We start from the raw sequence: 71,871 nt of genomic DNA, 5'->3' as shown, positions 1-71,871 counted from the left end.
TAAATAAATTCATGTCTGCTGCAACTGCTATCACAACACTCCCTTGCAACCCCTGGTCAATAAAACTCAAACATGCTAGTATTTGTAAACCATCCCAAATAGGGGGGCAACTTGGTCAGGCTCAAGTTGAGCATTTGTTAAATTTTAGGGTAAATTGCTTAAACCTCACCTAAAGTTTTGTAATTGCAATCACCTTCTCTGAATTTTCTGATACAGTTGCAAGTATATCCTTTTTTGTTAGAATTCTCTACCAAGAGCTATGAAGATGTGTGGTTCTATTGAAGCTGGTTTCTACGGAAAAAAAGCAATACAAACTTTATGAACAACAAAAAAAAAGAAGAGAATTTGAAGTTACAGCTCTACCTTTGAGTGATTAATAAGAAGGGGAAAATTGGAAAATAAATCAATTTCAGAAAAAGACTCGAAGGGTTTGGGGTAGTTATTCATTCATATGAATAGAAGAAGTGAAAAACAAAATTTTTCCAAAAGTAACTGCATAGGCATTTTGGACATTTTCATGCCTCTTTTTAGAATTTTCTAAAAGAGGGGGTCTGCTTGCAATTATGTGTTTATGTGAAAAAGTTCAAAGGAGGTTTCAGCAACAACCAGAAACTTTGGAGGAGGTTTCAGCAATTTACCCTAAAATTTAAAGGAGCCCAGCATGAACAATCAAGCCCAAAGCATTGTAAATTCTTCAAATTGTTACCCCATTTGCACCCTTAATTCAACGGGTTCAACCAAACCCAACTAATATTCACCTTGTACAAAATTTGCACATCTCCCAAGGGTGAAATACAACTCAAATTTGAAAAAAGAAAAAAAGTTGAAAACCAAGTCAAATAACCAAAAAAAAAATTATAAAACCAAATCGCCCTTTTCTTTGCCTTTTGTTTATATTATCAATTTATAGTATATCTTTTAATTTTCACTTTGTTTTATCAATATCAAGAGGCATGACTCATTCACATCTGTTTAGCTTTTTATTAAAATTACAAAGGGCTAAGACGGACTGTTGGGCTTTATGGCCCAACACTTTTCAAGCCGGTATAAATTATAAAATTTTAGCTACATCATTAATATATCCTTAGGAGGAATTAACTCTATCTGAACTAACCTACGAACTCTAAAATCCTATTAATTCATCTCCACTATCACCACAGTGCCACACCTTTAAATGTGATTAGAAGTGCAGATGCTACCTTTTTAGACACTTTTACCCTTTATTAAACGTAAAAATCTCTATTCCAAAGTCCCTCATAATTAAAATTAATTTAAAATAATAAAATTATTAATAAATATATAATATATTAAATAATAACTGAATAATTAATAACAAAAAATTATAAATATGTAAAGTAGTATTCTACATATTAAATAATTGTAAAAAAATAAAAAAGGAATGTAACAATTATTAAAATTATTTAAAATAATAAAAATTAAAATTATTAATAAATGTATTATATTACACAATAATTGAAGAATAATAAATTAATTAAACAATTAATAATAAAATAATTATAAAAATATGTAAAATACATTACTTTAAAAACTAATGCATATTAAATTATATAATAAGAATAATAGAGGCAATTAACATTTAATTAAAATAATGAAAATGTTAAAATCATTAATAAAATTATACTTTATTAACTAATAACTAATAATTAAAAATTAGTTAAATACTCAATAATAAATAAATTTTTTATATTCATTTCTCAAATGTTGACAAGTTTTAGAATAATCAAACAAATGTATTCATAAGGATAAAATTGTAAATTAGTCATTTCTCAATGGTGATAAAATTCAAATTATCAAAACAACTTCACCACCCGTAGAGAATCAAATTTTCATTACTCAAAGCTCAAAATTAGCTTTTCAGTTTTCAAAGATCAAAGCTTAGATTTACCAAACACCACCTTAGGTTACGTGGACTAATCAAAACAGGTAACCATATCCTTGTTTGCTCAATTGCCCATGTTAGGCTGTTAGCATTCTGCCTTGCAAATCACCTCTTCTAAAGCCATGTTTGGGAGTGCTTATGTTAAAAATAAATGTTTATCGAATAAGTGCTTAGTCAAATAAGCACTTATTTGCATTTGGCACCCAACTTTTTCAAGTACTTATTTTAAAAAATAAGCACTTATTTCATATTGGGTGTTTGGTAGTTTTTTTCTTAAATAAGCATTTGTGACTATTTTGTCCTTCATTTTCTTTCAAATTTTCAAAATATATCCTTATGAAAGTACTTTTATTAAATTACTTATAATAACACTTATGAAAGTACTTTTACAAAAGCAGTTTTATGAAAAGTACTTTTACACTATAAAAGTGCTTTTACAAAAGCAATTTAATAAAGCACTTTTACGAATGTACTTTTATAAAATTCAACTAGGGACAATTTTACAAGTGGTATTTTAAAATTCAACTAGGGATAGTTCTAGAAGAAAAAAATTGAAGAAGCACTTATTGTATAAGAACTTAAAAAATGCTGAAAATTTGGGCTTAAAAAATAAGTCCTTATTTTTAAAATAAGCACTTATTTTGGGCTTATTTCCCAAACACCAGTAAGTGTTTAATGGTGTGGTCCTGTCCCAAATAAGCACTTATTTTTAAGCACTCCTATACATGGTTTAAGATAAAATCTTTATCCTTTTCTTACAATGATAATAGAGCTAGAAAGGTTTGGGGTATCTTTTCATTGAAGTTCTTAAAATGCTATTCATCTATGTACCAACCGATCTTCATTTAGATAATCAAAAAATTAAAGTTCTTTTTCACTTATATGTCTATCGATCTATCTATCTATCTATCTATCTATATATATATATAATAAAATAAAAATTTAACATTAAAAAAATCAAACATCATTTATATATTTCAATAACTAAATATCTTAAACAAATAAATATTAAAAATAGATAAATAATTATATAAAGAAATATTTAATATTATGAAATAAAATTAAAAAATAAAATTCAAATAATGAAAATTTTTAAATATTTTAATATTTAAATAACGAATTATTTAACATGACTAAATTTTAAATAGTTAAAATAATGAAAGTATGTAATAAATTTAAAAAAAAAATTAAAAGTATAAAAAATAATTGTAGTGTATATTTATTGTATCCATTATATATTTATATATACTAAAACTAATATTTATTGTATTTTTAGTAATTATTTATTATAATTTTTGATAAATATGTTTTCAATAATTATTTATAAATATATTTTTGTTTTGTTCTTTAACAAAAAATTGTCAATAATTATTGGACATTAAACAACTATTATTTAAATTTTGAAATTTAATTTATTGTATTTTTGTTATAAATTTATGTATAGTGGTTATGTATTTTTTATAATTTATTGATTAAACTATTATTTGAGATTACACTATTTATTGACTAATTTAATATATTTTCAGTATTAATTGTATTTTTATTAGATATCTATTGTATTTTCATTATAAATTTATTTTCAATAATTGTGTAATTTTGTTATATATTTTCAATAATTATTGGAGATTAAACTATTGTTATTTATTTAAGATTATACTATTAATTTAGCCGAAATTAAGAGTGTTCAAGGATTGGTTTAGTTCAGTTAAAGGTTGTTTTGCCAACTAAATTGACCTAGTTAGGTCGGGATTTCGTCACTCGAAACCGACTGACCATTAGTGAAAAGTGACAACCCGCCAACTCAGGTTGTATCATTTTGGGTCTATTTTCAGTTTGGTTTGTTTGTTCAAAAGATTTAAGCTTAAAAAATAAATTTAAATTTAATAAATTACAATGGTATTATTAAAAAATAAATTTATGATATAAAATGTTTTAGACTAAGAAATATGGAGATTTTTCCACTTTCTCGTATTAAAAAATTATATTTAAAATATAATATTTTAATATATATCTATGGTCAGATCGGTTTACAAATGGCCAAACCAAAACTAACCTAACTTGTTCGGGTTGGAAAATTGTTGAACCAAAGCCGATCAAAAATATTAGAAAACTAACCAACTTGGGTTGAGTTCGACCAAATTAGTTATTAAAAAGTTAAAATATAAAACAATTATATACTTTTATGTATTTCTATTGTTTAGTTTTCGCTTAATAAAGCCCGTGCACCGCACATGTTCCTGCTAGTACTTTATAATGTAAACATTTTCCTTGATTTCTCCAAATGTGCTCAAACTAGTGTTGTAAAGCAATCTTTAAATCCCACATTGAGTGTGCCAATAACTGTGAAATGTATGTTTTTATTTAGTGACTAACCTAGTGGTCTACTAATGTTGCCTCATCTTGGGTGTGAGATTTAATCCTAAATGGGCCTTGACCTGCCATGCATACTTGGGCCATGTTTGGGAGTGATTAGAAATAAGTGCTTATTTGTGCCATTAAGCACATATTGGCATTTGGGAAATAAGCTTGAAAGAAGTTCTTATTTTAAAAACAAGGGCTTATTTTTTAAGCCCAAATGTCCAACTTTTTTTAAGTGCTAATACAATAAGCACTTATTCAACTTTTTCTTCCAAAATTATCCCTAGTTGAATTTTAAAATACCACTTATAAATTGATCCCTAAAGTAATTTTATAAAAGTACTTTTTTGAAAGCACGCTTACAAAAGCACTTTTATAAAAGTACTTTTACAAAAACACTTTTATAAATGTACTTTTACGAAAGCACTTTTATAAAAGTACTTTTATGAGCGTACTTTTATAAAAGTAATTTAATAAAAGTACTTTCAAAGGGTATGTTTTGAAATTTTGAAAGAAAATGAAGGACAAAATAATCATAAATGCTTATTTATGAAAGCACTTTCGAAGGGTATATTTACGAAAGCACTTTTTATAAAAATACTTTCATAGAAGTGCTTTCATAAGGGTACTTTCTTAAAAGTGCTTTCATACAAGTACTTTCATATAAGTACTTTCATAAAAGTGCTTTCATAAAAGTACTTTCATAAAAGTATTTTTGTAAAAGTACTTTCACAAAATTGTTTTTATAAAAGTAATTTAATAAAAGTACTTTCAAAGGGTATATTTTGAAAATTTGAAAGAAAATGAAGGACAAAATAACCACAAATGTTTATTTAAATGCTTATTAGAGAAAAGACTACCAAACGCTTAATTGCATGTAAAATGACCGTGGAAGATAACAAATTTTCCAAAAAAAAAAAAGAGTGGCACTTTTATTTCAATGGCATTCCTTCGATTCTTCATTTTGCTATTGAGTTTCATTTTCTGAGAAAATCATTTTCAATCATAAGAAGCTTCCAACTAGGGTGTTCATAACAAGACCCAAACCGACCAACGCAGTCCGATCCAACATAAACCGAACTGACTTAGATATATATTATATGTATAATATATTTGAGATATTATATATATATATATATAATATACATATTATATATATAATTTCAGCTTTAATCCATCAAATCATTTTTAATTTTCAGGCATCTAGCCTTTGCTTTCTTAGGCTTGAATCCTTTACCTTTCACACCGAGAGAATCATTCACAAAACTGACCCAAACCGACTCAAACTGACCAGGTCGGTTTTACTTAGTACTGGATCAGTTTCATTTTCATTTCTAGGTAAACCGACCAGGTCGGGTCGGTTGGAAAAACGCCAGTAAACTGACCCAACCCAACCCATGAACAGCCTTACTTCCAACTAAAATAAAGAAAGTGGCTTTTCAGGGGGGAAAAACTAAAATAAAGAAAGTAAATGAGATCCTTGTTGGGCCAGTTCAGCCCATTATGACCTGTTATTAGTAAGTCAACCAAAATAGATCTGACTTGGCAAAAAGCTTGCGGATTGCGTTTGTAACCTTTGGCTTGGGCCAAGATGATTAGATCTGGGTAATGGGCCAAAGTGAGCGTTGGTCTGATCCAACCTGATCTAATTTAGTTTTAAATACCATGCTCTCGTATCATGCCTTTCTAGCATCATAGTTTTTTCCATTATAAGTGATAAAACCCGGCCCATAAACAGGTTTTGTGTCAACCATATTTGGTTGTAGCGGAAACTTGAGATCGAATCCCACCTCAATCAGGGTTGGGGTAGGGGTGTTAATGGACCAGTTTTGCATTGGACCCCATCCAAACTAAAATCAATTTGGATGAATTGGACAGACCAACAAGACATATTGAATTGGACCAATTCAGACTTAATGGTCCAAAGTATTTCTTAGATTGGATTGGACCTGGTCCATCCATACTGAATTTATATTGGATTATGTTGAATTCAGCCAATATCTAATCAACTGATAGAAGATAAAAAATATAAGTGTCAATGGACCAGGTTTGGGTTTGAATTACCATAAATTTAAATTAATTTAAACAAATTGAGCAGTCCAGACATTAAATTGGACCGGTCCAAAATGATCCAAAATATTCATTAAATTGGATCAGACCAGTCCAAAATGATCTAAAATATTCATTAGATTGGATCAGACCTGACCCATTTGTAATGTACTCGCATTAGACTGAATCGATGGAACCAAATCCAATCCAGTTGACACCCCTGATTGGGGCGGGGGGGGGCTTATGGGTATGAAAGGAGGAAGGAAAGGCTATCTCCGTTAATCCATTAATTATGTAGTCCCATCCCATGAAATCAGAAATAAAATAAAACAAATCGGCCAAAATTTATCCACTACAACAGGATCTGTATCAATAACCCTACAGGAGTGATTTAACCATTGATTGGTGGTTGTTGGAACTTATCAATTACAAGGTGGACCAATAGGTAATCGAGTAGATTCCACTCTCACAATAAAAAAAAGTGGACCCCCCACGTGAGGTGCCCTACTAAATAGAATAAAATATTAGCATGACCAGATCAATCATGAATATTTTGATCTGTACACAATATTTGGATATTTATTAAAAGGAGACTGATTGGGGCACATCTGACATCCCATTACCAAAACTTTTTATTCATTTGGCCAGTTTAATCTCTGGTGTACGGGGATATTAGTGATGGGTTTTCCATGGATTCATGTTGTATGTGTGTGATTTATGTTTATTGAATAAATGTTTGTATTTTATTTATTGGTAAAATCGAGAAATACAATAATTATAATCGTTTATGACAACTGGTCGTACTTTAACGTAATAGTAAATAAATGCCTAGTTGTTTGTAGAAGTTTCAAAAAACAACTTCTACAAATGGTTGATATGTACATAAATCAACGTTCATTTTTTATATTTTCGATATATGCAAAAGAACAAGAGAAAGAAAATGCTGAGATGGTGCCTATGTGGCACCACCAATAAAAGTTTACTGAATAAATATAAACAGTACCAAACATCACCATTAAGGCTGCCTTTAGTTTGGTTGAAATTATAAAATAAGAGAGACATGAAAAGTTTAGGGAAAATCCTTAAAGAATTTGTTGGCTCAACTTTTTGTTTCTCTTTTCTTATCAGACCAAACATTGCCCATGGTTATTGACCAGATTCATAAATGCAAGAGAGATAATTTTAATTTTATATATGATTGTTGGACTTTACATGTGCTAGAACCAAAAGGGTCATCTGTATTCACATGACATTCTCTTCATGTGTTCATGTGAAACAGTGAAAGTATCAAACCCACATGACAAAAGGAACTGGTCCCCAAGTTTTACTACTTTGGATTGGCATTTAGCATAGAAATCCTCATGCAACCCTAATTGGGTTGAATCCTTGAGTTGAGGTTCTCAACAAGCCTAATTCAATTAGAGCTCAATAATAGAAAACATTTCTTAATAAGCTGTTTACTTCTAAACTAATGATGATAAAAAAAAAATATTGAAACACTACGCCTAGCTTAAACAACGAAATTTGACAGAACCAACTGCTCAGTGACTGTGACTGACTTAAGAGCAATGCAAGAAGAGATAAATTTGCTTAATTGGTGATGCCATCTATGACAAACCAATGTTTGGTGCAGATTCAGGTAAGCTAGCTTAAGAGTTTAAACTACATCCCATGCTCGATCCAGGCCAGCCCAAGTTGCACTAACAGCCTTTACATACATACATTAACCTTCAAATGTCAATACCCTTGCTTACAAAGAAAATATTAAGGCTGCGTTTGGAAATGATGCAAATATGTAGAATGTAAAATGATTCATATAAATTGCAAAGTTAGGTTAGTTTTGCACTGACAAATTTATCTTCTTACGAAATAGACTTTTAGTTGTAATGGATGCAAACATGAATTTCAATAAAGCATATGCATTTTTTTATCAAAAGCTCACTTGAATGCAAATTTACTTATTTTTTATTGATTTACTTTTACATCTTATTATCAATGTAAATATGCATTGATTTGTCATTTTGTCAATGCATAAATGTAATGTTGCCAAACACAAGCAAAAGTGAACTAGAATGCAAATTTACCTTGAACCAGAATTTACACTCCATTTGCATTGTTTCCAAACGCAGCCTAAATAAAAAATTCATCTCTCTCTCTCTTTAAAGAAAACGAATGTACTAAATTTTTTGCTTGGGCTTTTGAACAAGAAACCAAGGCAAGTATCGGCCATATATAGTGATGATTTATTGAAGGCCCAACTCATTTTAAGAAGACAAGATACCTTTGTTTATGCATCATTTTCAATATAGTGGGTTGTCGGTGCCATTACATAATTAGCTATTGTTAATTTTCTTTCAAAGAATTTCTTAACTTCTTGTAGCAAAAATAGAAAAAGGATTCGTTTTCTTGGAAATAAATTCCTACAAATCCATTTGTTAAAATATTGATATTGATGTTGTTCGATTCGAGGTGTTCCGAACAGATGACACAATTAGATGATCTTTCCAACTGGACGAAGTTGATAGGGGTATAAATGGATCGCATTTAAATCAGATCAAACAAAATTTGAATTTGAATCCAATTAGAAAATCTGATATCCGAATTCGATTCGATATCCGATGGATATTGAAAATTAACATCCGAATTCGAATCTGATTAAATATTTGAATATTCAATTCGATTCGAATTTGATTAATTAATTATTTTAGATAATTAATAAATATATAAAATAAAATGTATAAGAATTAAATAACCGGTCAAATTCGGATTTTTATCGAATCGAATTAGGTCATATCCAAATCTGAATCCGATTAACTATTTGGCAAGAATAGGATATTCGAATTTGGCCGATTAAATATTCAAATTATCTAAGTTCGATTCGATTATGCCGAATATTGAATTTGAAATCAGATTTTCAAATACCGTTGACACCCCTAGAGGATGAAATCGCGCACTAGGATCTGCAACCAGGAGATAGGTCAGAGGCCCAAGGAGTTATCCTCGAGTAGGTACTCCGATGCTCAAGTCAGTCCAGTAGAGAAAGAGGTGATCAGGCCAAGCAAGTTGGAATAATGCTGGTCCGAGCCGAAGAGATGATGTAGAGATATTCACTGAGTGTTCTTCCTAAAAAAGTCAAAAGTCGAAAGTTCCTTACTTCAAGTGAGGAATACCTATTTATAGTTGGGTATCCATGTCTTAGATGGATAGGGCTTTTGAGGTTGTTAGGATGAGGTCGTTCACTGAGGTTTTCAGAAAGTTTCCTTTTCCCCAGCAGAATATGCTTCATTGTCCATGTGGGACACTCCTTCTGAGTCATGCTCTTTCGTTATATATACATGATGCCAATGTGACTAGAGAGAGAGAGGATGGGGGCGGAGGTTACCACATAGCATCATTAGCCAACTCAACCATCATCCGAACATATATCTTGTTGAGTTGAATAAAAGGAAAATTATTTACATTTCCACCATTTGCAATGATTTTCAATGGAAAATGTCACAAACGAAGCTCACTTTTTCAAATTGAAAACTCAATCTAGACAATCATGTTACAGTTTGAAGAGAAAAAGGATTCATTTTCCAAGAGAGGAAAAGGGGCATGTTAGAATTTTGATTTTTCAAAGGAATTCAGTTTCTTGGTTGCCAAACGCAATGAAAAATGACATTTTTATATAAACAAATTTCTGAAATGTGCTTTTTCAATCCATCCAAACAGATAGTTCTTAAGACAAAAGTATAGTAATCATAGCTTATGGCATTCTTCTTTGGTTGATTGGCTTGTAGCTTAGAGGGGGTATCTGTTGTGTATGTCCTTCAATTGATGTGTGCAGTGGTACCAACAATTTTAGACCTCTAGTTGCATACATGACTCCACCTAAACCATTAAACTACTGCAAAGTCATAAATTCTCCCCTTAGCGGTCCCCTCCTCTTTTATGTAAAGAAATTTGAGACATTAAAAGGGTACATGTGGATGAATCTAAACCTTATTTGACCCATTTGTACATTCTTCATTGCATTGGAGGTAAGCAATGGTCCTTTAACTTTTAAGTGGCATTTCAAGCCTTTTTAGTCCCTGTTTAGGAGAGATGAAGCATGGTGGCTTCTGGGCTTATTTTGAGGTGGGCTCCATAGAGCTCAAAGCTATTGTGGGCTCCGCACTAACTTTAAGTGGCTTGGGCGCCTGTCCGGTTCAGCCTCATTGAATAACTTTTACACAGCGCGCTTCAAAGCAACTAAACTAGCTTAGCTGAATCTTCTGCTCAGTTCTCCTAAACAAGCCCTTATATGTTAGCAATAAGAAGAAGAACAATCATGAAAAAAAATACAACTTGATTAAATCTTTTTAAATTAATCCTTATATAATCTGATAGTTATCATAAAGTTCATTATTATTAACATTTTCTAGTTAAACATAAAAGACATTATAGTTAAAAGTCTCTTCTCCATAGAATTACTGCGGGCTAAGTGAATATTAGCATCACCATCTATCTCTTAGCTATTACTTAATATCCACCCTAGTATTTTTAGGTATTTGTCTCCATCATCAATATAATTATACTAAAATTCTACATGCAATTTTTTTAATTGTTTCTCTAAGCTAATTTTGGATTGCTGAGTTTAGAACAAAGATTAGAAGCCAAGCAACTTACATTTTAAGAGAAGGGCTTACTGGGCATAAATAAATAACAAAGAAATGGCATAACACATTTCTTTTTGAAGAAAAATCTTTTGGCACATCACTTTGTGTTGGATTAAGTGCATCAAGTGGAGATGGGTGTAAAGAAAGGAAAAAAAAAAAAAGTGGAGATGGGTCATTGATCCTAAGAAAAACGAGCATAAACAATCGAAATGCCAAAGACTTTAGAAACAGTGCCAAATCAGGTCATTCACACTCTTTGGTTTAGCTGCTTTGGAAAAGCCACAAGAAGAAGCTTCGGTGCAAAGCCAGAAGCCGCTGCATGAATTGCCCCCTCCCAAACGGGCACATGGAGATGACCCACTTGATGGAGAATCCCCTGTATTCGGAATTCCTTTTCATTCCCTGGCCCCATGCAGCCTTATATCCTATCACTTATTCTGGCTTTCACCAATTGATGTTAACCATTCAAAGCTTCAACTTTTTAACTTTAAAAGTTTCCCAGAAAAAGGACTTTGATTTGGGCATGTGGCAAGGGCTTCTGGAGTGCAACTTGACTCATCTCACGGATAGGCAGGGTCAAGAGGGGAACACATGGGCCCTCTTTGGCCCCCATCCATGTTGCCTCGTGAATCATTTTGGGTCTCTTGCATTTCTTCTTAAAATCACTTGACTATCTAAATGCGTGTCCACACCTTTATTGAACTCTACAAGTTGTGGTATCACAATCTTGGGGTTGGGCTTCACACCTATTTTTTTCTTTCTGACCCTTGACTCCTTTTCCCACTGCAAGTATTCGGGAATTTGTTCTTCATAAAAGGTTTAATAATAGCTAGTTAATGGGTTGAGCTATTTTCATTGTAGAATATCAGTGGGCCGAACTTGGGCTGTTATAGGCCCAACATATGGGTCTCTCAGCCAAAATCTAAGCTGAAGTTGATCAGACGGTTGTCATTGTTAGTTACACTACATACTAAGGCTAAGTTTGGGAGCACTTATTTGAAAAATAAGTGTTTATGAGCGTTTGGTGAAAGCACACTTATTTTAAACAGGGATAGTATAGGTAATTTAAGAATGATGTGGCGAGCCATTATAGACCAAAAAGGAAATAAGCAGTTAAAAATTTAACTTGAACTTCTCAATTAGTGTTTATTCTTTGGGCTTGTTTCCCAAACAAAAATAACTACTATTGTGATCCCGGCCCAAAATAAGTAAGCAACAGTTCCACCATCAATTGGAGCTCGTAAATCCACCCCACTGCCCATTGGAACTAGTTGGGCCTTCAGCAAGTAAACAAGGGTAGCACCTGCCGCTGGGCTTTGACCAGCCTGGGCCCATCTCGTTGAGGGCCCGAAGCATGGCCCACCCGCAAAAGGCGCAAAGTGATGTAAAGTTCCACGAGATATAAAAATAAAAGTGCAACTGGGGAGAATTATCCATCCGATCGAGTTGGTTTGGGGCCCACACTCACCACCAAAGAAAAGGTAGGGAATCCAGCTCCTCGTCCTCCGTCCTCCCCATTACCGTGCTCCCGTTCTGACAGGAACGAGTGCGTGAAGACTGAAGAACAGCATGCGAAAAACGAAAAACGGATATACAAAAACGTCAGTCCGTCTTCTCTGCAACTCGGCTTCTTGTCTCTGTCCTGCTCTAACATCACTGCAATGGGCAATGCCACTCGGACGAAAATGGCGTTATTCACCATAGATTCCTAATTTTCCATGGTAAATGAACAAGGTTAAATAATAAAAATCATTTATTTTTGGCAGAAGATAAATTCAAAAAACACCAACCGTCCATCATCAATCTATTCTCTCTCTTGCTTTAGTTTGAATCTCTTTTTTTTATCGATAAGTGTTCCCAATTAAATCTGGATCAAGTTCCGTTAATAAGAGCGCGTTTTGTTCTATCTTGTTTAGAGCCTGATCGGTTTTCCTCCATGCAAGCAATGGTTTGATTTTAGTTGTTGATTGATTTTTAATTTGTTTTGCAATAAGTTTCTTGATGGGTTTCCAAGAAACCTAGTCCTTGAACTGGGTTTTGTTTTGATTTCTTTTTCCTTTTTTTGGAAAATTTAAAGTTAGGGTTCTGGCAGTGGGAAATTGGTGGAGCTTTGGTGGGTCAGAGCTACATTTTAATTTTTAAGTGGAATTTGAATCCTTAGAAGGTGGAATGGGATCGAGTAGTAGTAAAGATGCCGCGGCAGCGTCGTTGCCGTCGTCGTCTAAGGCTGTTCGTCGGACGAGATCGAAGGGAGCTAGGGTTTTCCAGCCTTCCTGTCTGGGCCGATCGTTTGGATCTTATGACAACGACAGTGGCGAAGAGGTGAGTGGTTTCTTCCTTTTTTTTATTAAATTTGTTTTCGTTTTGGGATCTTTCTGTTCGAATTATGGATCTTGTTTCTATAGCATACGCTTTACTGAAAATCCTGTTCTTTTATGGGATTTCCTTTGAAAATTCCTACTGCTTTGGAGGTGTTTGATGAAACATGCAGCAGTGTTTGGTTGTCATTTCATTTCATACTTTAAATCTTAGATACGTGATGCTTCAGTTCAGAGCTGGAGTACGAACTTGAAATAACCTTGCATGTATTTTCCAAGAGTTATACTCAGTAAGGATTATATATTTATATCGGTGCAATTAGTCGATGCTAGTGGTAATTGGTAATTTAAAATCTTTTTTCCCCTTTTTCTTATGCTGGTTTAGTAATTGGTTTGGATTGTGCATTTAAATGGGTCTTCGAGAAACTGAAATAATATTAGTTCACACTTTCAGAGCTCTGATCATCGGAACAAGGAAAATAGGAGTTTGAACAATGATACCTATACAGACCAAACTGGAATAGACTCTGATCAAGTGGAACGTGAATGCTATGGGAAGGTGAAGGTCCAACAACAAGCATCTAATGAGGTGCCTTCAATCTCTTCTGACAATGAGCTCGATGAATGGGGTCAAGAGAGTGTTGCTGATACCATCTCCAGATCTGGTAGCAGCTCTAACCGAGCTGCCTCTGGTCGATCCTTGAACCTTTCAAATCGCATTCGATCCCGCTTTAGTTTCATTCCTGGTAATATAAGCTTTAGGTTAAGCAGAGCATCTAGCTTGGGGTCATCAAGTGCTTATCCTCTTTTCTCTACAAGCCTCACAATTTCCAACAGTGAAGAAAGGTTTCATGTACATACTGGTCCTGCCAATATTTCAGTTAGCAGCAATGAAACTCATGAAGGGAGTGACTTGCTTCCTGAATGCACCATTAATAGACTACCTGCAACACAACATGAATTTACTTCTTCTGGTGTGCAATTAGACTCTTCAGCCTCTGGTTCTGTTCATTTGCAGGATGATGAAATCATTTCCACAGTGGATGTTGTTCAGAACAATGAGAACACAAGAAATGGAATTGATGTAAATGGGCATTCTCAGAGGAATCATACAGAGGTAGAGAGCATTGAAACAAGGCATCCAGATAGACGAATTGGAGGTCGAGAACCAGTTGAAAGAAGTGTCCGGTTTAGCCGAACAATGAGTGTTGGCAGGCTCCGTGACAGGGTTCTTCGCAGGTCCTCAATCTCTGATGGATTGTTTGGTCGTCTACACGAAGACAGTGAGGTTCGAGATTCTAGCCAGGGGAGTGGGAGACATGCCTGGGATGGTGTAACAGGGACATCAGCCTCTGACAGGAATGCTGAAACACCAACAACTTCATCTAATTATCCTTTATCCAGTATGCCAAGCTCCGTTGAAAGCATTCAAAATGACGAGGTAGAGCCCTCAAGAACAAGAGACACCAGATATCATGACATTTTGGAGCGTAGAACTGATTTTCTTGAGAGGAGAAGAAGAATAAGATCACAGGTTTGTTAACTTTTTTGCACCTAGCAGACATATAGCAACAGTTCTTATTAAGGCATTGTTAGTGCATTCAGTTCCCACCATTTGACTGGCCTGCCTAGGGCCTTCTTTAGCAAAATCTTGATTCTTATCGGATTATCCTGTCTGTTAATTCCTTTTAATAGGCAGAAAAAAACTGAATTTATAGATTTGCTATGGAATTCATCTGGTTAGATGAGTTTTTTGGTTGAGAAGATCCCCCCCTAAAACCTGTCAACTGGTCCATTTTATGCTCTGAGAAAGGCCTGCATTAAAACACTGTTGTTGCACTGTTCTTATGATTTTAACTGAAATCCTTTTCAGTTTCCTCTTATGCATTTTTTGGTCTAGCATACCTAAGAGAATTCTCCTTTTCCTGAAGTACAGGTCCGTGCACTGCAGCGGCTTGGTAGCCGCTTTGAAAATTTATCTGGACATGAGAGGTCATGTATTTTGGCAGGTCAGCATCGAACAGGGCGTTGTTCCTGCCGAACAAATGGCCGTTCCACCAATCCAGATGATGATAACAGTGCCAGAGCTAGCATATCAAGGATTGTTATGTTAGCAGAAGCATTGTTTGAGGTAGTACTGTTGTTCTTTGTTTTCAAGGTCTTTCTTCTCTCATTTTTGTTAATGGATGTAAGTTCAGGCTTCTATAACTATTTTAATTAGGTTCTGGATGAAATTCACCAGCAATCTGTGGTTTTATCTTCCCGGCCTTCTGTTTCTTCGATTGGCTCTGTTCCTGCACCAAAGGAAGTTGTAGAATCAATACCTGTTAAAATATACATGAAGTCACAAAAACATATGAATGAAGAGGCTGCACAGTAAGTATTTGCATGTATTGTTATTTGTTATGCATTTAATTTACTGTAGCATGTTTACAGACTAAAGAGTATATATTATTTGATGCATTATTTACAGTTTTACACAAGGGAGGGGGTATCATGACTTATTGGAAAGATCATTCATTTCCTTTCTTCAAATTTGCTAAAATACCATACTGTGCTACTAGGGAGTAATATGATAAGTTCTTCTGTATATGTGTCATCTTCAATTAAAAACTTAAAGTTAACAATAGATAAGTTATTCTGTTAGGAGCAATTGACTTAGCATATTGTAATTGTTAAATGCATAAACAACTCAACTGTTTTAAATGTAACAGTTGTGCAAAAGTTATTTGGAGGAACTTTTAAATGCATAAACAACTCAACTGTTTTAATCAACTCAGTTATTTCAATCATCATTGTCAAGTCATGAAGATGAAAGTAGGTGACAAGGGAGTTCTTAGGTGATGGATTTTTTTTTAATAACTGAATATTAGGCTAATTTCCTAGTTTTCATGGTAAATAGAAATCATTATTTACTAATAATTAATAGTAAACTTACTTATCAAAAAAATAATTAACAGTAATCTTCATCAAATAAGTACAAACTTCATATCAAAGCATAGAAAATCAATATATTCATGAGAAAAGTACAGTCTTCATCAAGAAGATTGCCCTAGGAAAAGAAAGTAAAAAACTCTGAAAATAAGAAGGGGCAGGGCACTTAAGGGGTTGAAGCTCAGCTTTTCTATATAATAATGGGTTGAAGTAGTAAAGAAAAATAATTTAAAGGCTCATAACATAACAATGAATATAGCACTGAACAGAAAAGAATTGTGGAATAGGATTCATGTAGATGATCTCATATTGGTTTGGACAAGGCTTAGTTGGGTCGAGAGAAGCTTATCTTTTAAGTAGTCTTTTGTTTATTTAATTTGTTATATCTCATGGGACCTATCTTTGCTTAATTTTCACTTATGTTGTTACAAGATTGCTTTCATCTGTAAACATGTTGTGGACATATTCTTGTGTCAGCAGGTACTTCATTACATTTTTTCCCTCTTTGCAATAACATGATACTTATTTTTTCACTTCTCTTTTTTTCTTGCTCTTCTTTTTGTGTATTGTTTGATTTACAGATGTTATATATGCCTTGTGGAGTATGAGGAAGGGGATAGCATGCGGATATTGCCTTGCCATCATGAATTTCACCAGACATGTGTAGACAAGTGGCTTAAGGAGATTCACAGGTACAACATGGACCAGAAGTTATCTTTGATATTTTTTGTTTGAGGAAATTTGATTTAATATCTAGATTATCAATAAATATTTGCATTACTGTTTATTATTATTATTCAGAAAGGATTGCAAGCTGGTTCTTTTGTCAATTTTAGAGGTTTATGGCAAGGAGAACTATCTCTCTCTCCTTTTTCACTAGTAACTGGGGTTCTTAATAAGTTTTTCAAAGGCAAAAAGAGTTGGAAATGATTGGCTATTTCAAAATGAATTAGCAAGGTGGAAAACTGGCAACCATTTTTCACCTACAATGCACAGAAGATGTCATGATTTCTTTTGGGGGTACCTTAAAAAAATCCTTTATTGCTTTGAAGTAACAATTTAGGTTGAACAGGAAAAATGGTCTAATCTTAATTAGGAAAGAGTAGGGGTGGAGTCAGAGGAATCTGATTTCGTTATCAGAGTTTAAAATTCTAAGCAAGAGGTTGGAGTGGAACCTGAGTTTGACAAGATTATTCCAAATGAAAACAGAAATTTTTCTGCAGTGTTGAAAAGGAATTTGCGAGAATTTCACTATGTTGGAGAGAAGGGAGGTATTTTTAATAAAAACAAGTGTACTGATGATGATTTCATACATAGTGGGAAATATGTTTTTGTCTCTTCTGAAAAGCATCCTTACAATTCAGAAAGTGTCATTGATATGTTGGTGGGAAAACTGGGTCCAATTTTGGGTAGAAAGAACAGTAGAGCGAGCAGATCTGTTGACCTTGAAGAGCCCAGGAGATAAAAAAATAAATACTACCTGCTCTGGAAAACCAAAGAGATCAAAAAATTATCATTTAGGTCACAAAGTCTTCTTTTGCCTGAAAGATGGTCTTTGTGGGGTAGCCGGGTAGGCCCTTGTAAATAGGTTGAACAAGGTTTATAAGAGGAAGGGTGCAAAGGGCAACAAGTGATATGGCATGGCTGCTGATAGATGCTTGTAATCTGATTGGAAGTTGCAACAAGTAGACAAGAGTCAATGGGACTATGGGTGTAAGGTTAGAATGTTCCTGTTGTTGAATTCAAGGATGATGGTGTTGGTGAATCAGGGAAAGCTACTAAAGATAATGATGAAGAATTAAAGAAGCAAGAGGTAGTGGTTGAGGTGATTCCTAACAAAGTTAGGTTGAAAAGAAGATTGAGTTAGAATTATTACCAAAAAAAGTTAGAAAATGTTGAGCAGGAAGTTCAAGTTAGTAAAACACCGGGACTCTTTGATGGGATGGGAGGGGTTTGCAAAGAAGAGCTGTTTTGGAGTTGGTGGCATGGTTTGCTATTCAGTCATAGGTCTGTTGAGAGTTTGGTTGGTTGAACAGTGTTTGATGGTTGTTTTTTGGTTTCAGTTGGTGAGATGTTAAGAATTATTAAGAATGGGGAGTTTGGAGGTTTTTTATTTGTTTGTTTTTTCCAGGTGATTTCTTGTCACCTTTCTTGTACCTTCTTTTTTATTGTTTATTAAATTTTATTTTATTATCAAAAAAAGTAATTTTGGACAAAGCGTAGAATATGCTATTAAAGATATGGGGAGAAGGGGTTCCTTGTAAAATTGGTTGGGTTGTGCTAAAGGCTCCCTTTATTTTTCTTAGCTGGTGCGCCTAGGCATGCTCTGAGAACCCCCTATTTGCTAATGTTGTTCATTCATTCATCCTAATAAAATATCTCCTTGAAAAGCAATTAACATTATAAATCATTATTTTTTGTGTGACAACTAAGAATTTAAGACCCTAACATGGACTTGTTTGGGCTTGCCTCAAGGGGCGTGGCACATAGGTGGCTCGTAGAATCAGGAATGTAATATGTTTTACATCACATTAGCTACTTGAAGTAATGCAATTGAGGAAAAAAAGAGATTGTGGATTTTACATGCTTAAAATGTTTATATGTTTAATTTTTTTATTTTCATTTGAATACGCTTTACATGTTATGCTTTAATTTAAGATAATAGGTTTTTTAAAACATTTATTTTAAATTTTAAGTTTATATTTTTTATTAATATTATGTTTAACATTTTTTTATTTTTCCCATTTTTGGCATTTTTTTAATTTCTAACATTTTTTAACTTTTCTTCTTTTTTTTTGTATTTTTTTCGCCTTGCTTCAAAAAGGCGCGCGCCTCACCTTGCGCCTTGCACTTCAGGCGCAAATTGGCCCCTATGCCTTTTTTTCTCCTTGCACTTTTAAAACATTGTTTTTATCACATTCTCTTGAGGAGGTAATCTAAGAGATGAAACTAAAGGCTTGTCTAGTGAACATGCTGCTACTAAACTCCAAATTTTTATTGGTAAAAAATCTCCAATTTCTTATAATGTCATCTGTTAGAGCTAACCAAATAAGGGTGGATTAGTCATTTTATTTCTGTTAAGTTATGTGCTTATGTGGCAGTTTTAATAGAGACTTCTTGTCCCATACTTAAGTGGGGGCAGTTTAGTCTTTGTACAACTAATTAGAGGCTAATTCATATTAGGGTCGACTGATGGGGTTTAGGCTATCAGATTCGACTCCTCTTCTTCTTCTTCTTCTTCTTCAAGCCACTGAGATAACATGGTATCAGAGCAGGACGTTGCTCTTTAAATCTCTGCTCGTGACTGCTGCTTCTTTCTATTCGTGACTTCTTTTTCTTCTCTCCGGACTACAAATGGAGAACACAGACTCGACCTAGGTCTGAGAACACTTCGGCCTCTCTTTCTCTGCTTAGAACTTGATTGCCTTTCAAGAGAATAACTCCAGAAATAAGTGGATGGTCAACTGAAGCTCTCCATCAAGGTTGGTTATCCTATTTTTTTTGTGGTGTTGGTGTTTTTGGTTGGAAAACCCTCAAAATCTGCTCGGACTGATCAGAACTTAAAGAACTAGGTTATTTGTAGCCTTGGTTCTTGGCAAAAGGCCCAAGAACAGGCTGTGTTTACAGTGACCGAATGGTGTAAAGGTTACTGTAGTGGTTGTAGTTGATGTCTTTGGGTTGGTTATCCTTTCTAGTTGGTGTTTCTGGTTGTTGGTTATCCTTTTTTTTTGTGTTGTTGGGTTGATGTCTTTGGGTTTCTGGTTGTTGGTTATCCTTTTTTTTTTGTGTTGTTGGGTTGATGTCTTTGGGTTTCTGGTTGTTGGTTATCCTTTTTTTTTGTGTTGTTGGTTATCCTTTTTTTTGTGTTGTTGGTTATCCTTTTTTTTTGTGTTTCTGGTTGTAGTTGATGTCTTTGGGTTCTTCTTCTTCAAGCCACTGAGATAACATGGTATCAGAGCAAGATGTTGCTCTTTAAATCTCTGCTCGTGACTGCTGCTCCTTTGTATTCGTGACTTCTTTTTCTTCTCTCCGGACTACAAATGGAGAACACAGACTCGACCTAGGTCTGAGAACACTTCGGCCTCTCTTTCTCTGCTCAGAACTTGATTGCCTTTCAAGAGAATAACTCTAGAAATAAGTGGATGGTCGACTGAAGCTCTCCATCAAGGTTGGTTATCCTTTTTTTTTGTGTTGTTGATGTTTCTGGTTGGAAAACCCTCAATATCTGCTCGGACTGATCAGAACTTAAAGAACTAGGTTATTTGTAGCCTTGGTTCTTGGCAAAAGGCCCAAGAACAGGCTGTGTTTACAGTGACCGAATGGTGTAAGGGTTACTGTAGTGTTGTAGTTGATGTCTTTGGACTGGTAGTGACCTCTAAAAAAAAAGGGTCAGACAGACCTGTACCATGTGGGACAGAGATGGTTGTGTGATGATGCTTTTGATGCTCACCCTTTATTGAGCAGCCTCAAGAGGGCTTGTGTGTGGTTAGTAAGTTGCTGAATTACTATAGTGGTGATTTATGGCTCTGTGTAATCAGTAGTGGTGTGAGCAAGAACAAAAGTTGTTTTTTTTTGTGGGGGGGGGGCCGGAAGGAATGGCCGAATTGCCTACATCAATTTTCTGCCTTGTTGGTGTTGTCTGAATGTTGGTTTACCTTTTGTTTTTAATCTAAATGATAGTTTGTGCACAGTGATGACTGATTGTGACTTGTTGTGAACCTATCACCTGAGTTTAGAGATTGCTGTAATGTTGCCTTGGCTGTTGTAGTATTTGGTTGGTGACTAAGAGTTCAGCATTAGAGATAACAGTGGGGGAGACATAATGGCAGCAACGGGAGATGATTTTAGTGATCAGAAACCGAGTGTGGTGATCCCCTCCGATTATTTGGGTGTGCAGAAGACCTCCATTAAACTTAATGGTGAGAATTATGTGCCATGGGCCAAGTCAGTGGAAGTTTTCCTCAAGGCAAAGAGGAAAGTGAAACATGTGAAGGAAGATAAACCATCAACTGACTCTCCAGGGTTTGATGACTGGGAACAGGAAGATGCTCAAATCATGACATGGTTATGGAATAGTATGGAACCCAAAATAAGTACCAACTTTATGTTCTTAGATACAACTAAGGACACAAGGGAACATGCCAAGAAGCTTTATTCTGGGTAGGATAATACTACAAGGGTATATCAGCTCTATTAGGAGTATTTCAATCTGCAGCAAGGGAATAAAACCCTAGAAGAGTATTATGCCAGTATGAAGAACCTCAAAAATGAACTCAATGTCTATCATCCCCTCACTCTAGATGTTAAGGTTCAACAACAACAGAGGGAACAACTAGATGTCACTAGGTTCTTAGTGGGGTTTCAATCAGAATATGAATCAGTTAGGGCCCAAATATTGGGAGGCTCTACTCTTCCTACACTTGAGGAAGTTTTTGCATGGCTTCGTAGGATTTCTTTGGGATCTACAAAGAATCCCCATAGTTCGACAGGTTAGCATTTGTGATAGCCAGAGGAGGTGGATGTGGTACTAGAGAGGGAGGACATGCTTCCTGAGGAGGTCGTGGTGGTTCCGTATTTGGTCGTGGTGGTGGTCGTGAGTCGGGGGGAGGTCATGGTAAAGGAAAAAGTAACTCTACAAGGAAATGTACCCATTGTGGCATGGACAGACATTCGGTGAATGTTTGTTATGATCTCCATGGCCCTCCTTCTACATGGGCTAATCATGCAGTAGCTGGTGGGGTTGATGTCAGTGATAACCAACAGGCAGATCTAACACCTTCCACATCTACATCTGTTTTCGGGAAGGAGATGGTGGGTGTACCGCGCAAGGAGTATGAGAGGTTCCTCCAAGCTACTTCACAGCATACTACAACCACCCTTACCCACTCAAGTATAGCTTGTCTGGCATCCAAACCCTCTCCCTGGATTATTGACTTTGGAGCCTTAGATCACATGATCGGGACTCCAGGTGTGTTCTCTTCCCTCTCTAAAACTTCCACATCTCAAACTGTTACCCTTGCCAACGATTCCTCTTCTCCCATCTGTGGTGTTGGTAATGTTGAGACGGCTTCTCTTTCTTTATCATATGTTCTATATGTCCCTAAGTTTCCATTCAATCTTATGTTTGTTAGTAAATTAACCAAGACTCTTAATTGCTCTATTACATTTTTCCCTTCATTTTGTGTTTTTTAGGATCTCAAGACGAGGAAGAAGATTGGTGGGGGGCATGAGGCTGGTGGATTGTATTACCTTGATGGTGGTGGATCGTCAGTTGCACTTCAGACTTCACTCACTCCTCTATAGTGGCATTGTCGACTGGACATCCATCTCTCAAGGCACTCAAGATATTGGTTCCGTCTTTGAGTCATTTATTGTCTTTACAGTGTGAGTCGTGTCACTATGGGAAACATCGTCGGGTTCCCTTCAGTCCTAGAGTTGATAATCGTATGTTGAGTCCTTTTGCTTTGGTTCATTCAGATGTTTGGGGTCCGATTAAAATAGTCTTATAATGATTACAAGTATTTGTCACTTTTATTGATGATTGTTCAAGGATGACATGGATTTATTTAATGAAAGAAATGAGTGAATTATTTTCCATTTTTCAAAAATTCCATGTTGAAATACGTACACAATTTGGTATTCCAATCAAAGTTCTTCGTTCAGATAACGGTCGTGAATACTTACTTCCTTTCAAAAGTATTTAGAACAACATGGCATCATTCATCAAACTTCGTGTGTATCCACTCCTCAACGAAGTGGGGTGGCTGAACGAAAGAACCGTCATCTCCTTGAAACTACTCGGTCTATTCTTCATCATATGAGTGTTCCTAAACGATTATAGAGTGATGTTGTATTTACTGCGTGTTTCCTTATTAATCAGGTGCCCTCCTTCATTCTTCATAGTCGGTCTCCCTTTTCTATTTTGTTCCCCACCTTGTCTCCCTTTCCATTAACAGCCTGCATCTTTGGTTGTGTGTGTTTTGTTCACAATCTGAGTCATGGGATAGACAAGCTGGATGCATGCTCTATTAAGTGTCTTTCTTGGCTACTCTCGGACTCAAAAAGGGTATAAGTGTTACAATCCCATTACTCGGAAGTGCTATGTCTGTCCTTATGTCACCTTTTTTGAGTTTGTCCCCTTCTTCTCGGGACCTAAAGCATCGGTGTCTCTACCTTTGCTTTCTCTTCCTCTTCCAGTCTGTGATCCCATTCCGGTTGTTCTAGTTGGCGTTGACCCTTCACCTCCTCCAGTGCATATCCCTACTGAACGACCACCAATCCGGCACGTGTATACTCGTCGACAGACACCGGCTCCTCCTCCAGCTTCTACCTTGTCTGCAGATCCTGTTGTTGCTCTTGTCCCAGAGCCTTCAGGACTTGATCTTCCCATTGCTTTACGGAAAGGTAAACGTAGTTGTACCCTCCATCCCATTTCCAATTTTGTTTCAATCTCTCGCATTTACGCTTCACATCGCCAATTTGTTTCACTGTTGTCATCTATTTCTATACATAGAATGTCCAAGAGGCTCTTAGCTCACCTAGGTGGCGGCAGGCAATGGAGGAGGAACTCTTTGCCCTTCAGCATACTCAAACGTGGGAGCTCATTACTCTTCCTCCCGGTAAGCATGTTGTGGGTTGTAAATGGGTGTATACTGTTAAATACTTGCCGGATGGTAGTGTGGAGCGTCTGAAGGCCAGACTTGTTGCTAAAGGTTATTCACAGTTTTATGGGGTGGACTATATGGAGACCTCTTTAGTGGTTAAGATTGGCTCTGTCCGTGTCTTAATTTCCTTGGCAATTATGTATGATTGGCCCTTGTTTCAACTTGACATTAAAAATGCCTTCCTTCATGGTGACCTTATGGAGGAGGTATATATGAAGCAACCACCTGGGTTTGTTGCTCAGGGGGAGGATGGTAAGGTGTGTAGATTGAAAAAGGCAATTTATGAGTTGAAACAATCGCCTCATGCTTGGTTTGAAAAGTTTAGTGAAGTGGTGAAGATTTTTGGAATGAAACGATGCCAGGTTGACCACTCGATGTTCAGTTATGATTCAGAAGCCAAAAAGATTTTATTAGTGGTCTATGTGGATGATATTGTCATAACTGGTAGTGACAAATTGGGGATCGATAAACTAAAGGTCTTTCTGCAAAACCATTTTCAAACAAAAGACCTTGGGACATTGAAGTATTTCTTGGGTATAGAAGTTGCTAGATCAAAACAAGGTGTAAACCTGTGCCAAAGAAAATATGTTCTTGATCTGTTGGATGAAACAGGATTGTTAGGTGCAAAACCGACTAAAACTCCCATGGAGCCAAATGCTAAGTTGAGCAGTGATACAGGGAAAATATTTGATGATCCTGGAAGGTATAGACAGTTAGTGGGGAAGCTGAACTATTTGACTATCACGAGACCAGACATCTCCTTTGCAGTCAGTGTGGTGAGTCAATTTATGTAGAACCCTTGGATACCTCACTGGGATGCAGTTCTTAGAATTGTAAGGTACCTAAAGGGAGCTCCAGGTCGTGGGTTATTGTACAAACTAGGAGGAAGACATGAAGTAATTGGGTATACAGATGCAGATTGGGCAGGCTCTGTGTCTGATAGAAGATCTACTACATGTTACTGCACATTTCTTGGAGAAAATCTTGTGACATGAAAGAGTAAGAAGCAAACGGTTGTGGCAAGGAGCAGTGCTGAAGCCGAATACAGAACCATGGCACACACTACATGTGAATTAGTATGGCTGAGGAACCTCCTACAAGAAATCGGGTTCTCCATGGATAGACCTATGAAATTGTACTGTGACAATCAACTTGCACTCCACATCTCATCTAACCCTGTTTTTCATGAGAGAACAAAGCACATAGAGATTGATTGCCACTTTGTAAGGGAGAAGGTCCTTACTGGAGAGATAAGCACAGAACATGTGGGCTCAGGTGATCAATGGGCAGATTTGTTTACAAAAGGCTTAAGCTCAGGGAGAGTGAATTATATATGTAACAAGCTGGGATTATATGACATACATTCTCCAGCTTGAGGGGGAGTGTTAGAGCTAGCCGAATAAGGGTAGATTAGTCATTTTATTTCTGTTAAGTTATGTACTTATGTGACAGTTTTAATAGAGACTTCTTGTCCCATACGTAAGTGGGGGGCAGTTTAGTCTTTGTACAACTAATTAGAGGCTAATTCATATTAGGGTCGACTGATAGGGCTTAGGCTATCAGATTCGATTGTTCCTTTTCTTCCTCTGGTTCGAACTGCTGAAGCCACTGAGATAACATCATCCATAGAAAATTGTCCAAACAAACTCATAGATGGAGGAGGTCTTTTGCTCGTGCTACCAGATGGAGACAGAAATTCGAGGTTGAAGCAAAGTCTTTTGCACTGGAGGAGATCAAAACGAGAAGGGGTTCAATCTTGAAGATTAATGAACTTTTGAAGGCAACAATCTTGCTAAAAGGCAATGGTCCCTTTTGGTTCAAGGGTTTCCTGGAGGGAGTGTTACATTTACTAAGGCAAGTGAACTAGAAGGTCTCGATCAAAGTTGATAGCATTGCTTACTAGGCAGAGTTATTGGAAAATCGAAAAGGAGCTTACGTGACACTTTTTGGGATCTTTGGGTCTGGTAAAATACCGTTGGTCTACATCCCAAAAGGAACAAACAAGAAGGGATGGGGGTTGATGATAGAAGCTCTATAGCAGTTCTTGGAGTTATCAGGGGACTTGAAACATTTCAGTGAATGCTCAAAGTTAAAAAGAAGAGAAGTTGGAAAAGAGTTTGAATGAGAAGAGAGCAGAGCGAAGCATTTTGGATTTCATGCAGAGGAAAGGAAAAAGACCGTTTTTGTACTCTCTTTGGTTGCAAGTGGGTTTCCCCTCAAGATGTGGCAGGGCTCTTCAACAGGGATTTTTTGAGTCAACCAAAAAAAAGAGGGAAGGTTATGTGGAAAGCTACAAAGGCAGTTATTTTCTGGGTGATTTGGGAAGAAAGGAACAACAAAATATTTTTGGACAGGAGTAGAACAATGAAGGAGGTAATTGACACCATCAAAATTAAAGTAGCTCACTAGGTAAGATCTATGCATATCTTTCAAGATTTCTCAATCATAGACATTATAAGATCTTGGACAGAAGTAGCAAAATCCTCAAGAGTGAAAGAGAAAGTAAGGATAGAATGGAAACCTCCAGATGGTAACAGGTTTAAACTGAATTTTGATGGAAGCTCATTTGGAAATCTGGGACTGTCAGGTATTGGGGGAGTAATCATAAATTCTGAAAGGAGAATATTAGCTTTGTTCTCTGGACCAATTGGCATGGGCAATTCTCTAAAAGCTGAGTTAATGGCATTGCTACAAGGAATGAAGATAGCTAAGCAACTAGGAATGAGGCATATTGAGGTTGAAGGGGACTCCAAGGTGATCATTTCTTGGGCTAAAAACAATAGAAGTATTTCGTGGACCTTCAAACAAGTGATAAGGGAAGTGGAAAAGGTTGCAAGGGAGGTAGAGGCTGAATTCAAATGGGTTAGAAGGACTGCAAATGGGCTAGCTGATTATCTTGCTAAACAAGGGGCTTTAAGGCAACAATTGTTTTTGGCTGCAATGTAAAGTGGGACAGAAATTTGTAAGTGTGGGTGCTTTACTCCCATACACAAAGCTGTAAAACCTTATTTTAACCTAATTTCAAATAAAATTCTCTTTTGCTGATAAAAAAAAAAAGAGGAAAGGAAAAAGACCGTGGAGGAGAAAGCTAATTTGATTGGTGATCAGATTGATTCAGTCTGATCATCCTCTGTGGAACCAAATCTTTTGTTGGAGGAAAAAGAAGATTGGGAAACGAAATTCGTAATCACAATTGGAACACCAAACCCTAATTGGGAAAAGACTCTAGAAAAAGTCCTAGAGGTGATGAAAATAACCTCACCTCCAATTGTAAGGTCATTTGATGAAGATAAAGCAATTCTAGATGTTCGGGGGAAGAAACCAGATACCTTAAGCTTTGAAACTGTTGAAGGTTGGGTGTTAATTCATAACTGGTGTCCCTTGTCAAACAAGTGGTTGCCGAAAGGAGGACCTATTATTGTCTGGCTTCGTGGTTTGTCCTTTCACCTGTGGAAGGAAGCAACGTTCCACAGAGTCGCTTCAGTCTTAGAGGTGTTTAATATTAAAGATTTGAAAGTGACAAAGCTTCGTATTGTTGGAGTTAAGCTGGAGTTGGTTCCAAGCTCACAGACGGGCTTTGGTATAGGGGATGGTTAGCGTCAGGAGATGAAGCGACACTCAGGCGTGAGAGGAGGGAGGAAGACGATGATGACGACGTGGATGGTTGGGTGAGATGTCGCGAAGGCAAAAATAGTGAGTGGTGCCATGTGGCAAAGAGAAGGTCAAAGGCACACTACAAGGGATTTCCTAAGAAGGAAACTCAACAATTTCTTCAGGGAAAAGCAAATCAGCTATTTTACTTGTTAGAGCAGCCGTGGATCTCAAAGCTGAAAGATCAAACAGATAGGAAATCATATGTAGAAGCTCTGTCAACAGGAGAAACCGTGCCCAACAAGTTAAGTGGACAGGCAGTAATGTTTAAAATTTTGGGCAATGTGGGGTGGGCGGAGGATCGAGTCAGGTTAGTTCAGCCAAAGAATAATGTGGTTCTAGAGGCACGTGACCCTTTTATGAGTCAGGTGCCTTGCTCCTTTGGGGGACAGTATTTGTGGTGTGTCACCATCCCCCTTGGCTGGAAACCCTCCCCCCAACAGAAGGTTGCAACGGCAAAGTAGAGCTCCTCCTCATCTTGGGAAGCTTATATGGGAAATCCTAGAGGTCAAAAAACTAACATGATGGCTCGACGGCTGCTGTCTGAAGGAAACTCGATTACTCCAGATAGACCAAACCCAAAATATAACAGGGCTCTAAGGGAGGACTTTGATGAAGACCGTGAATAGGAAAATTTGGAAACTAACTGCGGTGAGGAAGTCAACCAACCCTCCAGCATTGGAAGTCTTGATTCGAACAAAGCTCAAAAAAGGTTAAATGAGGATGATTTAAGTACGGAGATTCTGTTTGAAGAACACTCCTCGTCTTATACTGCTCAGTTGAAGGATTGTGGTTCTGCTGAGGCTGCTACTAACTCTGATGTGTCCATGACTGCGATTGAGGGAGACAAGTTTAATGACCAAACTAAGAGCCAAAGGATGAGTGAGAAGTGAGAACACAAGGGAGTTCGGATGTAACCATGAGGAAAGCACAGAAGCATAAGGGATACGCCACTTTGTAGCAGAACAGTGCTCACTTTGGGGCTTGAGTTGTGATGTTTGGGTGGTACTGAATGAAGTAGTTTTTTTTTTTTTTGGATCAATAACAGAAACTTTATTAAGACTTATGAAGCTTTAGGTACAAAAAAGGGGGAGATAAAGAGTCTTATCTCCCCATCAGAAAATTACAATGAAAGAAGATTAAAAATTAGCCCAAAAAATAGCCTCCCTATTCACCCCTTGCTTGGCCAACCCATCTGCAAAAGAATTAACAGTCCTTTTCACCTAGCTGTATTGTATCTCAATTCCTCTACATAGCCATAAGAATTTTTTCTTTTCATTATTGTAACTCCACAAGCCACTGTCATTTTTCTTCAACCAGCTAATCACCACCTTTGAATCACCTTCCAAAATCAGCCGACTGATATTTAGTTCCCTTGCTCTTTGAACCCCTTCCAAAGCTGCAAGGATCTCAGCCCTAATAGAGTTTCCTTCTCCAATAGGGCCAGAGAACAGAGCAATAACAATCCCTTCCTCATTCCTGAAAACTCCCCCAATCCCAGAGGAAAGATGAAGTAGTATTTCTGGAGGATTAGTGACAATTTGGGACCCTTGTGTGCTCTCAAAAGTAGGATAGAAGGTGGGGATGATGGAAGATTGAGAAGACTGTGGCACCATCAGAATATCTGTTGCAGATTGGGTATTCATCTTTCCTGAGTTGGATTATGTCTGTCGATCAGAGCTAGGGGCTGACTTTTGGAATTTTTTGTGTTCTATTTGCCTATGCCTCGCTGTTCCCTCAACACCAGAGTTAAAGGTGTTTATACTAAATTTTTTATATGTTAAAAAAATAAACACCTTATACTAAATTTTTGAACACATCATCCCCCTGAGGTCCTCCCAAAGTTTGATTTTATTACTAGAATAAAGGTCATTGTGAATAAAACTCAGAAAAGAATGTAACAAACTTGCAATGGACTTCTACAAGAAAGCTAATGTAGCTCTTGAAGACAGTCAGAGTCCCAACCATGGTTGGAATCTTAAAGGTGGGTAAATAATAGATGGGAACGTTTGCTAAGGTTGACTTAATTAGTGTGATTCTAGTTTCCAAATAGATTTAAGACTTGTTTGAAGCCACCAACTCTTTTGAAAATCTGTCCATAATCAGATACCAAAAAGCAAACGACCTAAGATTACCAGGTAACCTGGAGTGTTCCACTGGCCACTCTCCCCTCGAACAACCCAAAATGGAAGATACTCTCTTAATTTCACTCACCTTATTAAAGGCTCCAAGTTCCCCTAGCTCCTTCCTCCTTCATATGCTCACAAAATAATATGATATCATCCATAAGTTGTTGCCTGTAGGTGAATAATCAGTGTCCCAATGGATGAAGACTGAAGAGAAAGGGAGAGAGAGTATCACTTTTTCTGAATCCCTCTTAGCTTTAAGGAAATCTTTGACTACCCCATTGATCAAGATTGAGAAATGAACCAATTTAGTACTAGTAAATCCTTTAATTTACTTCCTCCATCTTTCCTCAGGATAGGGATCTGCCACCAACAAAACGCTCCCAGCAATGACCCACCAGACCACTGCAGCTGCATATTGGGAACATCTCCCCTGTCGTTCATGGGGAGATGTTCCGATGTACGGCTGCAATAGCTGGTTGGGATGTTGTTGGGACCGTGTGTTGATAGCTGATCTGAATTTCTTCCCTCAAACCCATGATTCTCCAACACCTCATCTAGGAAGGACCAATCTACCAGAGCATATTCCTTCTCCAAACCTAATTCGTAATCCCAACCTTTGTTGTCACTTCTTCTCATTTCTTCTAAACATCATTAGCAATCAAACTCTGATCAATGATCTGTCTATCCTTAACAAAAGCCCCTTCAATAGGTGAAATTAAGGTGGGGAGGACCTCTCTTAACCTCAAGGAAAGGGTTTTGACGATAAGTAAGGGCAATAAGGCTGATTGATCTAAAATCTCTAGGGTAGATACTAGATAGCATCTTTATCCTTTGGAATTAAACCAATGAAAGTGAAGTTGGTATAAATGTTGATTATACCCCTCTTATGGAACTCTCTACAAATTGCTAATAGGTCCAACTTAATCACATCCCAACATTCTTGGTAAAATGCCAAGTTGAAACCATCTGGGCTAGGGGCTTTAGATTTCTCCAAAGCATACACTGTCCTCTTAGTCTCTTTGATCTTGAATGCTTTCTCTAAAAGGCCAGGTGGGGGTTCTGGGTTCCCTCAAACTGAGGTTCATCTAGACCCGCAATTCTCAGTCTAGGGGGCGGTAGCATACAAAGGATATATTTAAAATGGTCCACCAAGCATCTAGCAATCTCTTCCCCTTTACCAAAAAAGCTTCCCCCTTCATTCTTTAGTCTAGAAATGAAATATAACTTCTTTTATCAGTCGTGGTTCCTGTGGCAGTGATGGAGGTCATCCATGGAAAATCTTAATGGTTTTTTGAGGATCTATAAAAAGCAACCGTCTTAGAGCACAAATGCTCTTCATGGATCAAGGCTTGGTTTCTCATTTGGAGCTGAACAATCTGCAGGTGGAATGAGATTGTCAAGTTGTAATTGGTTGAATGACCTCTGACACTGAAGGCCTTTTGTGCCTTAAGGCACTATTTTAGAGATGCATTATCTTTGGCTGCTAGAGCAAACATCTTTCTCAGATGGATTCCCAGATTAGCAATTGATCTAAGTGTATAGATTAAAGTGAGAGGAGGTTGGAAGTGCTGAACTATATTGTGGGGCATTGGGCTTGGGAATCTTGGCTTCTGATTCTATGTTTCTGTAATTTCTGTGAGATGGGTCTGTCATATTTTTTTGGTCCCTTTGATCCTTTTTTTTTATGCAGGGGTGTTTGTATCCTTTTTCTTTTTTATTATCTTTTAATATTTTCTATTAATACACTCCTTTGATTATGTGCTACTGATAAAAAATATATGTAACTAGTAAACAATGCTTTTTATTGGGGTCCCGGGGAGTTTCAAGGGTTTATCTAAGGAGAATGCTAAATGAGTTAATCCAACAAGTTCATTCTACATTTTTTTTCATGGTGATCATGGTACAGTATTTGCAAGTGAGTTGGCAATATTAATCCCCCCAGAATGGAGGTGTTTGGTTGGTGCTTCTTGGTAGCATAGTTGTCAAGGTGATGCAGCAACAACTAGGTGACAAAGCATCTTTGGAGATTACTTAAACCTCGCCTCATAGCTTTTTTGTTCAAGGCGCTATATAGTATTTTTTATTTTCTAAGATCATAATTATAAAATACATTATTACACTAAATTATTCATTATGTGGGTTTATATACTAGTTTCTTTTTTATTTTCTTTTTGTTAGGGTTACAATCAACACATGTCTGTGTAGTTGTATTAAACTCTTGAAGACTTCATAACCTGAACTGTTAAACAAGGAAGAACATAAACTTTTATCCAATCAATTTTTCTTCTTCTTCTTCTTCTTCTTCTTCTTCTTCTTCTTCTTCTTCTTCTTCTTCCTTTTATTTTCTTCTTTTTCTTCTCATGAATATGTTGATTTTCTATATTTTAATATGAAATTTAATACCTATTTGATGAAGATTACTCATAATTACGAGTGAAAGATGATTTCTGGTTGCAATGAACCTAGGGAGATACTCTATTTAGGCTTTTTTATTTAGAGAAAAAAATCCATTGCCTAGGTGACACCTTGGCAACAAGGTGCCTCCTTTAGCTAGTGTCACCTTGGTGCCTTATAAGCTATGATTGGTAGTCTGCTGACTGCTGATGCTGGATCATCAGCTTGCTATGCAAACATTGTGAGGAACTGAGGATTGTATGGTATATTTCATTATGTGTTGCAGTTTCACGTGTCATATCTAGTATATTTCATTTTTGGGGGAGTTGATATTGTCTATTGGAGCCTGCTAAGTGTTTGGCTCGAATTCAAATTAGCTGAATGTGATGGCTGTGTAGTGGGTTGTGGAACCAATGACAATGCCCCACGCAAGCCATAAAATACATAGGGCTCACAGTGAGAGGTTGAATGATTGTGGACCCAATATATTTTAACTGGTGTGGGGCATTATCATTGGTTCCACCACAGCCCACTGAACAGCTATTGTTTCTGCTAATCCTATTTTGTTTGGCTATTGGCCTAAGAAAGCAACCTAATATTATAGAATTTGGTGACTAATTGATTGTGGGGGTTGTGAAATGAAGTGACAAAAGATTCTTTAATTTATTTCTTTAATTGTTTAAGGTGTGTGTGTATGTGTGTAGTAACCAGATTAGAAATTTTGTTAGCAACCCAGTAAATTCAATTTACACAGTAATCTATTTTTTTTGCAACCCTTGTCAGTCATAGGACTAGTCCCCAGTCCCAAATCCCAATAGAATTTGAGTCTGGGTCTGCTAGTAACAAAACAATGTGTGGCATCACAGTTTTATGTCATCTGTCTTCACATGAGAAAGTGCACTTGTGCATGTATTTTGAACACTCAAATGTGTTGGACTTGGAAGAAAGGTGGCAGAAAACTGACGTGTCTAGCATTGTTTGTTACTAGCAGACCTTGACCTGAATTAAACTTACTCCCTGGTCAAGTCATCTGTCTTATGTGGTGTTTTTCATCCTTGCCTATATTCATCTGTCTTATAACCACTTAGAATGTGTTTCAGAAGGCATTCAGAAAATTTAAGATCTTTGTCCTCTACCAAAATCCAAATCCCATTGAAGATCATCTTGATCAATAACAATGTGAAGTGAGATAGACAAGCCTTGTATTATTGTTGTTATTGAGGTCAATCTGGAGACAAGGACCAAGCCTTATATTATTATTGTTATTGAGGTTTTTGTAGTTAAAAAATGGGGGAATCTAGGGAATTCCAATTTAAAGGGTTCATTTCTCCACCAAAAACCCTCCCAGAAGTATACCTGGTCTCCTTTAGAGGGGACATAACAGATGAAAACGTGAAATGATTTATAGAGGGAAAAACTTTTCCTAATTAAAGAGTGTTATCCTTCTAGATAGTTGTATCCCAATTGTTGTTATCAAACCATCAATGCTGCTAATAAGCGTGCCTACAACTTCTATTTTTTCTTCAAAAAAAAAGCTTTTATTTTATTATGTTTTTAAAGATACTCGTATATCCCTTTATGCTTGCAGGGTATGTCCACTTTGTCGTGGGGATGTTTGCAGATCTGATTCGTTGCCATCATCCATGGAAATTTGAGATTAAAAAAAAATGAGCCAAATGCTCTCACCATGATATCCATAGTCCTGAAGGACCTTACGTTCCTTGAAGACCATAACTGTTGATGGGCAAAGTGCATCCCATCTCTTTTCAGAATGATGGCTTCTTTCATGGTGCTTTGGGAAGTTTAGTCTACTTCTGCCTAAGGCATCTCCTTGTTTGCTCTGGCCAGATAAAAATCCAGCACAGGTAGAAATTGACGGAGCTGCTTGCTCTTTGCCGTTGCTACAAAATGGGAGCTTAGAACATCTCATTTAGGGAGGTTCATTGTCAAAATCTGTTTAATATATAGCTTTGCTTCCTCAAGTGTTCAAAGATGTTTTTGATTTGTCAATTGTCATCTATGCTGTCCTACAGTAGGACTGTAACAGTCCTAGAGGGCCCTGCTGAATCTAATTTATAGCAAGTTTTAGAAAACAATTGCTGATATGGGCACCTCTAAATTTTCACTTACAATTGTATTGTGGATCAAAATCTTTGAAAAAAAAAGTGATTTCCTCTAGTTGCAACTTATACCCCCTCAGTCCTCTTTTGACTTTTAGACATCCAGTACTTTTCATTGATTATTATTATTATTGTCGAGGAGAGATTCATCAATGGTGAATTTTTTTTTTCTTTTAATTTTATTTTCCTTTTTTGTTACTTTCATACAAAACCAGGCTTCCAAATTACATTTATGGTTTTCTATTTTCATTTTATTATTCATTAAATTTATCATTTATTTAGATTTCCAACATCATTCTGAAAAGCTAATTTCAATCAGAATAACATGAGAAAAATATAAAGAATTTATTTTTTTGTCCAAAGAGTTCTCTGCACTGCCTAGTTGGCCTGGGGATTTTTAGTCTTTTGGGAATCATACCCTTGTGCTAATTTTCCCCAAGTTTTAACGGTAGAATCAAGCTGATGATTTGTGTTACTGGGCATATGATAAATAAACCAAAGAATGCACATAGTGCTTGCTGGCTGAATCAGGCAATTTCTATTACACCCCATTATTAAAAATGAGAATGATCAACGTCTCTTCGTCGAACACCCTGATTTTTATTTTCAACTTTACCCTTATTCAAAAGACCCTTATTTCACATTTCCAATTTTATTTATGAGAATACCTTGTGAAAAAAGCACATTTATATGTTAAAAAGAGCAGCAGAATAGGCAGATAGAAAAACTAGAATATTTTGGGCACTTGTTGCAAATGGAATGCAAAGTGTTTTGCTTAAAAGTTTTCAAAATACACTGATGCCAAGAGGTTTCGTCCCGTGTTTGTGTGTTCAAAGGAGTTTATTCAAGGCTAAAATCAGTTTTGTTTCTCTCATCAAAACCATTATTCTCTCTTGTCATGTTCGTTCCTGATTGTTGGAAAGCACACAACTATTGCTGATCGGGTAGGACAAATCAGACGCCATTAACCTTAGGTTCCACCGTTCCAGCATTCCAACATCTTGCTAGAGAGTTGCATAGCAACTTAGCAAGTACAGTACTTCTACCGAATGTATTTTTAATTTTAATTATTTGATTTATTTCTCTAAAAAATAAAAGATGTTGTAGAACCCATCAATTAAACATAGTCATACATGTTCGAACTTCAATTAGATGACCTGCAGGTTAAGTGGTTCCTAAAACATGATCCATGTATTCGGTTGATTGTTGCGAAGACATTTTGCCATTAATTGACAAAATTAACTTGAGGTATCCAAGAGTTATAAAAATCCATGATTTTCTTGGCCCAAGTAGATCATAATTGACCGTTTACCTTACCTTCGTATTTGATGCATTTAGATGACTCCTTCCATTGATATTTTTATCCATGCCATCTCCTACTCAAATATCAATTCTCCAAGTTTTGGAAGAGTCCACTTCTGTTAACCAATTGTCACCCAACAATTTCCATCCATTGAAATTTCATAAAATTACAAGTTTTGGAACATAGTTCAATCTCCAGTGTGGCCCATATTTTATAAGTTTAATATAGAAGAACGTGTTTTATTGATGTGTTTCTGCTCTATGGGGCTAAACAATGGAGAGTAGCCCATTGTGGTTGTATATTAGGGGACTATAGTATCCCGTTTTGTGAAACATGTTATGAAATGCTAATTTAGCGTTCAAATGTATATTATATTGTTGCTTTAATTGGCTACATGATTTTATCATTAATCTTAAATGGCTATTTTGCTTTCATGTTGAGAGGTTAAAAAGATATCTTGGGCCTGTGTTTTAAATTGTTTTTTCTTTTATTATATCAATGAGGCCATTTCCTTTAATGGTTATTTCTATCTAACAAGTCACGTAGCATATCTTTAATCTATTTTTCATTATAATTAATACGATTCAATCAGTGTTTATTTCGTTTATTTAATTTGGTCGCTTTTATGGTTATTGGTTCATTGCTAATCTATTGGGCCACTTAAATTGCACAGCTCCTTCAAAGAATTTTTTTTTAGTTTCTGCTAATCTCTTTGTGGAAAGGTAATGTCATTATACGATGGTTTTCAAAACCAGACCGGATCGGATGGTCGGACCGGAAAAACCGGGAACCAGTCAGGTGACCAGTTCCGCTTTTCCCCAAAATCGGATTTTCTATAAAAACCGTTTAAACAGTTTTGACCGGTTTTCTTTTCTTTTCTTTTCTTTTTTGTCAGAACAAGCCAACCATTCGGGTCGAACGATCAAACTGTTCGACCCAGTAACCGGACCCCTGACCAGTTCGGTCTCCAGGTCGGTTTTAAAAACCATGCATTATATTGTATTGAAAAGGCAAAAGCCCCTATACAACAAGGTGCTACACACCACTATACTATGTGATCAATCCACGACGGTCTACAAAAAGGAAACTAAATAAAAAAATAATAATAATGGATTTGCCTTTAAAAAGCCTATTAGTCGTCAACCAATAATTAATTGAACTGGTGAATTATCCTTTCCTCTTTTTACCCTAAGGCTGCATTTAGAAACGATACAAATAGAGTCTAAATCCCGGTTCAGGGTAAATTTGCACTCTATTTCATTTTTGCCTGTGTCAACATTACATTTATGCATTGACAAATGACAGACCAATGCATATTTACATTGATAATAAGATGTAAAGGTGCATCAATAAAAAAGAAGTAAATTTGCATTCAAGTGGGCTTTTGATTAAAAAAAAAAGCATATGCTTTATTGGAATTCATGTTTGCATCCATTACAGCTAAAAGTTTGTTTGGCAAGAAGGTAAATTTGTTAGTGCAAAACTAACCCAATTTTGCAATTATATGAACCGTTTTACACTCTGCACATTTGCATTCACACTTATTTGCATCTTTTTAAATGCAGCCTTATATTTTAGCTATATGAAAAGTTTTATTTTCCAGTTGCTATTTATTTTCTAGTAGCTAAAAAAAGGGAAAATTCCTTATCAGTACCATGTACTTTGGCTTGAGTGACAATTTGGTCCCTGAACTTTAAAATGCGACGATTCAGTACTCAAACTTTCAAAATGAGACAATCTAGTACCTGCTGTTAACCAGTATGTTAATCATCCGTTAAGTGACATTTAAAAAGTCAAAAGCGCCCTAAAAATGTCATCCAATTCTCTTTATCAACCATCCAAACATTGACAATAAAATAAAAATCTCAAATTCTAGATTCTTCTAAACAATGACCAATGTTTTTTAATAGAAGAGGCTAGCATTTGGGACTGTTTAGCTTTTTGTCAACGTTTGGATGGTTGATAAAGAGAATTAAATGGCATTTGAAGGGCATTTTTTATTTTTCAAATCACTTAATGGCTGATTAACGGACTGGTCAACGGCAGGTACTGGATTGTCATATTTTGAAAGTTCGGGTAGACAAATATTGAATTGTCACATTTTGAAAGTTTGAATATTAAATTATCACATTTTAAAGTTTGAAGACCAAATTGTCACTTGAACCAAAGTACAGAGTACTCATCAGAAATTTTCCCTAAAAAAAATCTCGGTTGGTCATTCGAAACGCGAGAAGACTGCTTCAATCCTGTCGGGGACGATAAATAATTTGGCTCAGCAGCATGAATATATGATATGAAACGAACATGTAAAGCAATTTCATTTCCTAGTTTCCACCCGGGGTTTCTGAACACGGAGAACCTGAGATATAATATGCAAGTAGGTTTGAACAGTTTAGCCAATCAAAATGAGGCGCTATCAATAGTTTGATTTCAAAGATTTCAATAGCATGTTTTAGTAACATGCTCGAGTTTTCAGTAGATGGAAGGTTGTTTTTTGGAGCTGAGGGTAAAGTATGATTTCATTTTGTACGCATTTCTTGTTACGCTCAGATCATTTCGAGATCATACTTTAATTTCATTTAAATGAATTTTGGATCTCTTCCAGATTTCAGCGTTTTCTAGTCCATTACATACCATATTGCAGTAGACGTCCGTTCACATTTGTGTCCCACAAGGGGGTGCCCCGTAACGTTCCACAGCACATTTCTGTCTTGAGAACATTTCTTCTCAATGATGTTATCATCAAAAGATATTCCCAATACATGACGAAAATATACTGTAGGAAGTTGTGAGGCGCAGATGTAAACTCATCCGTAATAGTCTTAGTAGTCGCTGGGACTTGGGAACACCGATTACATTACTACGCATATAACAATAAATTATGGACTATGGATATCCAGGGAAGGAAATGAGGGAATGCCATAAACGGTCACAGGCTCACAATCAGCTTTTAACAAGCAAAACAGTATAGAATGCGAGAGAATCTGAAACTGTCATCTTGCCTTCTATTGCTTTCACAAGTCCTTGGAAAGAATCAGGTTAGATGCATGTGTAGGGATGCCTGTTTGAATGGGATGTGTCCCATATTTATATGTATATATATATAGATAGATATATACATTTATATGCCTCCAACCTAGAGTTGATGTGTCTCATGATTTAGTTAATTTTGGGACAACAGCTGAAAATAACTGAATTGAATGACTTGATAGAAGATAAGTTCACGGAAGGTTATCAAGGAATTTCTCAAAACTTAGGGGTGACTACCAATGTGAATTTGTCTTTCTTGTTGTGACTAAACCAAAACAAAGTAAAACCATGTGATTTAAAAACAAATAGGTTCTTAAAATAAAAACAATAATAATAACAAAACGCATGTTTTTTATTACATGTGCTTTTATCTCCAAAACTGAAACAAAAAAAAAATCTTGAATTTAACTTAAATAGAATATTCTTATCTAATGATCTCATCATCTTTCATAAATCCTACATTATCTGTACTTCAAAACTTGTGTTTGTCGTAAAAATCATCATTTTGACGGTTTTGCAAAACCTGAATCACCTTTTTGAAACGAAAACAAAATATTTTTTATTTTCAAAACAAAAATTGCAGTTCAAGAACATGTTTTTTTTTCTGATGTGGCAATTTCAACATTGGCGTTATGGAACACCCCATTAGTGAATAATGGGTAACATATTTGTTCCATTTTGAGCAAAAAGGGTTTTCCAACCAGAACAATTCAACATAAAACTGGAATATTTGGTTGATTCATTTATTTAATCATTATAATTAAGATAATAAAAATGATTTCCAGGCAATATATGTATTTCATTTTGAGCAAAAAAGCCAAAAAAACCATACAAGACATGTTAATTATGGTCCTTAAAACCACTATATAAAAGCAGTAAAGCCCCTGGGACAATGTCACTATTTGTAGAGATAACAATTGAGGAAAACTGTCTTGCATCAGCCATCAGGACCCAACAAAGTATTTGAGTTCCACGCTTGAACAAATCTGCCCAGATGTATTTCTCAAATAAATTTCAAGAGCTAACAACAATTATCTCATTGTACCATTGTAATATCAAAAATCTAAAAAGTTAAATGACATTTATCTCAATCTCTACCTCAGCAAACCATGAAGCACTAGAACATGAGCAATAAGTGGCAGATCGAAAGTGTTGTTTTTCTTGCCACTGAACTTGAGAATATAACCTAGCCAGAAGAACAAATAATCAGAATGACCATCTTAACACTGAAAGCATTTTATGTTGTCCAAATCCAAACAAATAGAAACAAAATAGAGCAACATAATTGCACTTAAACTATTTACAGTACAGTGATAAATTTATAACTAGGAAAATGTTATGTGCCTTAGGAGAACTCACCCCTAAAAGCTAGCTGTTAGAGGAGGGAACCCAAGCACATATATACCCCACAACAGCATCCCATTCTACCGATGTGGGATACCTCACATTAGCACCCCTTACTACCAACATGGGACAAATGGATCATAACATTCCACCACGCTCTGCAGTCCCGGCGCCCACGCAGGCTGGCTTTGCACTAGTCCACCTAGTCCCGGCCGAACACTGCAATACCGACATCACCACTTATGCCACACGATTGCAACTGGGAGGCATAGTGTAGGCTCTGATACCATTTGTTATGTGCCTTAGGAGAACTCACCCCTAAAAGCTAACTGTTAGAGGGAGGGAACCCAAGCACATATATACCCCACAACAGCGAGACCGGATCTGCTCCTCACACCTGGCGCCTCACAGGCGCCTCACACACATCCTATCATACATTGGGAACATCTCCTATACATATTTCTTATTATTCACGGGAAATGTTTTCAATGCACGGTGGATGTGTATGTGAGGCGCCCATTTGTGAGGAGCAGATCCTGTCACCGCAACAGCATCCCATTCTACCGATGTGGGATACCTCACATTAGCATCCCTTACTACCAACATGGGACAAATGGATCGTAACAGAAAACAAGTTGTGCATGAATTTCTTATCTTCAATAATATTTAATTCTAGTTCCATTTACTGGTGCAATTCATCAATACAAGGTAAAGTAAGCCACTTCATGAACGCTCATTTTTAGTTTTTAACGTAAGAAAATAACTAATGATGTCAAATAAATTGGTACTGTGCACTGATCACTCTGAGTTCACACAAACATCAATCAAGGTAGTGATGAAATCATGAAATGACAAAGCGAGTGTATTCCTATCAAATTTAAGTGAATCAAAGTAATCATAGTTCAAGATTTTAAAGCGAGTTGAAGTCATTTTCTTTTTTATCTTTGTCAATCAACAAGTTCAAATGAATTAACCACTTTGTTACCAAGAAAATGTAAACCTCCAAATCTTTCCAATAATTTACTTTTTTTCCCTATGTAGTTAAAATCTTGAAGATAAGTCCATTACAAACTGACAACATATTCTTTGTATCACTAAAAACATCATGAAGATAAATCCTCCAATTGGAGTATGTAATGGGACATCTAAGTTTTATGATGAAACTATTTATAGTGAATTCCAAGTGCTGCCCAGAGTTTCTCTTTTTATGTTTTCTCTCACCTATTTCTTCTTCTAAGTGTCTATCACTTTACTATTTACTATAACAGATAGAGTTCTTTTTCTTCCTAGTCTCTTGCTCATTCTTTAATGAACAGCAAGCTGCCTACCTGTTTCTCCATCCCTATTTTCATAGTTAATTACCCAAAGCCCACCCTTCACCCCATAGAGCCCACCGCCAGATCCAAAATTTGTAGGACCCTCTACCTTGTCTTACATCACATATAGATGCATGGATAATCAGAACTTCAACTGTTAGGTGGAAGCACAAAAAGAGGAAAAAAACTGCAGAAATCATCAAAAGTATGATAGAGTGTTGCATGATATACTTTTCCTTTATTTAACATCCAAAAAGGAACAAACGTGTGTAATACCATTGTGAATTTCAATTGCCAAGATGAGTGTACAATCATTATCCATCCACCTGGTGGAGAGACTACAAACAAAGGATGCCTGCCTAAAAACTAGAAAAACAGGTAAAACCTTCAATAAGAACTATGCCATCTAAATATATTTATTGAAACCAAAGAATATTTGATTCTTGGATCCCTATTTTTATTATTGTTTCCTTGATTTTGATGCTAAATGATAGATGAAGTTAGTAACTGTTGGACCAAAACCCTGTAGAAAATAAGCTAAGATCTAAAACTAAATGCATCTCTTCTGCTACTTTTCTTCCTTCTACCATGTCATGTCCCAATCTTGTTATTGACATGGCCCATTATTATTACAAACCTAATATCAATGCTCCCAAATCCCAAGATTTTTTTGACAAGTAATAAATTCATTTCATTGCAAAAGAAATCATCCAACTCCCCACAAAAGGGAATCAGACCATAAAGTACAACAAGTGATCCAAAACAGAGTAGAATAGAAAAAACCCAAACTACTGAAGACAGCATTAACATTAATACCCATACCTGGACATCCCCACACCAGGTGATCCCTAATGGTCCCTGTTCTAGCCAATGAATCAGCCAGTTGAATGAGCTGTTCAGCCTGTTGCCAAAGAATTGAGTCTATCTAACCAATGACCTGAAACTCAATAGAGTTTTTTCCTGATTCTGCAACCAAGAATCATTGTTGTGCAATCACCCTCCACCTCCACATCCTTCATTCCATGCATACTCATTAGCTTCAGTCCTTGAATCATAGCCATCACTTCAGCCCTTAGGGAGTTCCCTAGAATGAGGGGGCTATCTATTTTGAAATCAAATGTGGTTGTGTAATCATTTGACCAACCAGTAAAAATTAGAACAAAATCCATCTATCCTGCTCCTGTATCTATATATTTTTCAGTATTTAATGCCATGTCTTTCATTCTTCATAAAATCACTAGAGGTTTCATCTATTAAACTATTAATCTGATAAGCTCTTGATGAGTTCCCTCAATAAATTGTTTTCACCCTTCTCAATCCATCCAGCCATCTGTTCTGGAAAGCAAGCTCAACAGTCAAACCTCCAGAAGATCTGATTCTATCACCGGGTTCTCACTATTTCACTCACAAGATCTGAATAAGAGGGTTTAAGACCTCAAATTATTATTTAAAGAAACCAAATATTATTTCAGTCAAGGAACCTTGACCCCAGCTTCTATTACGGAATGACTAGATGGTTCAAAGGGCAATCTATTTCCAAATCTAGAATCCGGTTTCCACTGTTTCATTGATTCAGTTACAAAATAGTTTAATTCTTCATCCCAGCTAATTGTCATCCAAGTACAATAAAACCTTCTAGGTTAGCAAACTCCCACCCCCATTCATATAAATAAGAATGCAGTTGCTTGTCCTTATAACACAAAAGTTCCAGTCAGGTCTCTCACCAAGGTAAGATCAACTAGCATCTGATGTGTCAATTTAATCTAACCATAATGTTGGTTCTATTTGATTTAATAATGATGACTCTGGATCATATCAATCTTCTTAATAATCAAAACTAAATTACTAAGTAAGACCTAGTAAAGTATTGCTCATTCTCTGCAATTAAAGGCATTGAGACTTGGGACAAAGTTACTACCATAGTTTATGGTATTATAATGTCAGTATGAAGCCAAAGACAACACATCTATCCTAGATCAACAGAAGTTTACTATCCCAAAGAAAAAGGTTCCATCTGTAAAACAGTTGTCTTTATGAAATAAATTACTAGCAGTCTCCAAAGTGAATGCAGTACGATCAGTGTAAATCTTGGCAATGTCTTCAGTATAGTTGTCAAGGCGTCGCCTAGGCGCCCACCTAGGACACAAAAATGACAAGGTGGGTGCCTTTTATAATATCATTTATATTGATGTATCTTATTAATGTATGTGTTGATACATTTTATTATATGCTATATATATCAATTATATTTTGTTTTAATGTTTTACTATTGAAATTTAAAAGATCAAAGGGTTTTGAGATGAGAAAAAGAAAGAAAGAAAGAAAGAAAAGAAAAGAAGGGGGAAAGAAACAATAGAATAATAAAGTTCTTTTTTTCTATTCTCTCTAATTAAATAAAACAGAAACTCCATCCTTGTTTTTTTTTATTTTACTTTCCATCTTTAATAACCTTCTTTAGCTGCTAATTAACATGAATTTGCTCTACTAAATACTTATTACAGTAGTATTATTTTTGAAAATAATGAAATTAATATATGTAAAAGATTTTTATCTTTTAGATGTGATGATTTGCCACATCTTTAGAGGAAATTTAATGTTCTTAATAAAAAGCATTGCTATTTTTCAATTAACGTACATGCTAAATGGTACATAAAACTAGGAAACTAGCCAAAAGTCAGTTTTTCATATTATAAAATTTTTATCGCCTAGGCAACTAGGCGCCCCAGTGTCGCCCAGAATCGCCTAGACGCCTTGAAAACTATGGTCTTCACATGAATTAGATTTTAATAAAAGGGGGAAGACCCTTCTAGATCAGACAGGGATGCACCATGATCACAAATTCACAACCCTCATTGTGAGGCCTGAAGTTGGTCCACATGTAATCACTTCCAATCTCAACAATAGTAAAGAGATCAAACCATAGACATATTTCTGACTCCTGAGGCAGTTTGAAGAGGTACCTGAGATGTTTCTCTTTAAAATGGGGATCGGAGTGGATGACTTCATTGCTGGAACCAATGAACACACTTCACCACAAGATCACTTTGGTAGATAAATGATGAATAACATTGACCATCTTTTTGACCAGTATGAGTTAAGATGGTTATCACAGAAAGGAGTAAGGAGTATGTGGAAGGTAGGGTAGGTGTCGTGAGTGCTTGGGATTTCTTTTGGGTATACAATCTGCACCCTGATTTGATGTCAATTATGTGTATGATAACTAAAAGAAACACAACTTGGACCTTAGTGTAACATGCTTTAAGTTATAACTAAAACTAAAAGTAATGAATAATCAGTATGCTGCTACTCACATGACCACTGTGACAACTTTCTCTGAATCCTTCAAGGCTTGGCTCTGAATTATGTATAAGACAATCAATATATATATATATAGAAGAGACAGAAAGATAATAAGAATGGGATGATTTTTTATGCTTCTGTACAACAAAATTTATAGCTCCCTCTAGGATACAAACTAGGTAACAAATCTCCCTAAATAAAGGAAAAAATAAAACTGATTTCTAAAAATATTTGTACAGCTCACAAATCTCTCAACTACCTAAAATAGAACATAATATAATACATAATTACCGAAATCTTCCAACACTCCCCCTCAAGCTGGCATGAATATATCATTCATGGCAAGCTTGCTGACTAAGTTCTCATACTACGCCCTAGGAAGCCCTTTGGTGAGAATGTCTGCTACTTGGCTCGTGGTGGGTATGTAGGACATGCATATCACACCACTGTCTATCTTCTCCTTGATGAAATGTTTATCCACTTCTACATGCTTTGTTTTGTCATGTAGAACTGGATTATGAGCTATGGAAATAATTGCCTTATTATCACAATAGACTTTAATAGGTGTTGGTGTAGGAACCTTCAACTCTTCTAGGAGCCTTTTGATCCATAACACTTCACAAAAGCCATGTGCAACAGAGCGGAATTCTGCCTCTGCACTACTCCTTGCTACAACACTCTGTTTTTTGCTCCTCCAGGTGACCAAATTCCCTCCTACCAAAGTGCAGAAACCTGAAGTAGATCTTCTATCATTTATATTACCTGCCCAATCTGCATCTGTGTAGGCTTCGACTTGGAGATGACCCCTATTTTTGAACAAGAGTCCTTTCCCCGGAGTTCCTTTCAGGTATCTCAAAATCCTGAACACAGCTTCAAAGTGAGTAGGTCCAGGTGAATGCATAAACTGACTTACTACACTTACTGCAAAGGCTATGTCAGGTCTTGTGTGCGACAAACAGATTAGTCTTCCAACTAATCTTTGATAACGTTCTCGATCAACCACTTCATTTGTTGTTGCTGCTTTTAACTTCATATTTGGGTCCATTTGAGTTTCTGTGAATTTACAACCTGTCATCCCTATCTCCTTGAGCAAATCAAGAATGTATTTGCGTTGGTTGATAAAGATTCCCTCCTTGGACCTTGCAAACTCCATTCCGAGAAAATATTTAAGCTTTTCCAGGTCTTTAATGTCAAATTCAGCCTCAAGCTTATTCTTCAACTTATTGATTTCAAATAAATCATCTCCAGTCATGATAATATCGTCTACATACACTATCAAAATAGCTATTTTACCTTCGGTGGAGTGCTTGAAAAATAAAGTATGATCAGCTTGACTTTGTGAGAATCCGTGCCCGCCTTACTACATCCCCAAATCGTTCAAACCAAGCTCTTGGTGATTGCTTTAGCCCATATAGGGATTTTTTTAACATGCAAACTTTGCCTCTTCCAAGACTTTCTTCAAATCCTGGTGGTAGGTCCATATATACTTCTTCCTTTAGGTCTCCATTCAAGAAAGCATTCTTGACATCGAACTGACAAAGTGGCCAGTTAAAATTAACTACAAGAGAAAGAAGTATTCTAATAGAATTAATTTTAGCAACGGGAGCAAAAGTCTCTTGGTAGTCTATACCATGAGTTTGGGTAAAACCTTTTGCTACAAATCTTACTTTGTATCTCTCCACACTTCCGTCAGCCTTGCACTTCACTGTAAACACCCATTTGCACCCGACTGTCTTCTTGTCATGGGGTAGATCAGTAATACTCCACATATTACTTTTCCTAAGAGCATTCATCTCTTCCATCACAACTAACCTTCACTTCGGATAATCTAATGCTTCCTGAACAGTTCTTGGCGCATACAGATTAGAAATCCTAGACACAAATGCTTTGAGTATGTGATAATCTCTCATATGACAAGTATTTTGCAATAGGATGTTTTGTGCAAGCTCGGGTACCTTTTCTTAATGCAATTGGAATGTCAATATCTGAAAATGACAGATTAGGCAAAGACGGAATAGGAGTAGAAGGATTACTCTGAGGTGTAGGACCTTCACTCGGTAAATTGGATTCGACTTCTGTTGTAGGAACAACTAGAACAGTAGTACTTTTGTGAAACCTCTTCCTGGTATAAAATTGAAGCTCAGGATGAGGATTGTGATCCGTTTGAAGTACTTCTCCCCCTGTCTCTGATAACGTAGTATCTGGCAAATTTAGATTAAGAGTACTATACTAGGTTCCATTCTTTCAACAATTGTTTCCAAAACTTGCTTATCAGAATTAATCAAAGGTATAAATTCTTCTAGAATAGGTAAAGTTTCCCAAAAATTATCTTCCTTACTTATGTTCTCCCCCTGAAGAGATTTTTTTTGAAAGAAAGGTTGGTCCTCAACAAAGTGTGCATCCATACTCTCAAAAAATTTCTTTGCAACTGGATTAAAACATTTGTACCCTTTTTTATTAGATGCATAACCAAGAAACACAAATTTTTCAGCTTTTGGATCCAATTTTGATCGAAAAATATTTGGTATATACACATAACAGACACAACCAAACACTTTTAAAGGAAGATCTGTGGTTATTCGAGATGTGGGAAAACAAGTTTTCAAATTATGTAACGGAGTTTCATATTTTAAAACTCGAGATGGCATTCTATTTATCAGGTAACATGCAGTTAAAAGAGCATTTCCCCAGAGATATTTAGGTACATTCATAGAAAACATGATGGCTCTAGCTACCTCAAGAAGGTGCCTATTTTTTCTTTCAGCAATCCCATTCTGTTGTGGTGTGTCACAAGTTGATTGATGGATAATACCTTTTTCGGTCAGAAATGCTCCTAAGTATTTGTTAAAGTATTCAATCCCATTATCTGATCTTAAAATACCAATTTTGGTTTGAAATTGATTTTCAATCATTAGGAAAAATTCTTTAAATCTTTGTTCAACCTCTGATTTCCTTTCCAACAAGTAAACCCAACAAACCCTTGTATGGTCATCAATAAAAGTCACAAACCATTTTTTTCCAGAAAGTGTGTTAACCTTAGATGGGCCCCAAACATCACTATGTAACAAATAAAATGGTTTTGAAGCAAAATAAAATTTTATTGGAAATAAAACACGATGATCTTTAGCCAAATGACAAGCCTCACAATGAAGTTTTGACCAAGCAATTCCTTTAAACAATTTAGGAAACAAATGTTTGAGATATGGAAAACTAGGATGCCCTAATCTTCTATGCCATAATATAACTTGATCACAGACAGAGATTGAACTCGTACTACTTAAACCATGAACCTTTTTATTACCAATAGCGGTTTCATCAAAGTAGTAGAGTCCATTTATCTCTCTAGCAATTCCAATCGTCTTCCCCGAGTTCTGGTCCTGAAAAACACAAGTGGAAGGAAGAAAATAAATGGAGCAATTAGTATCTTTAGACAATTTGCTGACAGAAAGAAGATTGCAGGCAAGTTTTGGAACATGTAAAACAGAATTCAAAGTAATTTTTTCTGAAATTTTAATGTTTCCTTTGCCTGCAATAGATGAACGACTACCATCAGCTATTCTCACTTTTTCAATACCAGAACAAGGATAATAAGAACTAAATAAATTAGAGCAGCTTGTCATATGATCGGAAACCCCTGAATCTATGATCCAATGACCGGATTTTCCTAGAATTGAGAGTGCCAAAGAATTGCTACCTGTTTATGCCATAGACCCGACAAAAGTATTAGGTGACGAATAGGATTTTAGTAGTTTAAGAAGGTGATCTATTTGCTCTTTACTGAATGGAGATGATTCAGCCTCGTTTGCTGTAGGTATATTCTATTCACCAGGTTTGTTCACCCTGCCATTGGATGGTCTCCTGTGCAATTTGTAGCAATTCTCTCGGGTATGGCGAGGTTTCCCACAGTAATCACAGCGCAGGTTATTCTTGTCTCCAACCCGTTGATTTTGGGATGACCTTCGACTGACTTGGGCCTCAGAAATAATCAGGGCTGACCCTTCCACAGGTCCGATTGTACCTGTAGCCTTCTTTCCAAGCATCACTTGTCTCCGGATTTCCTCTCTATGTACTTCTGAAAATACCTCACCGATTGAGGGCAGAGGGTTTCTTCCAATAATTTGGCCACGAACCTCATCGAATTCAACGTTTAAACCTACAAGAAACTTGAAGACTCGGCCAACATTCACCATCTTCTTGTAATAATTGCAATCATCGGGTGACTTCCACTTGTAATTGTTGAATAAGTCCAGGTTCTGCCAAATTCTCTTAAGAGAATTAAAATACTTAGTCACAGAGTTCTCACCTTGGCGAATATTTCCGAGTTGTAGAGTTAACTCGTACACTTGGGATTGATTCCCTAAATCAGAGTACATCTGTGAAACATTGTCCCATAATTCCTTGGTTGTAGAATAGCAGAGATAATTTGCCCCTATGTCTTCAGTCATGGAGTTAACCAACCACGTCATCACCATGGAATTTTCAGCATCCCAAACAGCATAGGTTGGATCATTCACATCAGGCTTCTTCGTGTCTCCTGTGATATAGCCAATTTTCCCTCTCCCTCTGGGATACATGCGAATAGATTGTGACCACCGGAGAAAGTTGTCACCATTTAGTCGGATTGTAGTGATCTGAATAGGGTAATTTTCAGGCAGATTCCGGACAATCTGGGGCTCAGGCTGAGAAGGTTGAGGAGGTTGAGAACTGGACATGACTTCGGACATTTTTTAGGGACAGAAACGTAGAAACAAACCCTAGGTCTTTTCTGCTCTGATACCATAAAGAAGAGACAGAAAGATAATAAGAATGGGATCTTTTTATGCTTCTGTACAACAAAATTTATAGCTCTCTCTAGGATACAAACTAGGTAACAAATCTCCCTAAATAAAGGAAAAAATAAAACTGATTTCTAAAAATATTTGTACAGCTCACAAATCTCTTAACTACCTAAAATAGCACATAATATAATACATAATTACCGAAATATTCCAACAATATATATATAATTACAAAATGGTGATTCGTGGCCACACAAACGTTCAGTAAATGGTATCCCCATGAGAGGACATAAAGTGTGCATAATCTATTAAATGGTATTATACGTGTAACACCATTTGAACGCACCACTCGAGTTTCTACCTCCCTCTAAAGTTTCTCTGTTGGAATTGCCATTGGAAAAGCCCTTGGTTCAAGCCCTTTCTCACTATCTCTCTCATCATTTCTTCCTAACAAGCATTGCACAAGACCTTTGTCTCTCTTGGCCAACACTCCTCAGTAGCCTGTCCATCGAACGTTGTTCACTCAATAAGCCAAATTGCAGTAAATCCTAGAAAAAGGTGAAATCATTGCATGCCTGTTTGTTTTAGGGTTTGTAAGTGCATTGTTTTTTTAGAGTGTTATTTTCTTTTTGTTTAAGGGTTTGATTTCTCTTGCTTGCATGGTGTATATTAGAGGCTCATTTTTCCTGTTGGTTGCACATTAGGTTGAGCTCCAGTGAGGGGTTATTTTTCTCTTTGCTTCAGTTAGAGTTTGGGTTTTCTTTAGTTCGGTTCTCTCTCAATCAGCGTTGAGTTTCAATTGAAAGTTTACACTACACTTGAAATAGCCTTTGTTCAAATCCCATCTTTTACTTTAGATTTCTTCCCGTTTTCCATTTCCTGAAATGACTTGCATGAAGCTAGGTTCTGAAACTGATACACTCCAAAGGCAAGGGCACCCTTGGTATGTTCCCTTTGCATTTCAATTTTTTATGTACTCTGTTTTGTGTATGATTTTAGGATGTTGTTATTCATGCATTCTGGGCATGCAAATGGATTTGAAGTGGGGACAATGAGATTAAAGGAAATATTTGGATTAATTGCACCTTAGACCTTAGCCATCTGTTTGACTTTAATAGCTATAGCCTTGGTTTTCGATTTATATTTATGTTGTCAATCTGCTTGAGGGAATGCCAACATATAAAAAAATAAAAATAAAAATATGCTTGGGGGAATCAATATATTTTCAACATTTGGTATTGTCTAGAAAATTTCTATATTTAGGAAGAATAGTGGAATGTAGGCACTAATCTAATACCCTCGTAGGATTCTCTTTACATATATTGGAACTCATTGATTACTGTTTCATGTCTTGTTTTGCATTTGTATTTGTTCAACTGACTGTAGTTGATGGTAGGACATTGTAGTTTTGTTTTTCTATTTTGGAATTTAAGAAACTCTCCTAATGAATTTTTATTTTACAAATTTCGTCATTTATTCAAGATTTCTTGACTACATAGGGAGAGTGTCTTGACAACATTCACCATTACTGTGATAATGATGAATGGCAATGGCAAAGTTAGAAATAGTTGTATCAATGGGGGAGTAGGAGAGAGAGGGTATGCACATAAATATTAGTAAAGTAATGGACAGAGTGAGAGATTTCCTGTAGGTAGGTATAAAAAATACATGTGGAAAAAGTAAATGAGACGAATAACAAAGGGTGAAGGTGAAGGAGAGGCACAATGAAAGAGAGATGTTATGAGAAGGTTGGTATTTTATAATTGTGAATGTTGAATTATTAAGGTGTTTTTAGTTTTTTTCTTTCAAGGATACAAGATTTCTACTGTTTTATGATTGACAGATGGGGAGAGGGAGGGAGGAGCCCCCCCCCTCTCTTTCCAGGGCACAGAAAAGGGGCAAATGCAGATTCAATGAGTGTATTTTCTGCATCCTGCTTACCTGAAAGAGTGGATTCATTAATTTTTTTGTAACTTCTGTTTAAAGATGGTTTCTATTTAGAGATCATTATGTTTTTTGTCCTGTTATTCACTTATGGAATTAATTTGGCATTTTCTACTTATTATCTAGAGCTTAATTCTAACACAATATTTTCGTTTTTTTTTTTGAGAAAAAGTTAACTTTATTCAAAAGGAGAGGTACATGAGGCGATGTACACGACAGATAAAACTCTCAGAAAATTACAAAGGCATAAAGCTATCACTAAAGAGAAAATCCCTGTGAGCACCAGATTTAGCTAGACTATCAGCTTCAGAGTTTAGCTACCTCGGAATCCAGACCACTTGGCCACTTAAAGAGGCAAGAATGTCTCTCGCTTCAGCTAGGTAGTGAGCTAAGGCCCAAGGCCCACTGTCAGGACTAGAAAGCCAGTTAATGGTGTTGGCTGAATCTCCTTTAATGGTAAGACTTCGTAAACCCATGTCTTTTGCAATCCTGATGCCAGTTAGAGCTGCCAAGACTTCTGCCTTTGTTGATGAGGCAATTCCAATCAGCCCACTAAAAGCCCAACTGATACCATTTCTATTTCGAATTACACCTCCAATACCCGCTGTACCTGGGTTTCCAAAAGCACTCCCATCAAAATACAAGGTCGTCTCGCCCTCCACATCAGATCTGAAGTTACAGGTAGTGTTGAACTGTATTTGTTTAGAGTGAAGGAAATTTACAGCGTTTCTTTGGAGGTCATCAAAAAGGACACCTCTGAAATGAGATGAGCTGGAAGCCCATAGGAAGCATATGTAACATATTAGAGATATCAGCTCCTCAAAGTTTTTTGTTCTGTTGTTGAAGACCCTGTTGATTCTCTCTTCCCAAATGCTCCAAAAAATAGCATGAGCAGCAGATTGCCATAAGATTTTCCCTCTTTTGCTTAATCCTCTTCCTGACCATTGCCTTAAGCAATCAACCACATTTTCAGGGAAAACCCAGCTGTATTCAAACAAAGATAGAAGTTCCGGCATTTTCTAGTTTCCTCACAGTGGAGCAGAATATGGTTGGTGGATTCCCCAGCTTTAAAGCAGAAGCAACAGCCATGTGGAGATAAATAATACCTGCCATGGTTCTTTTTCTGAAGGAGGTCAAAAGTGTTGATTTTCTTTAAGCTGGCTTCCCACACGAAAAAACATACCCTGGTAGGGATATGAGCACACCAGATTCTCTTGTAGGAGTACTGATCATTAGTTTGTTCTTCCCTAACTAAAGCTTTGAAGCAAGATTTGGTTGAAAACTTACCTGATGGCTGAAGGGTCCAAACAAGGTCAGGGGAATTTTGTGAGAATAGACCTCTCTTAGGGTGTGCAAGAAGCTAGAGATTTCACTAATTTCTGGGTCCCTTAGAGGTCTCCTAAGGGTTAGATTCCAGTTGAAGTAAGGAGGGGAGGGGGTAAAACCTGGGATATGGAAGCTTCTTGGTTTAAGGTAAGGCTGAATAGGCGAGGGAAGGAGTTAGCTAAAGTAGAATTACCCCACCACAGGTCAGTCCAAAACTTTATTCTGTCACCCTTTCCCACTTTGTGTCTGATAAAGGATATGAAAAAATTGTAAGTCAAGATTATACCTTTCCAAGGGTGGGTGTCTTTGATTCGATTCAAGTGAAGCTTGCTATTCCAACCGTTGGTGTGCTTCCCGTATTTGCTAGTGATTACAGCAGTCCATAGTACAGTTGGCTCTAGAGGAAATCGCCACAACCATTTACTAAGAAGAGCCGTGTTTCTTTCTTTCAAATAACCTACTCCCAAACCTCCATTCTCCTTTGGTTTGCTAACCTGAGACCACTTCACAAGGTGTGAGCCCCTTCCCCCCCCTCCTTCCCAAATAAAGATTCTCTGAAGTTTTTCTAACTGAATGGCTATCTTGTTGGGCATACGGAAGATGGAAAGGTAGTAGGTGGGGAGGTTTGCCAAGGATGCTCTAACTAGAGTGAGCCTCCCCCCGTTTGACAAGTAGTTCATTTTCCATGTGGCTAGTCTCTTCTCACATTTTTCTAGAATTGGATCCCAAAAGCTTTGATTTTTCGGGTTCCTTCCAAGAGGCATCCCCAGATAGGAGAAGGGGAGATTCTCCGCTTTGCATCCAAAGATCTCTGTGAAGCTATTCAAGGATTGAGCCTCTGCTAGATTTATGCCAGCAATACTGCTCTTTGAGAAGTTTACTTGCATTCCAGACATCCATTCAAAACAAGTGATGACCCTTTTCAGGTTTGACACATAAACTTCATCAGCTTCAAGAAAAAAGATAGTATCATCAGCAAACTGAAGATGAGATATTTGGGTGGCTTCCCGTCCAATTTCAAATCCTCTCAATAGTCCAAGAGAGATTGCCTTATTCACCAGTTGGCTGAAAATTTTTGTGACTAGAGTAAAAAGCAATGGGGAGAGGGGGCATCCTTGTCTTAGGCCTCTACTGGCATTAAAGTATCCTTTTGGCTACCCATTTATTAGAACTGAAAACTAGGTGGAACTTATGCATCCCTCAACCCACTGAATCCACTTGTTTCCAAAACCCATTAGTCTCATAGTTTCCATGAGGCACTCCCAATCTACTTTATCATACGCTTTTTCCAAATCGAGTTTCACAATCAAACTTGGTTTGTCATTCAGCTTCCACTCTTCAACGCATTCGTTTGCTATTAGAGTGTTGTCGATTATTTGACGCCCTTTGATGAAAGCAAATTGATTAGGGAATATGATTTCACCTAACACTTTCTTCAATCTTTCAGCTAAAATTTTGTAGACACTCCCAATCAGACTGATAAGTCTATACTCTTTTGGTTCTAAAGTACCCTTTCTCTTGGGAATCAGGCATATGAAATTGGAATTGTTTCCTTTGTTTACAATGGTTGAATGATAGAAATCATTAAATACCTGCAATAAATCTGAATTAATGATGCTCCAACATGTCTGGTAGAATAGAACTGAGAAGCCATTAGGGCCAGGGGCTCTATCTCCGTCCATGCTAAAAAATGCATCCTTTACTTCTTGTTCTTGAAACTCTCTTTCTAGCCACAATTTGTTCTCCTCCGACAATTTTAGTCCTTCCCAAGAGTTTAAAGAGTTTTCTGTTTTCTTTCTTTGCATAAAGATCTTTGAAGAAGTGTAAGAAAGCTTCAGAAATTTCCTCAGGGTTCTCCACTTCTCGATGCCCGATTTTTTATTTTGAAAAAATATTTATTTTCCGCCTACCAAATGCATAAATATGGAAGAACCTAGAATTATTGTCCCCCTCCTTTAATCATCTGACCCTAGTTCTTTGTCTCCAGTAAACTTCTCTCCTTATTACCTTTTCTCATTCTTTTCTGAGCTCAAATCTTCTCCTTCTTTCATTTTCCTCTAGCTAGCCAATCTACTCCTTCTGATTTAAATCCTCCAATTTAGATAAGAGTGCTGATTTCTCTTCCTCGAGTGCTTTAAACTCCTCTTTGGCCCATTCTTTTAATTTTCTTTTTACAAATTTTAATTTTTCTAGAAATCTGTACCCTGGCCACCCTTCTGACTTACATTCCCCCCACCATAAAGCAACCTTTTTGCAGAAGTCTTTGTGTTCCGTCCAGAAGTTTTCCAGCCTGAAAGGGGATTTCCCTCTAATCTCCAAGTCTGTACTTAAGGTGATAGGCCAGTGGTCAGATGTACATCGGGGGCGGATCTCCTGACAGGTCAAGGGATAATGGGCTTCCTAATCTAAAGTAATTAGGAATCTGTCCACCCTACAACTTAAGGCATTCTCCTGCATGTTCGACCAGGTAAAGATACAATTCCTTGAAGGGAGGTCATGTAGACTATGTCTGGAAATAAAGTTGGAGAACTCTCTCATGCTTCTGTTGACCCTCTTCCACTTTGACTGTTCCTGACTAAATTTCATGACGTTAAAGTCTCCTCCCACAACCCAAGGAAACTCATCATGTTCATGCAAGGAATCCAACTCTTCCCAAAACCTTTTCCTATTTGATGGATCATTAGGGCCATAAACTGTTGTTAAAATCCAGGTGAAATCATCTACCTTGTTTGTGAAAAGAATTGTTGTTAAAATCCACTCCTGTAACCACGTCTTCTCTCCACATGACAAGGATCCCTCCTGATGTGCCTATGGCTGAAAGGGCAGCCCATTTTCTGCCTCTTAAACCCCATGTTGCTCTGATTAACTTCCTGTCCACCACTTCTTTTTTTGTTTCTTGTAACAGAATGATGTCAGGAAACTCTCTTATAAGGGTATCTTTTACTAAGCTTCTTTTTGTTTCACCACCCAGCCCTCTTACATTCCAGCTCAGGATTTTCATCTTGAAACTCTGTTGGTCTTACCCTTACCTATTCTTCTACTCCCTTCTCTTGCAAATTCCAACTTTTTTATCCCCCATTGTAGCCTCTTTAATTCCCTACTTAGTCCCTTTTTCAACTTTTTCTATGATTCTGATAACTCCCTGTCAGCTCCCTTACCTCTTTTATTGATCCATTCTTTGTCGGAGGCCTTGCCAGCTTCACATTGCTGGAGGCCTAGATTTTTGGCCATCTCATTGACTTCATCAGCATCCTGTTCCCTCCTAGGTCAACTGACCAGAACATTGGACAAAGATGTTGGACCCAAAACCTCCGCATAATCACCTTTGTTTGAGAGAGTCATTGGTTGGGATAGCTTGCCACCTGAACCTGGAACACAGCAAAGGTAACAGTAAGAAGGTGAGTTGCGATAATGATAACAGCAAGAAGAAAATTTTGGGTTTGACAAGGGAATGGAGTTAGAGAGGTTTGCAAGCTAGTTTTGAGGTAAGTTTCTTCCCCGTCTAGCCTCAAAGCTTTTGCTGGTGGAGAGAGTCCTGTAATATGGATCTACCAAGCAGACATCCTCCAATAATTCTACACTTCCCCATGCTTCTCTTTCTGAAAAGAGGGCTTTGGATCTGTTGAGAGCTATCTCCTAAGTGTTCACCTCTGATTTTGTCCTGTAAGTGCTCATGTCTTCATCCGACTTTGATTCTTCTTCTCTAGAAGAGCTTGGGTTTGAGTTCTGCAATGGTGTTGGGGGTCGGTGAATTTCCTTTCTGTGATTAATTGGACTTGGAGGAGTTGCATGAATGTTTATTTCGCTGAAGGTTGGTGTCGAAAGACAATCTCCCTGGTCCGAAGGTGAGGGACAGCCCGATTGCTTGATGGATTTCTTGACCAGGTTGGGTTCGGGTATCCGATGGCGCTTCGTAGCACATGGGTCCGAAAGAGATGGCCTGTAGCGGGCTTTGGGGCAAGGGTCTCAGCTCCCTTTAAAATTTGAAATTTTTTCCATTTCTAGTTCTTGGAAAAAAACACCTCTCCTCCTTTATATTTACCTGGCAAGGAAATGTTATCTTTCTTCCTTGCTTTGTACGTCTCTGCATAGGTCACCACCTTCTTGTTGTTCCTATCACATAAGCTTCCTGCGTCGGCCACAGGCTCATCTATGACAACAAGATTACCCCAAGTTCACAAGTCGAAGCTCCAGGTTGACTCGGCAGTTGGAGAAGAAGCCTTTGTTTTTTCCTCTACTTCGATCATGGCGAAAAACCACACATTTCTGTCAAGGATTGGTTTTGGTCGGGGTATGGAATGAACTCCCCTGTCTTTCACCTTCAAGCGAGCGCACCTCAGTTCCGACCAATCTTTGGTTTTGGGGTCAATCTCTTCCAACCCTCCACATAAGCTTCCAATCAAGGAGAAGACCTCATCCAACCACAAGTGGAACGGGAGGCCATGAACTAGAATCCAGCCATCAAACTTTAATCTAGAGGGGACGGAGTTAAACGTCGGCCACCATCGATCAATCTTCACTCACCTGCCATAAACGAGAATCTTCTCCAACCTCACCCAAGTGGAAACCAAATCTTCAAAAGAAGCAAAACCCACTACTCTGTTACTAGAGAAGGGGTGGAGATGCAGGAGTTCTGGGGAGTGAAGGTTAGCTGTAATTCCTAGCTCAACCTCATTCCAAGTTAGGTCATCTATTTTGGAGAATACAAAGGCATTTTTCCATTTGCCGAAGGGTCTCAGTTGATTGGCTATGGATATGTGGGCTAAACCGCCGGCCTTAACGACTCTGCTCGTTGACGCTAAGGATGGAAGGTCTCCTTTTACGGGGACTTCAGAAGTTTGGAGACCAGGATGTTGGAGAACTAGGTTTAGCACTTCAACGAACGATTTTCACCCTGATTTTCTTGCTTTTCAAAGGATGTAAATGGTTCTGAGTTTCTAAGCGAGCTCCCAGCAGCTTAAACGGATGAACCTACCCCATTTGTTTTCGTTTAGTTGAAGAAGAAGCACCTTCCCTCTATGTGCATACTTACGATCTTTTACCATAGATTTTTTATCTTTGATCGCCTCTCAAAGGAAATTTTCGACCAAGCCCCTCTACCTCTCTCAGTCAAAACCAAACTACCATCAAGTTTATGGATTGTTGATTCAAATTCGAAAGTTTTAGATCCTATTGCTATTAAACGGTGCATGGTTCGGCGCCGATGTTAACAGTCGCCAGGTTTGGCTCCGGTATTAACAGTCGCCAGTTCACATGGATGCACAGGGTGATTGGTTAACCCTTTGCAAATTGAAAATTGAAGATGCTAATGAGCAAAAAAGATTAAGCAGCAGTTCATGAAACTTTCAAATTCAAATAGAAAGAAGTACTTCAAGATAAGAGTTGGCCATGAATTCTGTTCAAAATCATGAAGCTGAATTTGCGTATGGTGTTGGCCATATTAATCAAGTGAAGGGACTTGCCTTCAATAACAGTGAGAGAGATGCTCACTATTTGTGAGTTTAGGGCTAGGAGGATTTCTTGCCCCGGTTTTGTTTTCAATTCAAAGAAAACCTGATACAAGTAGATAAAAATATGGAACAGGTAGACTTTCAGATTGGTGATTTAAAGTAGAAAGCCAGGTGTATTCTATCCTATTTAGCATATATCTGATTTTTATTGAAATAATTCCCGAAAAAAACATTATTTTATTTGTTTATATGATACATGTGCCTTTGTATATTTACATTTTAAATAAGATAGGGCTCAAGAACTGAACTTTGATACATGAATGCTGGTTTTGTAATTTGTACTATTGTATTTGTGGTCTCCATTACATGTTTGGGAGTCTAAAGATACTGTTTTATATTCAATTTCTTTTGAACCTCATAAATGTAGTCCAAGACTTATAACTGACAAGTAAGACACGGTGAGCTAATAAGCTCAAGTTAAACCATTGAGCCAATGAGAGAAAGGGGCATTGTAAGGGTGAGTTAGAGGTTTTTCTATTGAACCAATTAGGATGTAGCACAGTTGTAACTTAACATACTCATTGAGTATTTGAGCACATCTTGGGTAAAGCAATAGTGATAAGAGTTGTGTTTCTTAACTTAATTTTCATAATATTTTGATGATTAAGTGTTCAATTCAAATATGAGAATGAGATTCTACTCAATTTTCTATAATCTAAACTGCAAAAGTAAACAGAGAATTCTACTATGTTTTTTTTTCAAAATAGAATAATAGTCTTGACTCTTGATACCCACCTTTGGGGTTCCGAGCTAAACTGTAATTTTGTATCAGCACTCATGTACTTTTTGCTTTAGCTTATGTGTTTTCTGTTTGGAGAGGCAGCACCTCGCACCTTTCCAAGGGACTGTTCATGTAATCCCTGTTTGATCTAATGAAAATATGAAATTTTATCTATCAAAAAATAAAAACTCTCTGAATCTCTGATAAACAGCTGCAGTATGAACCCCCCCCCCATTATTCTAAACCATTAGCATCTTTACCATGCAATGTGGCAATAGAAAGTGTTCATGAAGGACTATAACCCTGTGCATTTTTAGAAACTCCAAACAATTTACCCATATGAACAGAAGTGAGTTTTGAGAGATTACTTAGGTGGACGAGACTCTATGATTGATGTATAAGCTAGCAAAATTCAATGCTGAAAAATGTGCACCCTAAGGCTATGCTTGGTTTGAAGGAAAAAGTATGGAAAGGAAGGGAACCTTAGGGAAACCTATACAAGGCTTGTAAAGGTTTCCCTACATTTCCAATTTTCCATTCCTTTCCCTACTTTTTCATTCAAACCAAACACAGCCTAAATGAATATGAAAATATACAAAGTTTTTAACTCATATGTAGAATATTTTTGTGGAAGAAGATAATTAAATGATCAGTATTAATCACAGAAAGAAAGTGGGGTGCCACCATGTACAACGGAGAGCTAAATATGGAACCCACAACCATACACAACAAAATGATTAGTTGGTCACGATCACGAAGGAATTGAAATAAAGATAGATTATTAGAAGGTAGAGGTTTCATTTAATTTTCAGCACCTCACAGAAAGAAACTGAACTTCAAAGGTATTGGATCAAGATAGAATCAAACAATATAAACTTATGCACAAAAAGTAGAGTAAATAACCAGATAAAAACCCTCCCACCGCAACCTTGTAAAAAAAAAAGGCATGCAATTTAAGAGAAAAGAAGCATACCGAATCACTATTGCTGCGGCTGATTCTGCTGTTGCTGCTGAGGGTTTGGCGGTGGCGGCATACCTGGGCGAGGTGGGCCAAAAACAGGAACACCGCCTGGTGGAGGAGGCATCCCAGGGCGTGGCGGCGGGGGAGCTGGCATACCCGGTCTAGGTGGAGGTGGCGGTCCTCTCATCATCTGCGGTGGTGGAACCATGGGCCGCTGCCCAAACTGTGGTGGCGGCATAGGGAACGGGCCAGGCGATGCTCCACCAGGTCTTGCAGCAGCAAACTGAGCAGGCATAGGAGGTGGTGGTCCCCGTGCCATTGGTGGAGGCTGTCCAGGGAAGCCAGGCAGCTGTCCAGGAGGGCGAATCACAGGAGCAGGTGGATAAGTCATTGGTGGCGCAGACACCTGAGGAACTGGTGGTCGTGATATCTGAGGCTGCATCATTCCAGGAGCAGGCCCACCAACGCCACGAACAGGCCCAGCAAGCCCAGGCTGTGCCTGAACAAGCGGCGCAGTCGGAATTCCTCTGCCCGCAGCGCGGCCAATTCCGGGACCCGCCATTGCAGCAGCACCAACAGCCTTGGCACGATTCTCATCAGGAGGAGGTGGCCCTTCGACGGTCATGGAGACAACCTCTTCACCCCGGAGAAGAACAAGGCCTAGGGTTCTCCGTTCTTCACGCTCTTCATTCTTCTTTCCTTTTGCGGGTGGGAGCTTCCGAAACTCCTCACAATCGCCGAGGACAAGATTCATGTGGCGGTCGAAGGCCATGAACTTTCCAACTAGCTGACGACCATCGTGAATCGTCACGCGCATCCTGTAGTTGATGTACTGGAGCATCTTTGAACTCTTGGACATCGACATTGTTACTCGATTTGGTTATTCTTCTTCTGCTTCTTCACTCTCAAATCCTCCTTGCGCCTGTTGAAGTAATAGAGGATAAAACTAGAAATGAAAACTTGGAATTCTGCGACAAAAAAAGTTTTAACTTAAAAAAAAAAAAAGTGTAGTACAAAAAAAGGGCGGGAACGAGATCTAGGGTTTGACAGGGAGAAAGAGAGACACTCAACAGTCTCTGCGGCAAGAGCCCAATGGCGAGGCCCCCCAGTAGCGTGACTGGAAAAATAAAAATAAAAACTCGGATCGATTTGCTGCAAATCGGACCGGTTTGGTCCGATCGAAATTCAATCAAAACTCGGATCGCATCACTTTTGCGACTATCCAGACTAAGCACCAAGCCACCAATCGGTTGGCGGGAGAGGAAAAGAGGAAAAGAGGAAAAGAGGAGGCCTCGATCCGCTGCAAAAAAAGAAGCCTCGAAAAGAGTTCTCCCCAGAAATCTCCATCCGAGTTTGGCACGTGAGAGCGCTAATCTACTCGCACGAGTAGATTTCATTTAGCGCAAGAAGAAAGTATCCATTCCATAATAATATATGTCGATATAGATAAATTATATTATATAGAAATATAGGCCACATCAACAGCCATCTCTTTCTCCAATTCCCTCTTTTCACATTTCTCTTTAATGTTCTCAATTCTATAATCGTGAGGGAGAAGGCAACTTCCTAATCTTACGAATATACACCCATAGGAAACCTTTCACAATGGTTTCCTACTCCTTCCCGCTCCTAAACTCAAATTCATATAAAACTTTCTAACAATCTTTTTGAAGAAAATTACCAAGTACCAAGCATCCATTGTTTCATTTTGTTGCTGGTCATAATAGGCCAAGGGCAACATTGCCAAATCGCTTCCAAGTAGGGGTGTGGTTGAGTAGTCCAAGGCCTGGGGTGGTCGAGGGTTGGTAGGCCGGTCTTGCGAGGAGTAAAAGAGAGAACGTTATAGGCCCTAGGTTGATGCCCGAGGTAAGAACTCCGACGGTCAAGTTAGTATGGGTGCAACGCAAGGTGGACGAGGCCTGAGGTGGAAACACTTAGACGAGGCCATAAAGAAAGTTAAGAGTTCTTAGGTCCAGATTCCATATGTTTACCTTGAGGGGTAGGAATGGCAACAGGGCAGGTTTGAGGCGGGGCACCACCTCCCCGTCCCCGCCCCGTCCTTGTTTAGGGTCGAGGAAAACCCACCCATTCGGGGGGGGCCCGGTTTTACGGGGGAAATTTCCATTCCTATTGAGCAGGTTGCCCCCTATTTATACTTGAGGCCGCCTGGAGGTAGGTGGGCTCGAACTGTCAGGATGCAGTCCAACCCCAAAGGAGCGCGGTCATCCGAGGTCACCAAGTGCAGCCGCACCATTTGCTTTGGGTTGCATGTCGATATTTGCTCTAGACAAGCCCTGATTGGGTCCACTCTGAGTACCGCCACCAAATATGTGCACTGTGTTATTGGTCAAGGCCATATGCGCCTACATCATTTGCCCCCCACTCTTGAGGCTATGATGGAGGTCTCACCTTGGAACCTCAGCTTCGGCTGAAGAGAGTGTGTCGTTTGTGCTCAGAGGTGTCACTAGGGCCTATCCGGTGAGGGCCTAGGTTGAGGTTAATGCCATGTCCTCACTAGGGGGCGTCGAAGGGCTCCCTTTGTAGGGCTTTGACCTCGGCCTCGGCTTGTCGAAGATGTCTTTATCACTACCTTCAGGTTCATCTAGCTATGGTACGTACCAGACACGAATGAAAGGGCGTTTGCCCCCCGGTCTTGTCTTACGCTAGTGCCAAGGTGAGTATATGTGAGGCGCCGGCCTCTGCTGAGGTTGCCAAGGGATTACATATTGTCTAGTGATCATGACTTAGCCATGTGTGGAGTGGATCTCACTAAGCTACTAATAGGTTATGACCCATCGGGGGACAGATCTCGGTGACGGGCGCATATCGTGTGCGTCACGGGTTCCTATGTTTGCAAGGTAGAATCGTGTTCGGGACGGGCTTCGAGTTGGAGCCATATGCAAGATGGGTCGTACCATCGCGCCCATAGGAGAGACGGGAGTCAAGTGGGCCGGGTTACGAATTTCCTGGTTTGGTGTCACTAGGCAAACCGGTTGATGTGGCGAGGAGACTGGTCGGCTCGCCCGACGTACTTTTGTCTTCTCGAGGTGAGCGACGTGTGTTGATCGCTAGATAGAACTACAAAGGCGGCCATTGTGTAGTTGTTGGATTGGAGGCAATCTGGTCGTCCATTTTCCTTTAAATAGGGGCCTTAGTCGCGTTCGCTTCTACCATTTGCTTTCAGGCTCCTTTGCTTCCAAGTGCCCTTGTTTCCCAGTGCCTTTGCATCCGAGAGACCTCGGCTTTCCTTAGAGTCATCTAGACTTCGTATCGTTAGGTAAAGAACCCCTTCAGCACCCATGTCTTACTCAGACTCCAGCCCAAAATGCTATGAACTCCCAGACTTCTAGAGGCGCGAGCTCCTTCCGAATTTCGTCTACTGCCAATTGCAGAAGGGGCACGCCGAGTGAGCCCGAGGCTTGAGGTTGAGGTGCTAAGGGAGAGGATTGCCCAGGTGGGTGCTGAATGCAGCCGAAGGGGGGGGATGAATCTCCTAATGAGAGCGTCAGATCTACGAGGCCGAGGGAAGTCGAGGGGTCTCCACGGTCACCTGACGTGGTTGAGGGCAAGGAAGTCCCTGAGGACGGCAGTCGACTATTCGGACCGAGGGGTGAACATAGGGCATCTGTCGCGCTCGGAGCAGGGCAGTGTTCTTGACTTTGACCAGGTGAAGACCTATCGAGGAGGTACTACATCCCTCGGTCTTACATGCTTAGGGTTCCTGACACCAATGATCAGTCGTGGACGTCGGAGGAGGGGGAAATTTGCATTTACTAGCATTTCTTAGAATTCGGCCTTAGGTTTCCTCTCATCCCCAAGCTGCTGAGGTGGTATGACATCTCCATCAGCCAACTAGATCCTAATGCCCTTAGGACCATCATCGCCATGCTGGTGGTGGCTTGGCTCCGAGACATCAAGCTTTCCCAAATGATCTTTCGTGCCATGTTTGTGTCGAGACCTCACCCTCACGAGGACGACATATACTATTTTTAGTCTTGGAGAGGCCAATCAGTTGACAACCCTTCGTTTGTGCACCACTGGAAGAGCAAACTCTTCTTTATCTGTTATCCTGAGGGTTGGTCGTTTAGGTCAGGACGGGGGAGATGCACTTAGCCACCGAGAAACCCATGCCTTTCCTTTGAGACAATGAAGCCGACGTAATGACCCACATTCTCGTGCTGGGGACGATCCAGGCCAAGCCCCTATTGGAGGAGGAGCTTCTCTTGGTTTTTGTTGGGGTCAGTCCCACCCGCCTCGGTAGGAGAAGTCCTATTGTCAGCTTTTAACACGTCAATCTTTCATTTTTTTTCTTAGAGGTACCGACACGTGTTTCGTTTTCTTGCAGAGATGCCAGTTTATGGAAAGAGGTTGTTGTTGGAGAGGGCCCAGGCTAAGAAGAAAGCATAAGGCGAGGGCACGTTAAGGAGGCAGACGCTGAGAGGAACTGTGCCTGTCGAGAAGATGCCTCGACCTCAGGCTCTAACTGACACGGGAACTGACCTGAAGGAAGGTGAAATCCATCATATGGATGACCGAACCATGCTAGATGGTTGGGCGAATTTTCAAAAATTTTCTTTCAATCTTATAGGAATCGCATTCGCAGTTTTAAAAAATCTGCATTTTTTTATGATCGATCTTGCACCGGAACCTGATCAAATTTTAAATAAAACAAGAGGGAGAAGTATACCTGTAACGAATTCCACAGATGTAGCTCCCAAATTGGTAGTTCACGCCCAAATTGAATCCCAAAACCAGCTTCCACTGAAGATGACACAACTTGGAGTGAAGCTGGTTCAACAAAGCAGTTTTCAGCAAAACAACAATCCAACTGTATGGATCAAACAATGGAGGTGAGCACAACTTTTCTCTATAATTTTCTTGCAAAAATCATAGGTATAACTGATCAAGATCAGTCCAAAGAATTGGAGGTCGAACTAGGGTTTCTAGGCGGCAAGAGCAGAGAGAGCTAAAAGAATAGAGTATTGAAGCAGTTAAGTCTCTCTTTTCTTAATCTTTAAGAAGCACCACTCCTAATCATTAGGAGGTTTGTAATCAAAATTTTTATTTGGATTTGGACTCTATCAGTTGATTGGTCTTATCCTCTTATGAGAATAGGTGCCCCAAACCCATATTCGCCCAAATCACATGACAGCTTAAGCAGTCACGTGACCACTTGATTAATCATATTAATCAAGCGCTTTAGGCCCATTAACTAAGTAGCTCACATCCCAAGAGAGTTGCTGGTCCATTTCAGTTCAATTTGTATGGTGTGGGACCCCCAACAATGATCTTGCATAAGCTCATATGGGTTCGGTGCAGCCGAATTCACTGCCAAATGTAGTGAACCCCTGAGCCCATCAGTATGGGCTCAAAATGGGCCCAACATTTACAGTTAAATGATCCCTGAGTTCAGCCATCCTATGAAGGCCCAAAGATAATGGACTTAAGTAAGATATAGCCCATCAAGTAAACAACCCTTAATGGTTTCTTACACGTAACCTTTTCTATCCACAATGATTAAACACTACCCGACATGGAAGGATATCTCCCCTAACTGCAAGGTGTAGTATTGCACTCTCTGCTCAGATGGGTCCCAGGAATTTAAACATTTTTCTTAAAACATAATATACATATACATATATATATAATATATATATATATATATGTATGTACATATAAATATATTTTTGCAAAACAAATCTCAAACACGATTGAAATCAACTGCCAGCAATTTTGGTTTCTATCAGAGATAGTGTAGTTTCGATCATTCACTTTGTCCGACAAAATGGCTGATCCTATCACTATGATCACCCATTAAAGTTAATTTTCAGACTGTCCCAACAAACCCGGGTTTTGACCCCCAAAGGATCTCACTGATTAGCATATCAAAGACAGCCCGATCCAACACCCAATGCAGTACCATAATCAAGTCTGGGGGTTATGTGTAACTTTTCAGTTTTGCCCATCAATCTCCAAGGTCCAGGGCATAATTGAAAAATGGTTCAGGTTCAGTGTTAAAATCATACACACACTACATGTGCTTCGGGTCTAACCCTAGCAACTGAGATAAGTTGCCCCAGCTTCTTTGGCAGCACATTAGTGTCAGCCTTGGCAGGATAAACTCCCAAAGTCTATCAAACTGTTAAGAACATTCTAAACTAACACGAGTCTCATAAGTGTCTAGTTCAAGGGGTAATTTCACAGAAACATACCAATTACAACATGAAACAATAATGTAGTTTTATTCATTTACAATAAATGTTTTTGTACATCAAAATAATTGGAGCTAAGGGCATACACTATCTAACACAACCAAGGTAAGAGGCCGACCAATGAGAGCCATCAGCGAGAGACTAGTTAGAAGAGGCCAGCTGATGCACCTTAACTCCCTCCGGGGAAGAGGTTGGCACACAAGGACCTCCCAATCGAGGGCAGTGCGCGAGGGAGAGAGGTCATTGTTGCACCGAGGGGGATGCGATGGAGCCTTCTTCTACCCCTCTGTCTTCATCTGCCCCCAGAGATCTATCAAATAGGGGGATTCCCTTGACACTAAGGGGGTCGAGAGAGCTCTGATCAAGGGAATGATCCCATAAGGGGATCGTTTGGCCCTGATGAACGGGAATCCCCTCGCCCTCCGAGACCACGACCTAGACCATTTGGTCGAGGTAAGCTTTTCTCTTCGTTACTTCTCTGGTTGGTGTTTTTTTTTCATTCTTTTTTTTTTGCTTCAATTTTCTAACGAGGGTATTTTCGTTGCATGTTTGTCGGTACTTTGTCAGTTTGGGTGACCGGGTCGGGCTCCTCCTCAATCACTTGAAGAAGGTTGAGGATAAGAAAGAGCCGCTTGAGGCCGAGAGCAGTCGGGATGTCGCTATTTCAACTACGAACGATGAGAAGGAGGTCTGGAAGACGCTGGAGGAGGACTTCAAGGCCGAGAAGGCCCGCATGGTCGAGCTCCAAGAGGCCCTGAAAAAGTCAGAGCTTGAGTGCGTCCACCTCGGCGAGGCCCTAGCGGCGGTTTAGGCGCGGGTGACGGAGGTCGAGGAGTGGGCTAAGGATGTCATCGCCATTTGGAAGACAATGGAGGAGTATCAACGCTGCCTTCCCGGTGGACCAGTTGAAGGTCTCGGGGCATGTTGAAGCCTTTCTTGTTGAGGAGCGTGCCGCTCCCACTACCGAGGACACTATTGTCCCTACTGCCGAGGTTGTCGAGGTTCCTGCCCCAACCGTCGAGGATGTGGCTTAGGCTGTTCTACTCCTTGCTTTTTTTCTGTTTATTTTTTGTAAAGGGTTGGACCTCCCCATCCAAGGTCCGTTTTTGTGAAGCGCTAAATGAATAGTTAATGAAATATACTTTTTGCATAGCTTGTGCCTTTGTTTCTTCTACTTTTTTTTTTGGGTCCAGGGGTCTATGCCCCCTTCCAAGGGGCCAATAAGTAGCAAAAAGGTTATCACCCGAGGTGGCCTGGCCTGCCACTTAGTCGCTTGCTGAGGAAGTCAAGTTGAAGGAATTTGGCTGAGGTCGAGCCATGCCACCGAGGTGATCGGGGTCCCTTCCTCGGCGAGGAGGAAAAACAGGTGAAGTCCTTAGCTCTCCTAGCCTAGTTTTCATCCCCATAGGGTGTTGGCTGGACGGGGTCGAGGTGAGCCGCCGAGGTGTTGGGGATATTCTCCTGACCTTTGCGTCGTTAAGTGAGTGAAGCCAAGGTGGCCTGTTGTCACTGAGGAGTCGAGGTAAGGAGCATACCTTGGCCGACCTGGCTTGACTTTCTTAGGAGAGCCCTAGGGTGTGATCCTTCGGACGACCAAGGCTACCAAGGTGCGCTTGACCAAGGTCAGCATGTTCTTCCTGTTTGGCAGATCACTTGGGTTATTTTTAGTGTCTGTTCGTTATAGGCAAGGGTTATTAGCCGATGGTTGCAGCCGAGCTCCTTGTTGTTCCTTACCTTAGCGCGAAGGCTGGGTGAACGTATGGTTCACAAGGAACCATGTGTCTCGACCACTGTCCAGTCCGAGCATGTATCCTTGAAGGAGGTTGTACGCATCGGCTAGTCGTGTGGCTGATGGGTCCAGGCCACTGGCAAAAATAAGAACTTGTACACTAAAACATTGATCCAAGGGAGGAGAAACTTTACACTTGTATTGACTACTCAACTAATAGGGAGTACATTCATTGGTAATACATTCGAAGGTTTTTTGAGTTCCATGTCTGAGGGACTGGTCTTCCATTTAGATGCTCGAGCCGAAACGTGTTGGGTTCGACAACTTGCTTGATTCTGTAGGGGTCGAGCTTGCCTACATCGGGCTCGAGCACCATGACTTTTTTAAGGACGAGGTCTCTTTCTTTGTAACGTATTTCTTTCACCCTTGAGTACTCTGTTGATAAGTTGCTACCCTGATTTGTGCTTATTCTCGAACTTCTTCCAACAGGTCCAGGTTTTTTTCTAAGTTCATCATTCTTAGCTTCGTTGTACACCTCGGTTCAAAGCGTCGGCTGGTCGATCTTCGCTGGAATGACAGCCTCGGTGGCATAAGTTAAGTTTAATGGGGTTTCTCCCATGGCTATCCGAGGTGTCGTCTGGTAGGCCTACATGGCCATGTTTAGTTCATCGGCCCAGAGGCCTTTGGCTCTGTAGTCTGGTCTCCAACCCTTCTAGGATAGTCCATCAAGGTGTACTGCTGCTTGATGCTGAGGGAGGCACACCATTCTCGGAACCTCATGTCGTCGAACTGCTTCCCGTTGTTGGTGACTGGCATGTGGGGGAGGCCAAAGCGGCAGATGATGGTCTTCTAGAATAAATCTTGTATCATCCTGGTTGTGATGGTAGATAGGGAATTGACTTCAACCTATTTGGTGAAGTAGTTGATGGTGACACCGAGGTAATTTCTGTTTCTAGTGGCTTAAGGGAATGAGCCAAGAAGATCCATGCCCCACTTGGAAAAGGGCCAAGGGCCAACAGAGTTTGTGGCTAGCCGGTGGGAGATGTTGGAGTGTCACTGGCACCGGTTGCACTTCTGCACCGGCTCGACTGCATCTTTCTGAACCCTTGCCTTAGTGCTTTTTAGGCCAAGGCTCTGCCTCCGAGATGGTTGTCGCATATGCCTTCGTGAATCTCTCAGAGCACATACTCACCCTCCTCTTGGCGGAGGCATTGGAGGTAGGGCAAGGTAAAAGATCTTCAATACAACTTCCCTTTCAAGCAAAAGTGTATTGGGCAGCCTGCCATCAGATTCACCTGGCCTGGTTTCTGTCATCGGGCAGTTGCTCGATCAGGAGGAAAGCAATGATGGGATCCATTCAGGATGGCTCGACCTGTACTGGGAGTATTTGGACTTCTTCAATGATAAGACGAGCTAACTTCTCCATGCGGATGGTCGATGGCTGCGTTGGAGGTGCTTGCCAATTTTAATAGGGCGTCAACCCTCATGTTCTCGGATCGTGGGACTTGTCACAGGGAGAAGTGTTGGAAGTGGCAAGCGAGCTCTTGCACCTTAGCTAGGTATTTGGCCAGAACTCATCGTTGACTTGGTTCACCACCATTTGGGAGTAGTTCGAAGCTTGGAGTGTGGCTGAGTAGTCCGAGGCCTAGGGTGGCCGAGGGCTGGTGGGCCGGTCCTGCGATGAGCAAAAGAGAGAGAACGTCATAGGCCCCGAGTAGTATGGGTGCAACGCAGGGTGGACAAAGCCTGAAGTGGAAACACTCAGACAAGGCCACAAATGAAGTTAATAGTTCTTAGGTCCATACTCCATATGTTTACTTTGAGGGGGTTGCCCCCCTATTTATACTTGAGGCCACCTGGAGGTAGGTGGGCTCGGACGGTCAAGATGCGGTCCAGCCCTAAGGAGCGCGGTCATCCGAGGTCGCCGAGTGTGATCGTGCCATTGGCTCCGGGTTGCACGCCAACCTTTGCTCTGGACACGTCCTGATTAGGTCCGCTCTGAGTGCCACTGCCAAATACATGCACGTGTGTTATTGGTCAAGGCCATGTGCGCCTACATCACATTTGTTTCTTTCTTGTTCCCCTTTTTCCATCTCTAGTTTGTTTTTCAACCTACAAATTTTCTTTTCCTTCTTTTCATTTAAGGATTCTTTGCTTCATTCATCGCATCTTTTCCCCTTTCTTCAATTGTGGCAATAGTCGATGTAGAAAGGCAGTGGTGAGTTGATTACATGCCTTTGTTTTTTTATCTATATCTATTTTTTTTGTTGGAAACCTACACTTGGAATACTTAAGGGAGTCCTTATAGTGGTATGCTTGATGAGTGAGAAAATAATGGAAAACAAAAAAAATGAAGTCATTTGGGCCATCAATGATAAAAGTTATAATAACAAAACATGCAAATGACTAACCATATTGGATGTTGATATAATTGACATATGCATAACTAAGGGATTATCAGGTGCTCAAGTCCCCATAAACCCAAATAGACACAACTTGACCGAGTTGGTTAAACAGATTGTGGAGTTGCAAGTTGATGATGTTAAGTTGAAGGTCTCCAACATATAGAGACAACATGACAAAATGACCAACCATTCAGTAGACTACTATAACATGGATTAGTGGCTACTGTGTTCACTAAAAGTAGCGAACACTGTAGTTGTAACAGTTGGTCTTTAAAATAGATTTCATAGTAGTCGACTACTATCAATATCCTGTTCCTAGTAGTTAACTACTAGACTAAAAGATTTATAAGTAGTCGATTACTATCTCAACATAACTCGGAATAGCAGTAAGAATAAGCTAAAAGTAACAAAAAATATTAAGGCAAATAAAACAAGCACCACCAATAACACATAATTTATGTGATTTCACCCTATCATCTACATACATGACAAAGATGAAAAATATTATTTATTATAAAAAGAAACAATAAACAATATAAGTACATTGTGTCTTGCAACCCAAACCAACCCTTAACCATTGTAAACCTGTTTTCCCTTTCATCTCTCAAATAACAAAAAACAAGGGGAAAGCTCCATTCTTACAAAAAAAGCGAGTACATGCGCGTGCGCACACACACACTCTCTCTCTCTCTAAACCATAAATACAAAAGAAACCTTTTATATATAAAACTCTATTTATCTTAAAAATGAAGCACACCAACCGTTAAATTAAAAATCATCTAGTGATTAAAAAATAAAACAAAATTCCAACAATCTAAACCTTGGCTTATTTTTCAACCACTTTGGAAATCTAAGGTTTTTGCCTCCACTTGTTTGCAAATATCATAGATTTTTAGTGGCCTTGTAAAACACCACCACCTTTTAGTAATTTTCTTCACTTTTCAACAAAATATCACTTTATTTTGATATTTTCAGTAATAATTATTTAATTATATTTCATATATTTTGGAAAATTCATATCAACTTTAATAATTAAAAATAATTATAGTAAACTTATATTCATATTTTAAGTAATTAGTAATTAAGCACGTACAATCCATATATGATTTTTTTCATATTAATTACTTGAATTTTATATATTTCATAGTTAAGATATAAATTAAAAAATAATAAAAGTAATAATATGGCTAAAAACAAAATTAAATACTTGTACTAAATGTGCACTTGCGGAAATTTTAAATTACAATTGTTATTATTATTATTATCATCATCATCATCATTACTACACTCTACTACTACTACTACTACACTACTAAATTTTGTGTTCCATTTCTATCTTACATAAAAATAATTTTTATATTAACAATTAGTTTTATTTAATACTATGATTGACCCAGCATTTAGATAAGAAAGTAGTTTTGTTTTCAGACCAGTTTTAAATAAGTATCTATTTTTAATATTTTTATTTGTATACATTTATTGAAAGTAAAACACAATTTTTTATATAAATGTAATTTTGTTACGTTGTTTACTTTATTGATGTTTATACCCCCCCCCCAAGAATGCAAGGTCGGGGCAGGTTCTCTATATACATGGTCCTCATTGTGTTACTGCTTGCCTAAAGAAGTAAGATAAGAAGCTGCGTAGAATTTCTCTGACCTTGGCTAAATAAGTAGCCATGGTAGGGGTTGCGGGCTTCATATTCGCCGGTGACCTGGTTGACCACGAGCTGGGAATCACTACAGATGATGAGGTGTTTAGCTTTCTCTTCCTTTTCTAAGGTGAGCCCGGCTATCAATGCTTCGTTGTTAGACGCTGCGAACCCGAACCGAAAT

General features: G+C 38.3%; 4 protein-coding genes across 22 annotated transcripts; 1 reads left to right on the top strand and 3 right to left on the bottom strand.

Annotated features, from left to right (window-relative positions):
• Window positions 1-12,427: 12,427 nt before the first annotated feature.
• Window positions 12,428-34,142, top strand: LOC104603919 (uncharacterized). Of its 13 annotated transcripts, XM_088899821.1 has the most exons (8): window positions 12,431-12,668; window positions 13,025-13,269; window positions 13,720-14,118; window positions 14,284-14,799; window positions 15,202-15,396; window positions 15,487-15,641; window positions 16,781-16,891; window positions 22,392-33,681. In XM_088899821.1, exons 2-8 carry the CDS (start codon window positions 13,117-13,119, stop codon window positions 22,585-22,587), a joined length of 1,725 nt encoding a protein of 574 aa, XP_088755947.1. In that variant the 5' UTR covers window positions 12,431-12,668; window positions 13,025-13,116; the 3' UTR covers window positions 22,588-33,681. The 13 variants fall into 13 exon arrangements, with proteins under 13 accessions (XP_088755943.1, XP_088755947.1, XP_088755941.1 ...); XM_088899817.1 differs by having other exon boundaries at window positions 12,428-12,668; window positions 13,720-14,799; window positions 15,508-15,641; XM_088899815.1 differs by having other exon boundaries at window positions 12,433-12,668; window positions 13,029-13,269; window positions 13,720-14,799.
• Window positions 34,143-39,212: 5,070 nt separating this feature from the next.
• Window positions 39,213-60,997, bottom strand: LOC104603920 (uncharacterized). 7 transcript variants are annotated; one of them, XR_016083526.1, is made up of 5 exons: window positions 60,762-60,990; window positions 59,703-60,612; window positions 47,752-47,827; window positions 39,589-39,676; window positions 39,213-39,476 (listed from the first exon to the last, which is right to left on the bottom strand). XR_016083526.1 is itself a non-coding variant. In XM_088899811.1 (3 exons), exon 2 carries the CDS (start codon window positions 60,553-60,555, stop codon window positions 59,710-59,712), a length of 846 nt encoding a protein of 281 aa, XP_088755937.1. In that variant the 5' UTR covers window positions 60,556-60,612; window positions 60,762-60,989; the 3' UTR covers window positions 39,213-39,676; window positions 59,703-59,709. The 7 variants fall into 7 exon arrangements, 2 of the variants coding, with proteins under 2 accessions (XP_088755937.1, XP_019054418.1); XR_016083527.1 differs by lacking the exon at window positions 47,752-47,827 and adding an exon at window positions 44,462-44,505; XR_736286.3 differs by lacking the exon at window positions 47,752-47,827 and having other exon boundaries at window positions 60,762-60,997.
• LOC109115165 (uncharacterized) lies at window positions 48,269-49,162 on the bottom strand. Its single transcript, XM_019198858.2, has one exon. It carries the CDS (start codon window positions 49,160-49,162, stop codon window positions 48,269-48,271), a length of 894 nt encoding a protein of 297 aa, XP_019054403.2.
• On the bottom strand, window positions 51,490-52,188 carry LOC104604082 (uncharacterized). Its single transcript, XM_010268313.1, has one exon. The coding sequence runs from the start codon at window positions 52,186-52,188 to the stop codon at window positions 51,490-51,492; it is 699 nt and encodes a 232-aa protein (XP_010266615.1).
• Window positions 60,998-71,871: the final 10,874 nt, after the last annotated feature.

The sequence above is a fragment of the Nelumbo nucifera genome, chromosome 3 (assembly GCF_055504915.1).
Source record: "Nelumbo nucifera cultivar China Antique chromosome 3, China Antique-T2T, whole genome shotgun sequence".
Taxonomy (NCBI): domain Eukaryota; kingdom Viridiplantae; phylum Streptophyta; class Magnoliopsida; order Proteales; family Nelumbonaceae; genus Nelumbo; species Nelumbo nucifera.
The sequence above is the reverse complement of the archived record's forward strand: the minus strand, read 5'-3'. Positions and strand labels throughout refer to the sequence as shown.

What these genes read in the sequence shown, in the direction of transcription:
- LOC104603919 (XM_088899815.1), top strand. Translation starts at nt 13,117, where the DNA reads ATGGGATCGAGTAGTAGTAAAGATGCCGCGGCAGCGTCGTTGCCGTCG. An exon ending in ACAACGACAGTGGCGAAGAG is followed by an intron (nt 13,270 to 13,719) that starts GTGAGTGGTTTC and finishes TCACACTTTCAG; the next exon opens with AGCTCTGATCATCGGAACAA. An exon ending in TAGCAGAAGCATTGTTTGAG is followed by an intron (nt 15,397 to 15,486) that starts GTAGTACTGTTG and finishes TATTTTAATTAG; the next exon opens with GTTCTGGATGAAATTCACCA.
- LOC109115165 (XM_019198858.2), bottom strand. Translation starts at nt 49,162, where the DNA reads ATGTCCAGTTCTCAACCTCCTCAACCTTCTCAGCCTGAGCCCCAGATT.
- LOC104603920 (XM_088899811.1), bottom strand. Translation starts at nt 60,555, where the DNA reads ATGTCGATGTCCAAGAGTTCAAAGATGCTCCAGTACATCAACTACAGG.
- LOC104604082 (XM_010268313.1), bottom strand. Translation starts at nt 52,188, where the DNA reads ATGCCGGAACTTCTATCTTTGTTTGAATACAGCTGGGTTTTCCCTGAA.